Genomic DNA, 71,494 nt, shown 5'->3' with positions numbered 1-71,494 from the left:
GCCAAGCACCATCTGGCTAGCAACTAGACGGTTCATTCTTTTTCATCCCTTTTCTGCACATCTCTAGGATATAGTAACCCATCACAAGAACCTTCGAATCAATTTCCGATCTCAGGTCTGGAATATGATTAGGTCACAATATATTTTTTCCTTCAAGAAATAACCGATCATCTGTGCACTTTTTACAATTCGACCCAAAAGTCAGTCCAAGATTCTTGGAGAGAAATGGGGGTTTGAGTTTGTCTATACAGCTTTTCTACTCCACTTTCGAATGATTGAAAGGGTCTCTCTATATTATGATATTGTCCAAAGTTTATTGAACCATTACCTTGGATTAAAGCATCCAATAATAAATAAGTTCAGGCGAAACTATACGCACCGAAATTAATCTAGCTCCAATCCACAAGCGTTTGGGAGAAGGAAATGGAAGTAATAAGCGACCAACGCCGTAAATCGCCACTGCGAAGAAGTGACAAACTAAGCTCAATGGTCGTGGGTTGAGACCAGAGAGTAATGCCACTGGACCAGATGAGAAAACTCCTCCAAGGCTTAAATAGTCAAAACACGCTTGGCGCATTTCTTTTCTAGCCTCATCAGGTGAAGCACAAAAGACCTTGTATAACGCCCCTGCCAGTGTGTTTATAGTAGATGCCACCGGCTAGAGTAAAACCATACCAAAAATAGTAAGTTGATAAGAGTAGGAGTAGCAAACTGAAAATCTACATGAGTAATTCTTGGTAGGTATGACCAATCGATTTGAGAAACACACATCAAACTAGCCCAAAACCGAAAAATGTAATGATGTGTTCCTTTTACGTTTGGGTATTTCCACATGGCGCTTAAGTTGATTAGTTGTTTCAACCTATATATTTATCGAACATGGATAGAAAAAATAACATTTGCAACTGTGCAGAGTCGTTAGATATAACGACCTAACCCAAAAAGCCATAAGGCATTAGAGTCTTATTGGTCGTAGTTTATGCTCTAGATTTGTCTCATGTAACTTGTAGGTATTAAATAAAGCAAAGGTAATTTTTTATGACCTTTAGGGTTTGTTTTCATGGCATTCAGGGAAAGCTGTAATATTAATGTTGTTTCTATGGCAATTAATGTGCTGATGCCATCCTCATGAAATATCTATGCCATGTGATACAATGCTGACCAGTATCACACATGTCATACAGTTATGATGTAACTATCCTACGGAAAAACTCTCTTTATACGGTTTAAAAGTCAAGATTTAATTTCTTGTCCAATTAGTATGGGGTTTAAAAGTATTCATGCTTTTAGAGTTTCAGTTTCACATAAAAAATTCAATAACACTGCTTACCTTACGCAAAGTGTAAAATGATTCAAGATATCGGCACAGTGAAGATGCATCATTTAGATCACCAAGAGGCTTAAGAAGATTACGTAGGACAACAATATCAGATAAAGCTACAGTCATTCCACCGCCAGTTAAAGGATGACGCATATTGAACGCATCCCCCATTAATATGGCCCCTGGTGTGGGATGGGGAGCGGCTGGCATGCTTCTGTTTGGCATTGTTTTGATATTTCCCTTATCAACCGCACCTATAAAGTAATCTCGTATCTCAGACGGAATCTGAAACAAACATACCTCAAAATGAATAAAAAAAGATCTCAAGTCTAAGGTGCTGTTTGTTTTTTTAAATGCGTCTGAATCTGAATTGGCTGAATCTGAATGAACTGAACTGAATTAGCTGAATCTGAATTGGCTTTAGTTAGATGTTTGTTCGGATGTCTCTTCAAACCCCCTAAACCGATGGATAAGTAGGTCTTGTGGCTTTCTCTCCCTTTCTCTCACCGAACAGAAGTTTCGGATGTCTCTCTCTAAACGAAGGTGAGATCTCGTCGGATCTCTTTCTCCTCACTTCGTCTCTCTCTCTCGAAGGTTTAAAAGCTGAACCCTCGCCGGATCTGTGCTGTGTGGTGTTGGTCGTGGTGTGTGGTAGTGTCGGTGTTGTGGTGGTGATTTGTGTCTGGTTTGCGGTGGTCTTGTTGGTGGTTTGTGGTGGTTTTATCGGTGGTGGTGGTGGTTTTGCCGGTGGCGGTAGGGATTGTTTTGCTGGTGGTGTTTCACTGTTGGGACAAAAGTTAAAAAACAGGGGCAGAAACGTCATTTATCGAATTTCAGCCATTTGACCTATTTTTCAGACTTGTTTTAAAGTCTGAAAATAATGGGCTTTTATTCAGCCAATTCAGACCTCTAACTCACTCAGACAAAATTTCAGATTTTGTTAAATAAAAAAACAAACATCTGGAATCTGAATTGACGACGAATTCAGATTTCAGATCTGAATTGATAAAAAAACAAACAGCACCTAAGATACCAAATGGGTTTAGGGTTTTAGGAATTAAGGTTTCAAACGAACCTGAGGAGCCACTATTGTCTTCAAATAGTTCGCCATTTCACCGTTAGCAAGAGAAGGAAGTTTTTGCCCAGGTACATCAACCAAACAACGAACTTCAGTGCTACTGATAGGATAAAGCAAGATTGGAGAGGGATCTCCCAATATAACATGTCCATGGTTTGGATATGGAAGGGAACAATTTTCTAAGATTAATCCAACAAAGGAAGAGGGAACGTCAACCTGAAAAAGTTGATGGATAAGATTATAGTCTACATATATGATAATAGATTGACGAACCCAAGAATCAAAACCAACATATAAATTCAATTATATGTTATTAGCAAGATTGAGATATAAATTCAACCTTTGGGCTGCACAAAGAACGACGCAAGTTCGAAAAGCACCCATCACAGACTACTGTAAGAGGAGCATATGCTTGTAGTTCTTCACCAGTGTTGGTTTTGTATGCTACTCCTTTGATGGTTCCATTTTCTTCCAGTAATGAAGTAACAGTTCCTTGCTTCAAATTTACGCTGAATATAAAATTGAAACATGAATGAATGGCCAATCAATGAAATAGATTACCTAAAAGAAGACATTCAAATGAATGAACTCGTCGATATAATCGTAACCACAAACATTCAAGCATAAAGCCCCTAGAAGTATATCTTTCTTTAAAACCGAGCAACGGAGCGAGCCAATACGAATTTCTAAACTATAAGTTAGTCAAGCCTCAAATTCGAACTCTTAACATTGCAGAACCAATACAACTGACTCGGAATTAAGGACGAAATATCAATAGAAGAAAAGCTGAAACCGAACAGAAGTAAAAGAAACATCATTCAAGTAAAATAAATGCAAGTACAAACCAAATTTAGCACCAAAGCAAACTGACTAAACCAAGAGCATGCTTTCAGACTCATCATCACAGATATCAAAGTCATTTGAGAATTATTTAAACTCTATTAGGCACAATTTCAAAACTTAATTAATAGCATGGAGATTGGAGAGTGTTAATTTAAAACAAACATTCGAAACTATAATACTTGGGAAGTGTTGCCGCTTTCTCCCGCATCCGTTGTACAAAACGCCCATTATGGAAACTTCTACCAGCCACATCCGAATCAAATTCTTCCAATGGATACGAGAGTTTAGTTTTTTCACCATCCTTGAAAAGAGCATATCCTAATACTCTCTGAGCATCAATTTCTTGAACACAATCTGTATGAATAGCACATCAGAAATCTGAACAAACTCTGAACTGAATACGAGATGATAAGGACCAAACTTCATGTCTTACCTTCAAGACCAAGCTCAACTAATTTGAGATAACCTCCAGGTTGTAGTAATTCACCAACAATTCTGTGAGGTTCTGTTAAATCTCTTTCTATCACATGAACCCGCCGTCCATCCTATAATCAAATACGTCAAATCAGTAACCAGTTGAATATCCTTGAGTTAATAGGTAAGTAGTTTGGCTCAGCCAATTCACTGAGAAATTCATGGACGAGATTGGGGTCGTGGATAAACCGGGGCGGTCCCAAGGCAACCCCTGAGTCAAGGATTTCGAACTCACAGAGCAGCTGGTTAAGTCGACGGAACAGCAGTATTGTAAGATACTTGAAGAGTATTCTTTTATATATAATGTATGTATTTTCTATGATAACTCCTACTCTCATATAATGTATGTATAAATACGTTATGTATATATACCGAGTATAAAGGCCGACTTATAGTTATACTATCACGATCCGAGCTGATCCAACACTCAGTGATCGGAATCGTGGGGTAGTCGATTAGTAGTACCCAAATTGCTTATTAAGAAAAGAAGAATTTCAAAATATTTCGGTAAAAAAATGACCGAAATATTTCCATTTCAGGCATACCAAAATTTCCATTTTCATTGAAATGGAAATTTAACTAAGTTTTTCTTAACAACGCCTTGTCACTGAAATTTCGAAATATTTCGGTCGAAATGATTGAAACATTTCCATTTCCATGCCTACCGAAATTTTCACCGAAACCGAAATTTCATTACTTGTTCTTATCAGTCAGAGATTGACCGGAACAACAACTAAATTTTGTGTAGTAGAAAATGCATACAAAAACCAAAAATATAAACAAAACCTCCCATTATAATCCTTCAAAACAAATAACTTCAGAAAAACCATTTCATCATAAACCCTACTTCAATTAACAAGAACAATCTAAAATCCTAGAAAACACACACCCCTACATTTCACATTATCAAACACTTAAAACAAAAATGACTTGAAAATTAAAAGAAAAAACTAAAAATCACCTTGCCAAGTGTATAAGCAAGAGCAGCACCAGCAACACCAGCACCCACAATAATAACATCAGTATCAGTTTCAGACTTCAATCCTCCATTATCATTAATACAACTCTTAATGCATTCATTACCAATTTCCGTTGAAGATGATTCAATCTTTTCCTTTTTCAAGAAAGAATAATCGTGAAAAATGAAGAAACCCAGAAGAAATGTAAGAATTCCTCCTAAAATATACTCAATCATATTTTGAACAAAGAAATGAAACTATAAAACGGTGACAAAGAAAACAGTTTGAGAAGAAAACCCAAAGCAAGAAGTGAAGAAAAAGATTTTTGGGCTTTAATTGAGTAACGGCTGGTTGTGATCGGTTGGACTATTACGTGTCCATCTTTTATTCACAAGAAACGACTTGTGGCTCATAGTTGCTTCTCACTCTATCAGTTGTCCCATACTCCCATTTTGGTTCCTATGGTCGGCTATTATTTGGTGGAGTGGTCGGACACTTATTCGGTATAATTTGGATTGGTGGCGGTTTTAAGGAATAAAGAAAAGTCTCCGGAACATAAAGATTTTGGTCAACTACATTTGACCTGAGAGACATATTCAATTTGAATCCAAAAATTAACTTTTTTGATTTTTGCCCCCAACTTTCATCTCTCTCCTGCTCATCCTCTCTCTATCTTTGCATTTCTATCTCCCATTGATTCTCTCTCCTCTTACTGGTTTCTCTCTCTTGGTGTCTCTCACGAGTACTTCCAAATCCCCTCTTATTCAGAAATCTCTTCATCCCATTACTTTCAAATCCCTCCTCCATTTCAGAGAAACATGAGAAACAATTAAAAACAACACATCTCACTTCCTCTTCCATTGAAGCCTAAACAAAGTAAAATACACCAATTGTAAACAGACACCCATTACTAAATCAAAAAACAATCAAAAGCAAATAAAGATTAAAACTTCTCATCCCAATCATTGATTAAAGGTAATTAATTATACATACAATTTGAAAGAAGTAGGAGGAATAAAACTTATGTCAGACCCAACTATTAATCTCTAATACATCATCTCTTCCACAAGAAAAACTCAACTATTTTAAGCATATATTGTTGGAGAAAACTAAGATCATAACGTTAAGATCAGATTAACATCAAATTGATGATGGCCGTGATCATAAAATGAAAATTAGGGTTGAAATGATTGTTAAAGGGTAGTTGATGAAAAGATGGTGCGACTAATAAGGGGTTGGTTTTAGGTTTCAGACGACCAAGATCTCTAGCTGCAAAATCATAAACACGAGTTGCATCTTCAGCAGAATCAAAAGTACCAAGCTAAACCCTAGTTTTTTTTTTCTTAGGGTCTCTGATTTTAGCTACACCTCTATACTTGATCTCTCTTGATGATTTTGTTCCGGTTGGTGTCGGTGACACCGATGATGGTATTATTCATCTAGGTTATGTTGTTTTGAGTCTTTCTTCCTATACATATCCCCTCTTTCAAAGAAGAGGAGAGAGAACGACCAAGAGAGGAGATAAAAGAAGAGAGGACAAAGAAATAGAGAGAGAGAAAAGGGGCAATGGTGGTCGGTGGTCGGAATTGTGGTGATGGTCGGAAGTTGTGGTGGCAAAGGTACTAAGAAGATGAAGATTTAGGGACACAGTGTAATCAAGTAGATTTAGGGACACAGTCTTTATGGCCTAGAGACTTTTCTTTATTCCCCAAAGCCGCGGCATTTGGATTTTCAAAGAAATGAAAATCAACGATCTATTGAATTTTAAGATAAATGCATGAATAGAGGAGTTCACGCCCCATAAGACCTTGTAAGAGTCACAATTATATGTTCTTTAGGATGAAGATGTCTCTGAGAATGTAACTATTGAGCTTATTCAATTCTTGATGTAATATATTCATTATTTATTAACGTCAAGTAATGATGTCATGAATCTTTGGTCCATATCAAACAAAAAATTATTTTTGTACATTAACCTAATTCATTTTCCATTACTTTCTACAATTTCACCAACAAAAAAGTGATAGGTGATACAGTGAAGTATGAACGAATTTCTGGTGGAAGCATAATTTAATATCAATGAAATGCACTATATAGAGCGGAAAAAACTTTATTTGGAAGGAGGCGAAATTATATATAGTTTGACGATTTGGTTAATATGACACTTGTGGGAAACAAGAAGTCTAGATGAACTGTTTAGAAGGCCTTGAACCGTCCCACAAAACGACAATGATAAGTTACACGTGGTAGTCTGAGTTGTTAAGGGAGGAGTTTTTTGAGGAGAGAGAAGCTCCCGGCTGACGTCAGCCCTATCTCTCCTTTCCACTCCAGCCGATGATCTGATCCAGCCTCAAGAACCCTAATTTGCTCCTCTGCCGTAAGTCTAGTCTCCTTGAGAATCACTCAAGATCTCCCTTGGAACTCACCATACTTTTAGCTGGTCAAAGAATAATCTATTAGCAGTCGATTTGATTATCTTCCCCACCAATCATCGCCGGCGCTACTCCCTCCTTCTTCATTAATGCTTGCATGCAAGGGGAGTTGATTTGAAGACGGTATCACGCTCGTTGGTGGAGTATCAACTCGAGGTCATTCAAGGCAGGTGAAGCATTAATCGCGAGTTATCATCACCCCACGCCACAGCCCAAAACCCAAGGTTAGTAACTCCATTACCTCTTCGACTTCTAGTATTTACTGCTTCTTCTTCTCTCTTTTAGCCGGTTTCTTTTCTTTTTTATCGTTTCGGTTCTCGGTGGAGTCTCTGCGTCTTCTCTCTCTTCTCTTCTTCCCTTAGTCTTTCTTTCTCTCGAGATGTCACTCGTCTTGTCCGACGAGTAAGACGAGACAGGTGGTTGGTGCCGGCCAATCCATGAACATGCATGGTGATCATGCCTTCTTTTGGATTCTTCTCTTCAAGCTCCTATTTAAACCCTCCCCATCCTTCCCAACTCTCCTCAATCACGAACCCTCATACCCACTGTCATCTACCTTCTTCTATCAACAGTACCTCCCTCACACTCTCATCTCCATCCAAATGGCCACTCACTTCGCCATCTCCCCTAGGGGTCATTTATCCCTTAGATACCAAAAACCCTCCATTAACCACGACCTTCAAGAAACTCAGGAGGGGTGGGTAGCTCGATGGTGCTGTCCTGAAAGCATTTCCCTAGCCCAAATCAGGCGGTTGCTCTTCCCCCTCTCGGTTTTCTTCCGAGACTGCTTCTATTCGCCATTGGAGGGGCCAATCAATTCTTTCCTGATCAAACCGAAGAGTCAGTTCGTTCTCAATACTCTCAATGCTGGCCGACCGTGGATCATTCGAGGTCGTTTACTAGTGCTTAAACAAGTAGTCCTCCCTCTCGAGGAGGAGGTGGACGACCTCTTCTATGAACCCATGTGGTGCACTCTCTACAAACTCCCACTGGCAATCCAGAATAAGGAGGACTTGGATGTGATTTTTGAGCGTATGGGTAAAATCATCGAAATTAAACCCAGGAGTTTAGGATTCATCAACAATAAGGTCATCAAAGTTCATTTCCTATACGATGTGAGAACCCCTTTGTTGGCAGTCATCAACTTCCTGTTTGCTGACAGGGAGTGTTCAATCAATATTAGCTATCAAAAATTTCCAGGAGCGATTTGCCAAACCTGTAGAATCATTGAACACCCCATCGGTCCCTGCCCTGAACTAGCTCCGGTCCCTCACTCCGATGAAGATGATGACTCAAGCTACGAACCCATGGAGGACGACGAAGTGGAACCACAGAATTTCGAGGAAGAAGAACCAATCTTAAGGGCACCCCCACCATCCCCTGTTCGAGGCACTCACTTGATCAGTTTGAGAATCACTGCTAGGGGCAAAAGAGTTAGACCAGGCCCATCCCATTTATCCATCAGCTCATCCGATGAATCCACCCAATCCCCCAGGCTTCGGGCCCGGTTGGTAGAAGATGCAGAATCCCGTAGCCTCCTTGAGGAATCCAACCAGCTTTACCAATCCCTTGATCTAACCATGGCTAATGAGGAGGACGGCACCTCGATACCACCTGTCTAGTTTCCTTCCGGTTGTAGCTTTTCTGTTTTTTTCGTTAGTTGTTTTGTCGGTTGTTTTCTTGTTCGTTTTAGTCAGTTTTTTGTTGCCTGGTGCACCTGCAAGAGTCGGTTAGACCACGTAGGTGGTAGTGTGGTGGCTCTGTCCCCACCTTTTGCTTCTCTTGCCCCGTGCACCAGGTTTGGCGGGTCCCCTGTTTGGGGTTTGTTCGGCGAGGGCGCCTTTAGTCTGCTTGAGGGCCCTCTCTTTTGTTTGCTGGGCTTTGGCCCGTTGCTTAGTCGTTTCTTTCTGTTTTTTAGTTTGTGGTGCCTTTATTTTGTTGTTCCTTTTATTTGGGCTGGGGCGTATAGTATGGCTTCCGCAAGCCTGTCGTTTGGCCAAGCCCCGGTTATAACCACCGAGACCATCCCGAACCCGAGCCCACTGGGCATTCTGGCCTGGAACGTCCGGGGGTGTGGTAGCTTTCTCAACAGGAAGCACCTCTGGACGCTACTAAAAGAACACAATCCAGATGTTATTTTCCTCTCAGAAACCAAATGCATGAACATGAACATCGACAAATTGCTCAACCTTCACAAAACCTACAAAAAGGTTACAGTGGATCCGATTAACAAAGCAGGCGGTCTTGCTCTATTTTGGAAATCAGATATTGATCTTACAGTGCTACAGACTAATCAACACATGATCCACGTCTCTATAAACCTGAACAACCAACATGAACACTTGAGGCTCACTGGTTTCTATGGAAGCCCTTATCACAAAGACAAACTTCAACCCTGGGAAGCCATTCGAAACATCTCTGAGGAGCACCAATCGCCTTGGTTAGTAATAGGGGATCTGAACACCATCATGCACCCATCCGATAAAAGCGGCCCCCCCAAACCCATCTCCTTCACGGCCAAAAAGATTGTCTCACACATCCAAGAAATGGGCCTTCATGACTTAGGGTTCAATGGTCCTAAATACACATGGTCCAATCGACAATTCCACGGAACCCTGATTCAAGAGCGCCTTGACAGAGCGCTCGCAAATTTGGATTGGCTCTCCACCTACCCGTCCTCACGCATAACGCACCTCCCGGGGGTGGGTTCTGATCACCTTCCCATTTTCCTTTCCACCCACTCCCCCCCCACCCACCTAAATGCCAAACCCTTCAAATTTCTCAGAACCTGGATGTCCCATCCAGATTGCCAAAACTTCATCTCGGATAACTGGCTCCCAGCCCACCTGGTTATCCAACAAAAGCTCAATCATCTAGCCATTAAACTGTCTCAATGGAATAAGAATGTATTCGGACACATTGACCAGAAAATCAAACAACTGACTACACTCCTCCAATCCTCCACCTCTTCTGAGCATATCCTTCAACTCACAGTCCAGCTGGAGGAGGCCTATAATTTCCAAGAAAGCATTTGGAAAGAAAAATCGAGAGTAGCTCACATCCAGCTAGGAGACAGAAACACAAAATTTTTTCACGCCAAAGCAATCACTCGAAACCGGAAAAACCACATATCCTCCATCCTTCGAGAAGACAACTCCTGGTGCTCGGATATTCCGGAAATTTCCAATCTCTTTTCAACTACAATTCAAAACATATCCACCACCGCATCTCCCCCAGCTAACGGCTGTATCCAATCTCTTTTCTCCTCACAAATCTCCGCCTTGCAGAATACGTTCCTCATTCAGGTCCCTAAAGAGGAGGAAATCAGAGCATCCATTTTCTCATTAAAGCCCGAAGCCGCCCCAGGTCCGGATGGGTTCCCCCCTTTCTTCTACCAATCAAACTGGGATACCGTCAAAACTGACGTCATCCAGATGATCAACACCTTTTTCCTCACTGCCACTCTCCCTCAACAACCAACCATACTCATATTTGCCTCATCCCAAAAACCAAAGCCCCCCAATCCACAGCGGACTACAGACCCATCAGTCTACTAAATACAACATACAAAACAATTACCAAAATCCTGGCCAACCGACTAAAATCCACTCTTCCAGATATCATCTCACCATTTCAAGCTGCTTATGTCCCGGGTCGTCAAATAACGGACAACATCATCATTAGTCAGGAAATTATCCACTCGTTCAAGAATAAACGAGGTTCGAAAGGTTTCTTTGGACTAAAATTGGACATGTCTAAAGCCTTTGACCGGGTTGAATGGCACTATCTGGAGGACATAATGATTAATCTAGGATATGACACAATGTGGATTCGAATGATTCATGCGTGCATCTCTTCCTCCACGATGGCTGTTTTGATCAATGGCAGACCAGGGCCAGCTTTCAATGTGACAAGAGGTCTCAGGCAAGGCGACCCTCTCTCGCCCTTCCTGTTCGCTTTAGCCATGGAAGGTCTGAGTCGTCTGCTTGACTCCCCGGATTCACCACACAAATTTCTTGGTTTCTCCACCCCGAGATCCACATTTACCATCAACCACTTACTATTTGCTGATGACTGCATCATCTTTGGTCGAAACACTCTAGACAACATCACCAATCTTATTACCATCCTCTCAGTCTTTGGTTCGGAGTCAGGTCAAATCATAAACTACAACAAATCCACCATTTTCTTCTCCAAAAACACCCATCCAAAATTCAAACGTATTATCACCAAATCCCTCAAAGTCCACCAAGCATCCAATTTAGACAAGTACCTGGGCACAAAACTCTTCATAGGGGCAAAGAAACAGCAAACGTTTGAGCCGTTGTTGGCTCAAATACAGAATAAACTCTCAAAGTGGCAAACCAACCTCCTTTCTCAAGCAGGCCGCACAGTAGTCATCTCGACTATTACCGCGGCGGTTCCCCGATATCAGATGCAATGCTTTGCCATCCCCAAAGGCATCAGCAAGCGCATAGAGACCATCCAAAGGTCATTCTGGTGGGGAAAAGCAAAAACCATCCACAATATCAACTGGAACGCAATCTGTAACCCTCGCAAATGTGGAGGTCTAGGGCTCAGAATCCCAGCTCTAGACAATGAAGCGTTCTTATGCAAACTGGGATGGCGCCTCCTTAAAACCCCTCATGCGCCATGGGCTCAACTCCTCAAAGCCAAATACTTCCCAAGATCGGCACAACCACTACCACCAAAATAGCATCATTCCTGGGTCTGGAAATCATTAGCAGCACCCATAAGTAAACTATCGTCTCTTATCTTCTGGGACATCAATCAAGGTACCAACATAAATATCTGGAGGGATTTCTGGATACCGAATCATGAGCCGCCTCTGCAAAACCCTAATAATTGCCCGCTGAGCACGGTGGACCAATTAATTGATAACAATAATTGGAACAGGATTCTCCTTCAGAGATACTTTGATGACGAGACATGCAATGCCATCCTTAGCATCAACCTCCACCCAAATGCGGACGATGTACAGGTATGGACTCTGACAGAATCTGGTCAATTCACAATAAAATCAATGTACAGACACTTGAGAACGGGTACAAGCACTCCAGAGACAAAGAAATGGGCCTTTATCTGGAACATCAAGACGATCCCCAGAATCAAACTGTTCCTCTGGAAATGCTGCACAAACAGTCTCCCCGTTAAAGACAAAATAGGATCTTTCATTGGCAACGAGTTTGGCTGCACCTTCTGCAACGACAGGGAAACCGCAACTCATGTACTGATCCGATGCAACTTAGCCAGGGCTATCTGGTTCCACTACAACATTAAAATTGACGAAATATTCTCGGTCACGGAGTGGATCATGAGTTGGTCCACGCTAGATAATGACACGATGGAGAAATTTGCCAAAATCATGTGGTTCATCTGGAAAGCTAGATGCGAATCATGCTTCGGGAGGAAACCAACCAAACCAATGCAACTCATTCACCAGATTCAAAGCTATGCCACAAACTTACCAGTGCAGCAAACGCCGAAAAGCAACGCCGTCAAGCCCCAATGGCTGCCACCTCCATCCCCTTTTCTCAAAATTAACGTTGACGCCTCTTTCAAGACCTTCTTGGTTCCGGCAGGCATTAGCAACATCATCCATGACGCAAAGGGCGAGTTCATAATGGCCAGAGCAGACAGTATCAGGGGACAGACAGCTGAAGAGTGTGAAAGTATGGCAATCCTGACGGCAGTCACATGGGCGGAGGATCTTGGCCTGACTCACATTATTATAGAAAGCGACAACAAAAACCTGATTACAAGTATACAGGAAGGCAGTAACACCATCTCCTGGCAGTCCAAGTACAACATAGATCAAATTAGGGCCCGCAGGAACCTCTTCGAGCATATTCAATTCCAGTTTAGTCCAAGGGACACAAATGTCCTAGCAGACACGCTAGCGAAATGGAGTAGGAAGCACAAACTCAGTAGGCTGTGGCACTTCTCGGACACCTTGAGGGCAGATCTGACTTTGTAATGCTTTGGACCGTTTATTCTCAACAAAAAAAAAAAAAAGTCTGAGTTGTTAAGGGGTAGAGAGAGAAAATCAAATTTTCTCTCTCTAACTAAATCCCTGATTTCTAAAGGTGTTACTTTATCATAAATCAATCTCAACCTTTAATTTATTAAAGGTTGAGATTCAATGCCCCAAATAAATTACTTCTCCTCTTACTTTACCACTCCATCTAAAAGAATATTGAGCCCTAGTTTTCATACCGTGATTACACATCTCCACAACTGTTCAAACTAAGAAATCAGAGCCAAATCTTGTTGTTGTTTCTCTACTCGACTTCTTCTTCTCCAAAGTGAGGTAACTTTTCATCATTAGCTCTGATTTCCTATAACTTCCATGTGATCTTCTTATTAACAATTGTTTAGGGTATCTTTTTAGTCACGGTGTAGGGCTTACTCTAACCCATAACCTCCATGTGATCTTCTTGCTGTAACCACTTTGAGATAATGATGAAGTAAATGTTTATGGTTTCTTTTGAAGAAAGAACAATTCTCTAAATTCCTTTCAAATACAATTTTGTTTAAGTATAGTGGATTGTAATTTTATGGTTTCTTTTGAAGTTGAATTTTTATGGTTTCTTGTGAAGAATTTTTGTTGGCAACTTATTTCCTATACCATTTTCTTATTGTAGTAAAAGTTAGTCAAAATGGGAGGATTTAACGATGGTTTTTGTTTTAGTTGTCGAGATCCAAGCCATAAATTGGTTGAATGTGCTAGGAAAAAAATGTCTCCGCGATGTGGAGAAGGTGTAGTCCAATGGTCAAAGGTGAATAAGAGTAATGAAAATCATGGCAAGTATTTTTTCAATTGCTCGTCAAGGTGCAAATATTTTAAGTGAGATGAGAGCGAGACATCAGGAATAGTCGGGATTAATGAAAGTAGATCAATTAACGGGGGAGTGAAGGACGTCGAAATTGCTTAGCTCGAGCATGTGTTTGAAAATTTGCCCCAAATAGCCGAAAAGAAAGATATGGAAATCACAACTAAAAATAGTTGTGTCGATGAAGAAAAACAATCTGTGGAGCCTTCGAATGCATCTCCAACAAAAAATATTCGAATTTAGTAGGACATTTTACTTGTTGCACTTTTTAATTTTTTGTGAACTCGTTGTATGTATGTTTATTTCAAGACATTAGTTGTTGTCCTTACATGAATGTAACAAAATTATTTTGTGCATGCTCTCTGTTATAGTTCTCATTACAAGTACAATGAGTACTAGTTCTTGATGTTAAATTTCTTATTTACTTTATTGATTTTGTATTCATGGTTAAGTCTGATTGAGAGAACATGGTGCTAATGGAAGTAGAAATAAACTAACAACTGAAGCTAGCCCTATGATAGACGAAATAGTTCCTATTATATACCAGGAACAATACAATGCCTGAGGATATAATTTGACTTTTATCTCTTTTTTCTAGGCATCAAGTAGTTTATTTCCACTGGATGCTCTTTGTGTCAATTTTGTCTTCTTTTTAACTTATGTCATTCAATATGTAGATAGTAGATAGTAGAGAGATTAAACTTGTTACATTAACCCAAACTTTAACAAGACAAAAGAAAAACTAAAACTAACATATATTAATACCATGATTGTTTGTCAAGATATCCGACTTCTTTTGACATATTAACATGTTTCCTGGTATCTCAAAACAAAAGATTAAACTAAAACTTAATATATTAATGTGTTTCCTGGTATCTCAAAAGAAAAACTAAAACTAACATATTGTTTGACAAGATATCTAACTTCTTTTGACAATAACTCCTAACTCAAAAGAAAAATTGTCCTACTTCCCATCGACCATTCTAAAGGTTCTCAATTCGTCATTGTCCTGTAAGAAACACAAACTAGTTATATTTATACCATGATTAGAAATTCAAACAATGAAAATAAGGTTCAAACAATAACAAGATTAAAACTAAAGATGAGAAAAATACGCACATTTATATATAATTATTATGTGGGCGATTTTGATAACTTTCTTGAGGAACATTGAGTCTTGCATATTGTGGATCTAAATAATGACTTTCTTGAGTAGCATTGAATCCCACATATTGTGGATCTAGATACATACTTTCTTGATTAGCATTGAGTCCCACATCTTGCACGCCATCATCTCCCTAAAATAGACTAGACTTCAATATACTACTTGTATTTCTTAAAAAAATACTTAAATAAAAAAGATCATGAATGCATAATAACTAACCTTGTTTCTCTTCTTACTTGAAACGTTCTTTTTCTTCGATTTGGAGAAAAGTGTAGACTCTGACATTTTTAAACGAGGTCGTCCCTTACCCTTCACACGATGTGTATCAAGCAAGATTTCTTCATTATCATTACCGTTGGAACTACTACCTACATTAGCTCTTGACATTGGAGGTGGCTTAACACTTTGTTTAAGCAAAGGTATAGTTTTTTTTTTTGTCATTTTCAACCCACTCAATATATCGTTCATAACGGCGATCATCGTCACATGACAAGTCTGCAAGTTCAGTAAATGCATGACATAATCGATCATATGTATGAAGATTCGCACTTAATGCCCAATCATCATATCCAATTGACAACTTTGTGTGTGCTCTCGTAACATCATTTCTCCATCTACGAAGAATATATTTCTCTGGAATGAAGTCAATGCCAAGATCAAGCAACACCAATATAGAATGCCTACACAATAAGCCCTTAGTCTCAGACATAAAACTACTACAATGTAAACTACCACTCGTTTGATCGAAATAAACTTTATAAACCACCCTTTTCTTCATACCATCTCCAACGACAATATCATCCCGTATATCATGTACAGTAAACATGTCATCTTGATAACTATGTATTTCTTTGCAATATAACAATTCAATCAACTCCTTTTGAAAAACTTTATATTTTTTGGTAGTGTACACCAGGGGCGGGCCCACATAGGGGCCCGTGGGGGCGCAGTCCCCCATGGCCTAAAAGTGAGTCCCTCTTGTAGTAGTAATATAACAAGGGGGTGCCTATTAATTCACAACCAAATAAGTAGTAACCCATGCAAAAGACCAGCCCAACTTTATCGGTTACTATACTTTTTTTAATAAAAAAGTCAATGGCCCACCACCAACATTTACTTCCATTAAAAAGATCACCACTTTCCAACCTGTCACGTCGAAATTTAAATGCCCCGCAACTCTGCTGAATCCGACCATGTACTGGTGGACTTAAAATAACCCCACTGATTTCCGTAATCATTAAATATTATTTTTCTTAGGCCTAATCTCTTTTTATTCTAGGAGAGATCTTATAATTCTTTTTAGTTAGTCACTTCCATTTTACTTAAATCCTAAATTATTTCAATTAAAATTAAGATTTGACCTATTGTATACTAATTTCAATCAAATTAGAAACAAACAAAGATATAGAAGTTATAAACTTCGGTACTCCGGTTCTCTTACAAAATCGTATTCTCATCTTTTCTTTTGTCGTGACATCAAAAGAAGACATGTATACGATTTTTCTTTTCTATTCTTATATGATTTAAATTAAACTTTTTATATTCAATAAGTTTATTAAAGTCCGTAAACTAATTATGTTTTACATATCTGTTACTTATAAAAGATAAGGTGTACCCGCTTGTTTGCTTACTATTGACATTGATATTAACACTTCCAATTACAACTGCTACAGTAGAAAGAGTGTTCTCTGGTATGAGTATTGTGAAAAACAGATCACGAAATCGAATGGGAGACGAATGGATGAATGATAACTTTCTTGCGTACATTGAAAAGGATGTATTTGATACTATTAGTAATGAAGTTATTATGCAACAATTTCAGAAGATGAAAACTCATCGAGGACAACTATAAATACGTAAATAGGTAAAATATTATGAATCAATAAAAGTCATTTTCTTATAACATATGAAATTGTTATTTCTTTTGACTTAAATGTGCCCCCACATCGAAAATTCCTGGCTTCGCCACGGGTGTACACTTGTTAAGCTTTTTGCTCCATGGCAAATCTAGTTACACATGGTATCTTGTGTGCATATGACCTAAGTCTACCTCTGCTTCCTTTTGGGCTTTATCTCTTAATGCACGACCATATTGTTCAACAAATAGTTTTAGAGTTATTTTAGAATGAACATAACCATCAAGAAAAACATTCACACTTTCACTTCGTTGTGTACTAGACATGCCGGCCCAAAAAGTATTGTTAAGGTAAATTGGAACCCAACGATAACTATCTGCGTATAATTTAGTCAACCATTTATGTTGATGTAAACCATATTTCTCAAGCATGTTTAACCAACCTTCTTCAAACTCTCTGATGTCTTGTGAATCATATACCAAATGGTTCAATGTCGAACTAATCTGATCTTTTTGTTTATCGCTTCCAAACTTTACAGGAAATTTCTTCAAAATATGACATAAACACCATCTGTGCCTAGTGTTAGGAAAGACTACCTCAATGGAATTTTGCATTGCCTTACATTGATCTGTTATTATTCCTTGAGGAGGGAAATTATCCATGCAAGCGAGTCATGCTTGAAACAACCAAACAAATGTGTTTGTGTCTTCACTTGAGATGAGACCGCACCGAGTAAGTTTGTATGACCGAGATGATTTACTCCGATAAATGGAGCAAATGGCATTTCGTATTTGTTAGTCAAGTAAGTCGTATCAAATGTAACCACATCCCCAAATTCTTTATAAGATTTTCTACTCTTTCTATTGGCCCAAAATACATTTCTTAGTCTACCTTCTCCATCATGGTCCATACAATAGAAAAAAAATCTGTATTTTGCGATTGGATTTTCAAGAAATAACGTTGAACTGCAACTACATAGCCTTCACCAAGGTGCAATCGCCTAACTTTTGCTAGGTAATTTTGACAATCCTTTTTTGTCGCAGTCAAGTTTTCATAACCATGTGCATCTTCAACAATCGTACCAAAGTTCTTACAAACTCGAATTACTGCTCTATCATGCAATTCTGGGGGGTGGGTAGTGGATTGGGACTTTCACAGACTTTCATAGACAAAATGTTCCGTAGACATTTCAAGACATTTCGGATGACTTTTTATAGACAACATGTCTTCATAGACATTTTCAAGACATTGAGTTTATAGACAAAATGTCTTTATAGACATTTCAAGACATTTGATCCATAGACAAAATGTCCTGGGATAGACATTTATTATTTTAATATTATTATTATTGTTTAATCACATGAAATAATATATTTATACTAACATTTCAAATATATATTTTTTTCGACTTTCGTAGACATCTGTGAATATTTGTGGACATTTGGTAGAAATTTATTATTTTAATATTATTATTATTATTGTTTAATCACATGAAATAATATATTTACACTAACATTTCAAATATATATTTTTCGACTTTCGTAAACATCTGTGAATATTTGTGGACATTGGTGGACATTTGGTAGACATTTATTATTTTAATATTATTATTGTTGTTCGATCACATGATGGACTTCAAATGTCTCTTGTTTTTTGAAAGACATTTTGGCTTCCAAATTTGTCCCAAATCCTTCACAAAATCCATCAAACTATGAAGTCTACCAAAGTCTGGGACATTTTGGAAGACAATCGAATGCCTCGGACTTTCATAGACTCTCAAATGTCTGGATTTGAATGCCTAAGACTTTCGTGGACTCTCAAATGTCTGGATTCGAATGCCTCAGACTTTCGTGGACTCTCAAATGTCTGGATTTGAACGCCTCGGACTTTCGTGGACTCTCAAATGTCCGCGAAAGTCCCAATCCAATACCCCCCCTAAATTCCTTTTTACGGATGGCTTGGTTTCTATTGCAATTATAAAATCTCGACTTGCTAGGACTAAGAGGATGGTTGTGATCAAGATAAGACGATGTTATTTTCCATCTCTCGTCTCCTTCAAGTTTTCTGATCTCAACTAAACAACTTATGTTGGATGAGGGTTTCTTGTTTAAGCAATTCAAAGAATTAGTTCTAGGTTTTCCATCTCTGCCACACAAAAAAAAGTAATCCATCGAAGTAAACCACTACAATCTCTTTTAGTACTAGTTCGTTTCTTTGCAGGAAATCCCGATAAAAACGCATATCTCTTAAAAAGTTCAAACACATACTCCATATTATCGTGTATCTTTCTAATCTTTAGTAATTCCAATAGTTCTAATTTACTATGTTTCGAACTATCAAAATCCTTTCCACTCTCTACACATCCTACTTTGGTCCACAATCATCTTCTGGTCCGAAATCATGTTCGGATTAACTGCCACCTTCTTCACCAAAACTCTGGTTATCCTCATCAGAATCTCCATTATGGTCTATAGATATTGTTTCCATAGATGCCTTGAACAAACCAATGAAAAATAAGAACAATCTATGTATCAAGAACTCTAGGCACATTATACCTTAATATAAATGTACTGAAAAATTTGGGATCTAAAATTACGTTGAATCTTGAAAGTTGGAGATAAATAGGAAATGAGAGCTCAAACTCTTGAATCTTCAAGTTTTTGGACAACAATTAATAGCTGAAAGTGAGAGAATGATATAATATACAAAATGATATTATATCTCTAATGTACATTTTATCAGAATCCCTAAAAGACATAATATACAAATAAATTTTTTTACTATATGATGAAAAGTTACCTCACTTTGGAGAAGAAGAAGAGTAGTAGAGAAACAACAACAAGATTTGGCTCTGATTTCTTAGTTTAAATAGTTGTGGGCATGTGTAATCACGACATGAAAACTAGGACTCGATGTTCTTTTAGATGGACTGGTAAAGTAACAAGAGGAATAATTAATTTATTTGGGCATTGAATCTCAATTAGAGAGAGAAAATTTGATTTTCTCTCTCTAACCCCTTAGCAACTCAGACTACCACGTGTAATTAACTTATCATTGTCGTTTTGTAGGGCGATTCAAGAGACGGGCCTTCTGAACGGCTCATCTAGACTTTTTGTGTGGGAAATTATATAGTTTGACGAGTTCTGACTGAAAAGGAGGTTCTATGGGTAAGCTATTGAAAGCGGAACATTTCAAACATGAAGATTTTTTGTTGCATGAAAATAAATTCACAACAGGTACATGCAGAGTATTTTAGAAATGCGTCTGTTTATAGAACCTGATAGATGTTCCATTGTAGAAACAAAGCTATGATATGGATTTCGGGGAATCCATGGGTTCCCAAAGAGAGGAATTTTAAGAAGGAAACAACACACCAAATGTGTATCGAGTATAAGAGCTAATTGATACTGACACAAAGAGATGGAATCAACGGTTGATTAACCAAGTATTCGATCAAATCTCAGCAGTGGAATATTAGAAATCCCACTGGGAAACTCTGATATGGAAGATAACGGAGAGAGGTAATTTTGCTTCAAAGTCTCTATACAGACGGTCTTGACAGGTATGTTGCCCCCCTTTAGAACTCATAATAATAATATCGAAGATTTGCGTTGGATGAAATTTTAGAAGCAAATCTATTGTCAAGATTCCTAATGTTTATGTAGAAGCTCATGAACAGTGCGATGTAATGTCAAGATTTCTAATGTTTATACAGAGGCTGATGAACAATGTCATCCCCACAAATAAACCAAAATCGATCGTCCCATTTAGATACCGTAAAATTCTTTTTGCTGTTTGGAGATGTAGCTCTGTAGGTGATTCCATGAATCTACTAATAAGATTCACTACAAACACCAGATCAGGTCTTGTGGCAGTAAGATACATTAAACCGCCCACAATTTGCTTGAAGTAGGTGCTGTCAACTTTAACTCCATCAACATCTTCAGTAAGCTTTGTTCCAGGCACAATCGGATTTTATACAGCATTACAATTGCTCATCTGAAATCTTTTAAGCACTTCTTGAGCGTACTTCTTTTGCCCAATGAAAATTCCACTAGCAACTTGTTAACCTCAATCCTAGAATGTAATTCCTTTTATTCCAAATCTGTCATTTCACTCCATCATCATCGATGACTTAAATTCATCACACATAGCTTGATCATTTCCTGTATATATAAGATCATCCACATGTAGACATATTATCAGTATTTTACCTTCTTTTCCGTTTTTGATGAACAATGTATGTTCATATGAACATTTTTCGAAGCCTTCCTTCAAAAAATAGGATTCAATGCGACTGTACCAAGCTCTAGGGGCTTGTTTCAGTCCATATAAGGCTCTTTTTAGTCTATAAACCTTATTCTTCTCCCTTTTGTATGTAACCTGGAGGTTGATCGATGAATACTTGTTCATTCAATTCTCCGTAGAGAAAAGCTGATTTCACATCAAGTTGGTGGATTAACCAATCGTTTTCATCAGCCATGGATATCACCAATCGAATTGTATCGTGTCTTACAACTGGTGCAAAAACATCTGAATAGTCAACTCCATATTCTTGTTTGTAACCCTTTGCCACTAGCCTGGCTTTATACTTATCGATCTCACTGTTTTCTTCGATCTTTGTCTTATATATCCACTTTACACCAATGGTATTTACTCCTGATGGCAGCTCTGTGAGCTCCCATGTATTGTTTTTCTGAATTGCTTTAATTTCCAAGTCCACAGCCTTCCTCCATTTCAAGCATTTTAAGCTTCATCAAATGTAATTGGATCACTTTCAACAAGTAAGGCTAGATGAGCATTATTTTCAAAATTTGATAACTCATCACCACAAAAATAATCTTTAAACCACGCAGGATTTGTCTTCGTTCTTTGCTCTCGGATATTTTGTCTAATTGGGCTTTCTTCAGTTGACCCATTTACAGATAACTCATTATCAGATTTTGACAAATCTGAAATAGCATCTTGTACTGCTTCTTTTTTATTAATTTCAGCCTCAAGAAAATCTTTTCCCATTTTATTTGTCCAATCCCAACCTTTTGTTTCATCGAAATTACATCTCTACTGGTTATGATCTTCTTCGTAGTTGGATTGTATAGTTTGTAAGCCTTTGACTTATCGCTGATTCCAAGCATTACACATTTTATACTCTTGTCATCCAACTTGCTCCTCAGCTTATCATGACATGAGCATATGCTAGACACCTAAATACCTTAAAATGTGTCACCGGTGGTTTCTTCCCACTCCAAGCTTCTTCAGGCGTAATATTCTTCACAGAAGTTGTAGGACATCTATTTAGAATGTGGACACTCCATTTTGCAGCTTCAGGCCATAATTCTTTGGGTACCTTCGTCCTTGTAAGAATACACCGTACCATATTCATAATGGTGTGATTTTTCTCTCTGATACACCATTTTGTTGTGGTGTATAAGCTGCCGTATACCATTTACTTCAGAAAAACTAATTAATTATTGTGAATTAAACTCTCCTCCACGATCAGTGCGAAGTGCTTTAATAAACATCCCTGTTTCTTTCTCAACAATAGCTTTAAACTTCTTGAAAATGGTTATAGCTTCAAATTTTTCAGATAAAAAATAAATCCAAGTCTTTCGACTAAAGTCATCATTGAGAGTCATAAAATACCTTTTTCCATTGTTTGAAATTGGTGTGTTTGGTCCGCAAATGTCTGAGTGGATCAGTTGAAGTATTTGTGCGGCCCTCCAAGTGCTATTTTCAGGAAATCTGTTACGGTGTTGCTTTCCAACCATACACTCTTCACAAGCATTCGAGGGAACATTCAGCTGAGGCAGTCCAGTCACCATGTGCTTTTGCTGCAAAGTCTTTAGATCATTGACATTGAGATGTCCATACCTGTAGTGCCACAACCAACTATCATTTTGAGTGTTAGACTTGAGACATTTCTTATCACCATACCAGGGATTTGCTTGCAGTGGAAACATACGAATGGATGCCATCTTCACTTGTATTATTAGGCCCTTCTTGGGATGAAAGATCTTGCACATGTTATTTTTCATGAGAATAACAAATCCTTTTTGTAGAAGTTGTCCGAGGCTAATGAGATTACTCTTTAATTCAGGTATGTAAAACACTCCAGTGATACAATGTGCACTCCCCGTTACTTCGATTTTTATGTCTCCCTTTCCTTTGACACGTAGACCTGAGTTATTTCCTGGTTTTACGTTTTCTCTAAATGTTTCATCTAGACTGAAAAATAACTCTTTGTCTCCACTCATATGGTTACCACAACCAAAATCGAGATACCATGTATTGCTGCAGTGGTCTTCTTTTAAATCCTCATGAGCCATACGCAACATTTCTTCTTCACCTTGAATAAAATTTACATTGGTGTCCACTTCTCTTTGAGGACATTCATAAGAGAAATGCCCCAACTCGTGGCAGGTATAACACTCAACAGTTGAATTGTCATATGAACCTTGTCTGCCTCTTCCTCTATAACCTCCTCGACCTCTTTCTCTCATTGAAGATTTGTATTCCTGACTGACCTTCAAAGCTTGTTCTTCTTATACTACATGACCAACAATTCATTGTTCATGGACAAGCAAACTGCTCTGCAGTTCATCAATTGAGATGTCTTCAATCTCATTCGATTCTTCAATGGAGCACACCACACAATCATACTTAGGTGTAATTGATCTCAAAATCTTTTCAATGATCACACGTCTCCCATCTTTTCTCCATGAACCTCATCTTATTGGCTACTGTTAGTGTTCTTGCAAAATAATCATTGACAGATTCTCCTTCCTTCATGTGAAGCATCTCAAACTCTTTGCGAAGAGCCTGGAGTTGTGCACGCTTAACTCTAGCAGTACCTTGATATTTCTTCTTCATCGAATCCCAAATATCTTTTGATGTATCCTTCTTTAAGATAGTTTCCAGTATAGCTCTATCTATGGCGTGAAATAGATAGTTTTTGGTTTTCAAATCCTTCAGCTTCTATTCTTCCAAAGTTTTAATTTCTACATCAGATAAAACACTTCCTATAGGATATTCTACAATTCCACTTTCAACTAGATTCCAGTTGTAACATCCCAAGATTTCAACTTAGAAGAGGGACTATTTTGCATCTAAGCCAAGTCAAGAGAGGGGTTAAATCAGCAAAGAGTGCAAAATAGGGGGTATTTGGAAGTCCGGGCAAAACTAGGGACTAAACAAGAATTTCGTGAGAATGGATAAGAAGAAGAAAATCACATTTCTACATCCTTTTCTCTGTCCGACTTTTTGCTTTGGGGTTAGGGTTTTCAGGAGAAAAACTATTGCAAAGGAAGAATTTCAAGTTGATTTCGCGGGGAATTCGATTTCTTTGAAGGTAAGTGATGTTATATGATTTTTAACATAAGAAATTTCAGTTTCCCTCTCTAAAGTGTTATAGTTTTATAAGTTTGGGTTTAATGGAATTATTTGATTTCGAATTTCATAGAAATTGGACTGAGTTTCATGAAGGAGAAGCTAAAGGACTAAATTAAGGTAATTAGGTAATTATGAGGTATAAATTATGTTAGAGAAGATAATTGGGTTAAATTATCGATTGAACGACGAATCGAGGGACTGAAATTCAGTCTACCGTTGTCGGATAATCTGGGCCTTGTACAATACTCTGATGTGTTTTCCCAAAACACAAGAGTCGTAGCTTAGGATCTTAGCTTTCCAGAATGGTATGGTACAAGTCGTTCCGATATAAGACGAGAGAGTTACGACTGTTTTGGCGAGAAGCACGTAGTTTAGCAAACCCGAGAGCTGCCCACTGTTTTGCTGTTGTATCTAGTCATAGATATTTTAAATGCTGTTTGAGTCTTCTTCAATATTGTAGCTCATCTTGTGACGATTCCAGAATGGTATGGAAATAGTCATTTCGAGTTCGGATGAGGGAGATATGGCCGTTAGAGTGAACATCGAGCATTCGGGGAAGACTGATGCACTGCTGCGTCTATTTTGTTCGTTTCGAGGTTATACACTTGGAATTTGGCCGAGACCTTAAGTAACGAAATGTTAGAAATTGAATTATCTTTCCAGCGATATATAATACGATTGAAACGAATCTAAATTGTGGTTGTTATGGATCTAAGACAAAAAAGAGTCACACTTGGGTTCTTCCGATGTTAAGCGAGTGGGATTTGGGTTTTAAGTGTTTTATGATTTGCGTTCTTTTGACTCTTGTTTTATGGCAATGTCCTTGTTGGAATATCCAACATTTATGTTTACTTTATTTATTTTCGTCAGAGGGAGAGGGGGAGCCGAAACGAGTATAGAGCGAGTTGCTCGAGCCAAAGCGGAGGACGACGAAGTCCCAAGTCGTTAGGTAGGGGTCATCTCTTGTTTTCTTTTATATTATTGTCTAAATTCATTCTAAAAGTAGGAGATATGCATGCATCATTATGTGTAGACGGTAGGTGATCATATATGCATGATTTAAACCCTTGATTTCAATGAAAGTTGTATCGTTGGCTGTGATTATTGATCATTGATGGTGTTAATGATTTATACTCGGATTTCGATGAGATTTGTATCGTGAACTTGATGCGATGGTTTTATATAAGAAAACATGTACTACGAATGATTTCAAGAGAAATGGTTTTGAAACGGATTGTGACAATCGAGGTTTTGCAAACGTATTGATTTCGTATGCTGTATGTGATTGGTGAAGTGGACTGAGACGAGTCATGAGGGTCTTGGCAGTTGTAGTGCTCCACTCTCTGGCCAGGATTCTCGTTTAGGTTGGACTCTCGGGGCTCCGGGATTTGCTACCCTTGACCGCTCGATTGGACTGTAAGCCTGTTTGTTCTTACTCTCGGGGCTCAGAGGCTGTACACCTCTGACCGCCCGACTGGTTTGGTGATTGGGATCCCTCTGCACGTTATGATATGACTCTTGGTTGTGCCACTTCTGTGTGTGATAAGATAAGTAATGTTTTAAAAAGCCTATCTAAGTCGAGGGCGTAATAGGTGAGTTCCGAATCTGCTGAGATTGTGGGTGAAGGATGTTTTCACAAGAAAAGAGTATTATTTCGGTTGTTGACACAATAAATGTTTTTTCAAAACCAGAAGAAATAGTTGGATGTTAGGGTACCGATGAGAATATGTTTTTCGTCCCAACACGAATACTGGAGGGACGACCTGACTATTCGACTTCTGTGAAGCCAAAACGTATCTAGTTAAGCTAGGTGTATATATTTATCATGAGGTTAGCTTTTCAATGATTGTGGAGTCGCCTAGTGGGAGAGGGGCTTACCTACCTAGGGGTAAGCCACTTTCTCGAGAGAATTTGAGTACCTTGGTTAGTGCCGGTACTAGCCAAAGTACTATAGAATTCTCTGGGTAACTCCCTGTTAATTGAGAGGCATACCAAGGGTGGGCAGTTAAGTCTGCTATTGTATGCTAGTATTAGGATTGATATATATTTATATGTGTGCATGTTTTACTCGAGAAAAGGTTTATCGCAGTTTTGTTTTAGGGCTCCTCTACCAGTTTAATTCGTGTCGGTGTGTTACTGAACCCCTACCAGTTCTTAGTGTGCAGGTTTCTAGTTAGAATCATCTGCAGTGGCAGGGTTAGCAGATGGATTGTAGTGGTTGTGGCGGGGTGCCACTTTGGTGTTATCTCTTTTCACTTTGGTTTTCTTTAGCTTCAAGTTATATTTTATTTCACGAAGAACCGTATAACATATATATGTATCACATAAGTTGTATAAGGATGTATGGATTTGTGCAGGATGAGTTAAGTGAGTTCTGGTGGTTCGGTTTTGAACCAGAGTCTGTTTGTTTAATTTTGGTTTCATTTTAGCTTCCGTTGTGTTTGTGTATGCGAATGTATGGTTTGCATGACAGGTTCTACAGGTGCGACCAGTTCGATTTACAGAGTAGATGCTGCCGAATTTTCTGTTCGTCTGTAAATTGCCGGGGTGTGCTCGTGCCTATTTATGGGGCATGGGACGTCACACCAGTACTCCTTAAACCTCATGAAATTCTCCATCAACATACTCCAATGGTCATGATGCAGGGGCACCCGGCGTGGAGACTTTTTCCATGACCGAACCCGGTCATGGACCAACCGGCCAGAGAGAGTAGATTTAGGAAGTCCTTATTTTTAGTATGATTATTAGATAATTTAGGTTTAGGAAATTATGTTATTTTAATATTTCCAATAATTGGAAAGGTCCAGATTTGAGTCTAGTTATTTAGGCAGTTGCAGTATTTTATTATTTAGGAAAGTCTAATTCAAGTCTATCTAGGAAAGTCCAGAATCTTATAAAAGGATATCTAGTTTGTCTATTATTCACAGATTGAGAGAAAAACCCCATTGAAGTTTTAATAAAGTTGAGTATTTAGAGTTATTTGATCTTTATTTTCATTGTTCTTATTTAGTTATTCATCTCTTTTAATTCCGCTGCGTTTCTACATCAAGTGGTATCTAGAGCCAGAATTTTTTTTTTTTTTTTCCATCACCATGGTTAACACTACTATCACCGCTACACCAACTAAGGAGAAAACACCAACCTTTTCATCTGAATGGGACAACATTAAAGAAGGGTTATCTGCAGGTAAAAAGTTGGAAGAAGGTTTCATGGAGTACAAGAAGGAAACAACAGAAAAATTCGAACGAATCGATCAACGTTTCGATCAACTCACCGATTCCATCAACAATCTTTCAAAACAAATCAAAGGTATGTGTATCAATCAACCCTCTTCCCACACTTCAAACCCGTTATCTATCGATTCCAATACACCACCAATCCTCACAACCACTTCACACCCTAATCGGTTTTCACCTTTAAGCTTCCCTACCGATACCACCATACCCCTATTCGGTCACACCATTAGCAATCCTTGCCCAATTACACCTCCACCCTTCATCACAAACAACCCAACGACTCTTATAGTAAAACCAACAACATACCCCTCCTATAACATTCCACACTCAACCGCTCCCCACACCCCACAACCATCATCATTCTCCTTCACCAATTCCACCATAAACCAAAACCGACCACAAACCGAACCCTACCTACTAACCGAACATCACCACTATTCGACATCACCCGAACACCGTATCCCAACCAACAACCATCACACAAACAGTGGACACCAACAACAATCCCAACCTATCGGTCCCTCACGTCCTTCACCAACCTATCGGTCCCTCACGTCCTTCATTATGACCTGATGTAGAAACGCAGCGGAATTTGATGGTCATTATTGTTTTGGAAATTGACTACGAAGTACAATAGTCATTACAATGACGTTGACGCATCAAAAATGTGATAAGCACGATAGTGTCAAATTTAACAAAAAGAGGCCTAAAGTCCAACTAAACTATAGCCTAAAGTCCAACTAACTATGACCTAAAGCCCACAATGAACATCGAGGATGAAGTACTTTTAGTAAGATTATTTAAAATTTTAAAATTAAACAAAAAGTTTGATTAGAAGATAATGTAGAAGATGACAAGATGGGAGAGAGAAACAAAAGAGAAGACAAGAAAGAAAAAGAAGTGGAAGTGGCGATATTGAAAAGTTAAACACCTAGACATTTTGTAAAAGGTATGGGTGCAAGTAGGATATGGTCATAACTTAGGGAGGCATAAGGAAAATAACTCAAATAAATATAGAATAATTCCATTTGAGTCAATCCAGATTTCATGCAAAGAATAAATACCATCCTAGTTTTTTTTTTGTTGAACTAATACCATCCGAGTTAAATCCAAATATCTAAAGAAGCACACATCATTTTATTTACTTAGAAGGTAGCTCCCATCCTTACAATTTTGAATACTAAGTTAAATATAGTAAATGCATAGGATGATGATCATTGTCAGGGCCGGCCCTGGCCCAAAGCGAGCAATATCTCACTTAGGGCCACCAAATTTTTAGGGCCACATTTAAGATGGTGTCTATAGAATTCAACCAATTAAATGTCATTGTTCGTTTTGGGTCACCAAATTTTTAGGCCCACATTTAAGATGGTGTCTATAGAACTCAACTAATTAAATGTCTTACACCAGGCCCAACCCGTAACTAATTAACTTAAACTTTAAACTCTTGTAACAACTGGACCCCACCAGTTAGGTGGATTGTTGATCATTTTCCACATATGGGCCTCACCAGAATTTTGATTACACGTGTCTATTTTTAACAAGTTATCCTTGTGTATCGCTCGACTCAATCTTTCCCTCTAATCTCTAACTTCTCTATGGGTCACTATTTCTCACACCCCATTCCCATCCCCATCCGGCCCACCCCATGTTCATCTCTCAACATTTCTATCTATTGGTGTTTTTCTCTTTCTTTTTGTTGAAGATCATCCTTATGTGTTTATTAGTATGTTACCATGTACTCCATTGGTTATCATTTTTTGGAATCCTATATTTTATTGAAAATATGTGGCTTTATTTTTTAGAAAATATATTAAGGTTATCATATTTTGAGTTGTATAAATTAAATGGTCATACTTTTAATGTAGAATTAATTTGAATATCAATTTTCGATGGTTTCCATCATTTTTCGCCCTACTAAAGTTGTGTCAAACAAAAATTGCAAAAAATTAATTTTTTTCAATCTTTCAAAATACTACACCTCTTTATAAATATTTCAGATTTTTCTCATCACGAGAGGTCGAGAGTTTTGACCCTGTGACGAAAACTTTTGTTGTCTTCTATTTGGAAATGTAAAATATAAACTTTTGTGGGTCACTTCTACTAGTATTATATGCGGATAACTTGACATCTAATCTGAAACACTAGTATTCCCAGGATCATCATGCATAAGCTAATATTCAACTAAGAGTTAGAGATTGCCTTAATCTCTATTTTTCCCTCGAACCTTTGCAATCCGCTTTTGAGAAGACCAAGAGCTTCAATTGTAGCTCCTCTACTTGGGACACTGAGTGGTCTACTTAATCTCCCACCTTGTACGTTAGCGAGAACAACGATAGTAGTTTGATTACAAGAAGAACTCCTTCTTCTTTAATTGACTAGTTGATAGCTTTTGGGAATTAGCTTTCTTTTTCTTCTCTACTTGATGGTGTAGAGTTAGAAAGCTCTTAGAAAAATTCCACATCTTATTCAATACCCTAAGGGTCTTTATATAAAGTTCTAAGTTAGAGTCCAACCCTAATTAGATTCCCAAAAAGCCCTTCCTGAATAAGATTAAGGAAATAGTCATAAATAGAAACAAGTTTCTATTCTTTGATTTCCTTGATGTGTGGATGTTCAAACCATGCCAAAATTGGCAGATCTGATATTTACCATTAGGCGAACCGGCCATCCAAATATGGGCCCAATCTGAGCCCAAAAAGTCCTCTTTTTGCTCCCGGCCCAAAAAGTCCTCTTTTTGCTCCCGGCCCAAAAAAGTCCTCTTTTTCTTCGCGGCCCAAAACCCCTCTTTCGGGCCTTTTGTGCTATCTTTGCCCAAACTTCTTTTAGGCCTATGAGACTATGGGACTCTCCCATGATAATATATCTCATTCCCACTAGTCATGTCATCCGATTAAATAGCCACTCTTATGTGTAACCCGATGTAGGATCCGGTCGAAGTTAGCCGCGAATTACTTCGTAATTCGACGATCGTAATTGGTTTCTTGTTAAACATTACGATCCCTAAATTAACTGGACTTGATGATCTTCTTCATCAATTGTCTTATCCGACAAATTTCTCGCATTGCATTCTTGGTCAAAGGACATCTCCTTGACAAAGGAATATCCTACAAATAAGGTAGCTAAAACTCCTAATGAGGTATGGTCTGGTTATCCTGCAAAGTATGAGAACTTGAGGATTTTCAATTATCTGGCTTATGCATATGTTATATAAGGTAAGCTAGATCTGAGGGCTAAGAAATATGTATTTCTTGGTTATGAGCCCAAGGTGAAAGGTTATCGGTTGTGGAATCCAAATGGAAAATCAAAGAAGTTTCTTATCAGTAGAGATGTTACTTTAGATGAGTTAGCCATGGTAAACCAGAAGGTAACACCTGTAGATGCTCAGAAGAGTGTTGGTAAATAGGTAAAGCAGGTATATCATGGGTAACAGGTGGAGTTTGAGATAGGCACTCGGGAAGTGGTCAGACCTCACATAGATGAGCAAGCTGAGGAAGATAAACAAGAAGAAGTTCATTATAGTGTTACGAAGAACAGGGGAAGGAGAAACATTCGGGCACCGGGGAGTTGAAGGAACAAATCTATATGCGTCAACCAGAGGGGTTTGAGATTCTCGGGAAAGAAGACCAGGTCTGTTTGTTGAATAAATCCTTGTTCGGATTGAAACAATCTCCGAGGCAGTGGTATAAGCATTTCGATACCTTTATGGTAAAAAACGGGCATGATAGAAGGAAATATGATAGTTGTGTGTATGATAGGAAACTATCAGATGGTTCTTATGTGTATCTACTCCTATATGTAGATGACATGCTGATAGCTTGCAAGGATATGTCAGAAGTCCTCATGTTAAAGGATCAGTTAAAGGGTGAGTTTGAGATGAAAGACTTGGGTGCCTCAAGGAAGATATTGGGTATGGAGATGCGGAGAGACAGATCTGTTGGGAAATTGATCTTGTCTCAGAAAACGTACATCGAGGAGGTGTTGGAATGTTTTGGTATGACTGAGGCAAAACCCGTCGGCACCCCATTGGCAGCACACTTCAAGCTTTCAGGTGAACTGTCACCGACAACTGATGAAGAGATAGAGTATATTCTCGGGTGCCTTATGCAAATGCAGTAGGTAGCATTATGTATGCTATGGTGTGCACAAGGCCGGATATTTCACACGATGTTAGTGTAGTCAACAGATACATGGGCATACCTGGGAGAGGTCATTGGTAGGCTGTGAAATGGATACTCCGGTATCTGGGAGGAACTGCAGAAGTTGGTCTAGTTTATGACAGAAAGGCTGATACTTCTGGTTCGGTAGTTGGATTTGTGGTTCAGATTTTTCAGGGGATCTTCATATGAAGAAATCGCTGACAGGTTATACGTTCACTCTCTGCGTGAGTTCCATTAGTTGGAGAGTAGTGCTACAATCGGTAGTAGCCCTGTCTACACAGAAGCTGAGTACATGGCAACATGAGATGCAGTGAAGGAGGCAATATGGCTGACTGGTGTAGTTTGTGATTTTAACCTGAAGCAGCAGGTGACAGAGGTGTACTGCGACAACTAAAGTGCGATTCATTTGAGCAAAAATCAAATATATCACGAGAGAATTAAACACATTGACGCCAGGTATCACTTTATCAAGGACGTGATTGAAGAAGGGAAAATCACGATGAAGAAGGTGTCAACGGTAGATAATCCAGCGGATATGTTGATCAAGACAATTACACCTTTCAAGTTGAAGCATTGCTCAAACTTGATTGGGATTCCCAGATGTTGAGCCCTTTGGAGGGCAGGCCCTGCTAGGGCTGGAGAGACGACGGCTCAGAGCCGTTGATCTATGATGGTGGCAGATTTAAGTCAAGAGGAGCATATTCAAGTCAAGGTGCAGAATTAATTGTTGAAAGTTTCTTGAATATGGGTTTGATATCTAACCCGATTTACGACCGGCCAACCTGCTTACAAGGCAATGGAATTTTAGACCCGTTAGCAAAGTTGATTACTCTGAGACAGAGCTGGAATGCGGAGGTAGGCTTATGTCAGTAATTAGTGTTAGCGTATCCATGTGTATTTCAGATTTAAAAAGAGAGAGTCATGAGGCGGTCGGATTCGGGTTTTAGTGGCTATATAAACTAAAACCCTAGGAGATATCTATGTCGAATTCTCACGAATCTCTTGTGTAACTTGTTTGTTTATCATAGTGGAACGCCGTGGAGTAGGTTTCACCAACCGAACCACGTAAATCTCTTGTTTTCTGTATGATTGTTCTTTATTTCCTATTGCTTTTCTTGGATTACTTGCTTTCGGCACAACAAACCCCTTTTGTTATAACATTTTCCATGGTAACGGATTAGTCAGCTTAGTCATTGGGCTGGCAATTGGCAATATTAAGATGTTGTATACCCACCTGAATCGCAAAATGTAGCCTCGATTCGACTACTTGCAATTCGTGGATAAAGATAGTTTCCTTCTCCACTTGCCATGTGACTGTCCCTAAAACTTTTCCAAGCGAGTCTCTGATGATGGCTCCAAAGCCTGCTCCATTAGCATTTAACGCACTGGTTCGAATTGAGGACACAACTGTATAATTACCTTGTCAATGTAATTCTAAAGGGTGCCTGAAATTTAAAGCATGAAAGCTCTTTACAGAGCAAAATGGGTGGCTGAAAAACATAACAAACTTAAATAAACCCTCTTACTCTCTAACTAATTTATAACAACCAAAAGTGGTTCCTATACTGTGTTCCCAGAGTGGACGAAACTATATACAGCTCTTAACTAATCTTAACAACCCACAAGGGTTCTGATTCAGTGAAACACTTGTAGTTTAGCATTGGTCCAGCTCCAAACATAAATGTAGTAAATATGCTTTATTACCCTCCCTCAAGCTGAAGTTGTTGAGAGAAGCTTAAGCTTGGATCTGAGAATACCAAATCGAGGACTAGGAAGGGCCTTAGTTAGAGCATCTGTTGGTTGATCATTTGTAGATATATAGGAGAATTGAATACTTTTGTTGGCGATCAATTCTTGAATGAAATGAAAACCTAGAGAAAGGTGTTTGATTTTGGAGCGAAATACTGAATTTGTAGCTAATGCTAAGGCAGAAACATTATCACACCAGAGTGTAGGAGGCTGATGAAGAAAGCATTGAAGATCTTTAAGGAGGGAACATACCCATAGTGTTGCAGGTGTTGTCTGAGCCAAGGATATGTACTCTGCTTCTGTAGAGGATCGAGATATAGTAGGCTGCTTCTTAGGAAACCATGAAATTCGATTTCCACCCAATTAAAACACAAAACCAGAGGTGAATCTGCTGTCTGATATACTTCCAGCCCAATCAACATCAGCAAACCCTTGAAGATCCAAAGAAGATGACTTACTAAAATGAATACCATAGTTAATATTGCCTTTGAGGTATCTAAGGATCCTTTTGACTGCTGAGAGATGAGAAGAAGTAGGTTTACTCATGAATTGACACACAAGACTAACTGAATAGCTTATATCTAGTCTTGTACATGCGAATATTGAAGAGCTCCTACTAAGATTCTGTAGTAGGTAAGGTCTTCAAGCCGAGATCCTTCAGATGGTGTAAGTTTAGTTCTATGATGCATTGGAGTAGAGCAGAGCATAGCATCAATCATATGGGATTTCTTTAGAAGATCTAATGTGTACTTTGTCTGTGAGAGAAATAACCCAGAAGTATCCTTATGAACCTCCATGCCCAAAAAATAGGGAAGTGCACCCAGATCTTTCATAGCAAATTGAGAACTAAGATCAGTTATGGGAGTAGCACAAGCTGAGGAAGGATTCCTAGTTACTAAAATATCATCAACATATACTAATACATAGAGAAGAATCCCACCTTCTGAAAATACAAAAAGAGATTTATCTGAAAATGATTTTTGAAAACCAAAGGCTATTAGAGAATCAACTAATTCCTCATACCAAGCTCTGGGAACTTGTTTCAAGCCATAAATTGATTTATGAAGGCTGCACACATGATTAGGCTTGGATTTATCTTGAAAGCCAGCAGGCTGAATCATATAAACCTTTTCTTTAAGATGTCCATGTAGAAAAACATTGTTAACATTAAGTTGTTTGATCATCCAGTCATTTTGAACAGCAAGAGTGAGCAAAACTCTAATGGTGGTTCGTTTAGCTATGGGGCAAAATGTCTCAGAGTAGTCTATCCCCTCTCTCTGATGAAACTCTTGCTACTAAACGAGCCTTATATCTTTCAATGCTAACATCTGACTTTTGCTTTAATTTGAAGATCCACTTACAACCAACTAAATTTTGATTAGGAGTGGAGCTACTACGGACCAAGTTTTGAGATCCTCTGAAGCCTTAAACTCAGTTGCCATGGCATTTCTCCAATTGGGATCTTTATTAGCTTGAGTAAAACAAGTTGGTGTAGGAAGTAAGGTAATGGCACTTAATGCTTTTAAAATAGGATGCTTTGTAGCAGCTAAAAGGGGCTTCGGTTTGTAAATGTCTGACTTTGCTCTTGTTTGCATAGGATGAAGAGACTGATTTTGAACAGATGGAATTGGTGTTGGTTCAATGATAGGCTCACGAGTAAAAGAAGAGGCAGTGGTGTTGGTTCAGTGATAGAATTAGAATTTGAGAAGGAGGTGGGTGAATCAAAATAATGACCAACAGGAGTACCATTAGTACTGGCAGGAGGAGTGTCTGAATGACCAATTGATTTAATGGAGAAGATTAAGTCTGAATAGGGGATAGCTGAACTGGGTAAGAACTAGTAGCTGGTGATGACAAGGTAGGTGATGGTTCTGGTCTCAATTTTAAAGGGAAGCAATCTTCATTGAAAACCACATGTCTAGAGATGTAAATTCTTCCTGTTGTAATATCTAAACACACATAGCCTTTTTTATTATGAGCACAACCGATAAAAATACACTCTTTGCTTCTAGGTTCAAGCTTATTGTTTGCATAAGGTCTCAACCAAGGATAACAGGCACAACAAAACACTCTAAGAAATTCATAATCTGGTGGAGAATAAAATAATTTTTCAAGTGGTGACATAGAGTTCAAATACTTAAGTGTGAGTCTGTTGTTGAGATAATTTGTTGTGTTAAGTGCCTCTAGCCAATATGAACTAGAGAGAGAAGATTGAATAAGTAATGTTCTAGTGAGATCAATCATATGTTTAGACTCAACCACACCTTTTTCTTCAAGTGAGTGAGCACAAATCATTTGATGTAAAATTCCTGTCTTAGTCTGAAGTAGAGAGGAATTCTCCACCACCATCAGTACAAATTATTTTAACCTCATGTCCTAATTGGTTCTCAATGGCATTCAGAAAGGTGATAAAGGAAGGAGTGAATTGTGATTTGTGTGTTAAAAGACTAACCCAACAGAATTTAGTTCTATCACATTGGCATAATATTGAAATCCACTAATAGATGTAATAGGTGCAGGGCCCATAGGTCTATATGCAATAGATGTAGAGGTAAAGAAGCTACAACAGTAGAGGATTGAAATGGGCTTTAAAGAAGTAGATGAAAACAAATGCTTCTTTTGTAAAGATTGAAAAGGGGGATGTCCCCACCTTTTGTGCTAAAGAGCATAAGATGTTGGCCGTGCAATCAAATCCTTTATTTGGGATTTGGAAGAACTTTGTATATGAAGCTGAATTGGGTAGAGACCTCCTTTAGCTGGCCCTAGGAAAAGAGGGGTTCGATGTTAAGTCCTTCACATGGTATTGAAAAGGATCAAAGGTTAAAGAACAATTACTGTCCTTGGTGAATTTATTAACTAAAAGTAGATTGTGCCTGGGTTGAGGAACTACTAACACATTCTTGAGAGAGAAAGTATGATTTTTATGACGAAAAGCTGAATTACCAGATCGAGTAATAATCATACCTTGTCCATTTGCTGCAGAAATTGTTTCTTTGCCATTATAAGCAGAAGAAGAAGAAGCTATGTTGGAAGCATCTAGTGTGATATGATGTGATGCTCCTGTGTCAGCAAACCATGGATTCTCTCCAAAAATGTTAGTTGAAGCAAGCATAGCTGCTAGGTTTATTTGAAGGATTTCGACCTTGATAGGAGAAGTTCATGCGATGACAACATTCAACAGTAGTGCGTCCCACTTTATGACAAATCTGACAAGTAGGACGTTCTTCATTATTGTTTCTTGGAGCTTGATGATTAGGTAGAGACCTCCTTTAGCTGACAAGTCTGACAAGTAGGACATTCTACATTATTGTTTCTTGGAGCTCGATGATTATAAGACTTCATCTGATTGGAATGACATTTCTCATAGAAGTGATAGCTAACGATGGAATTTTAGGATGATCCATATTAGAAGTCAATTTCAGAAAGAAAATAGAAGAATCGATGAAGAAGAAGGTGAGATGTAGAGAGAGAAAGAGGAGAAGAAAGAAATTTAAAGAGAGAGAGAAAGATAGATTTTCAGAGGAGAGCGTGATAATAGCTCTGATACTATAGTGAAATCGAATCTCATCAAGAAAAATTCGAAGTTACAGAGGTATTTAAAGAGAAAAACATAACAAACTCTAACAAACCCTCTTACTCTCTAACTAACTTATAACAACCAAAAGTGGTTCCTACACCGTGTTACTAGAGTGGACGAAACTATATACAGCTCTTAACTAATCTTAACAACCCACAAGTGTTCTGATGAGTGAAACACTTGTAGGTTAGCATTGGTACAGCTCCAAACTTAGATGTAGTAATTATGCTTTATTGATATGCATGTCTTTTCCTTAGTTGAATGCTCTCCATACAAAGTGGGCATAGAATTTTATACAAACAATTATATCCATCAGGAAGTTGCTTTAAAGGCATTATAATATTTTATATTAACATTATAAATTTGATAGACGAACCAAGAAACATTAGCACTACTGATAAGCATTAAATTATCATAAAGAAGACATGGCTCAAATTCAAAAGCTTCAAGCTGAATGTGAAGCCAAATGCACTGCAGACAAGTTCTACGGAATGATGAAGAATAACGTGAACCAACTCATCGTTGATTTTCCTGAAAACTTTAAGAGTATTCAAGTTCTAGAAGGAGATGGGGTTAGTGTTGGCTCTGTCACTCAATGGAATGTTGTACTCGGTAAGTAATAATTATTAAGTTTACATATTCAACTCAAACCCCTTGGAGGAGGGAGAAGGAGAGAGAAAGAGAGAGAAAGAGAGAAAAAGAAGAGGTGGTAGATGGTTGGTGGTCGAAAATGGTTGTTGTGGTCGGAAGTTGTAGTGGGGGAGGGGAGGTGAAGATGAAGATTAGGGGGGAAATACAATCCAGTAGATATTTGGACTAAAAATAAATGATGCCTCATAAGCCAATCCTGCTTGACCAAGTCTTTGTTCTCGAAGACTTTTTAAGACACTCCAAAGCCCCCACCCTTTTTTTTGTTCATAATATTAAGAGACTATTCTCACACAGCTCTCTTTTGTGGTACTAGAGCATGTATGGCCGTGGGACACCTCACTTGATGATGCTTAGCTTTGTTACTACTATCCACTTCTAAACTAATTAACAACCAACAAAGAGGCGGAGATATTGTTTACTTCCTAACAAGTATCTTTGTTGTTAATCACTCTTCAGTAAGTTCGGAGCTTGCCTAAAATAAGATGGGTCTGTAGGAAAGCCGTCAGCTTCTTCTATTGCACCCTTTTGTTATCTTATAGTCTAGCTCGAGAGAAACCCCACCAGTTTTCGAAGAGAGCTCCTGGGGAATAGATCACCTCAGTATTTATCTTCTGCTGGGGTCAAATTCATTCTTCAACTAGGATGCTCTCTGTTTTTTGTAGTAGCTTTTAAATTGAATCTGGTATAAGGTTTGTAGGTGAGAATGCTAGCTTAGCATTCTCACCTATTCAATTTAATGAATGATAATTACATAAATTCCTATGGTAAAATAAGAAAAACTAGACCTGGGCCTATGTGTTTGCCATGATTCGCGGTTCAATGAATTAGGAGAATCGGAAGCACGAAATAAACCATATAAGATTTCTGGTCAAAGTCTGCCTAATTTTTCTTGTTCCCTAACATTTTCTGATTATTTCATAAATGGATTGGCTCTTTTTATCAAGTTTCCATTGAATATAAACCAATTCAATTAAATTGTAGGTGGTATACCTCTTGCTAATAGGGAGAAAAGGACAGAGGTGAATGACGAAAAAAGGTCCATTTGTTGGAGCTTTGTGGGTGGTGATGCCATGAATCTTTATAATAGTTTCGAATTGAAACTGGCAGCTGTTACTCCCATGAGCGGAGGACGAAGCTGCCTAGTGAAATGGAGTCTCGAATATGAGAAAGCATATGAAAATGCTCCTGATCCTACTGACTATTTGAAAGTACTTGAAAAAAATTGCTGCCTTCTCTTTTTCCTAATTAAGTCTATTACCATCAACAACATCATCCCCATGCATGAACTACCTTTAACTTGTATTCAAGACTACCATCTAAGTAAATAAATGATGTTTGTTACTTCAGATATATTTTTATTATTTTACTCATTCTGTGGCTTTTAATTTACATCTTCTGAAGGCAACTATTATTTATTGAATAATTAAGAACAATTTACAAAACTGGTTATTTAAAGAACGTATATTTTGTAGTAACAAAGATTTTTAGTAATAATCCAAAAACTATTACGTATTAAAAGTAAGGGTTAATTCTATTTTGGCCCCCTAAAGATGACCTACTGATTAAAATGGCCCCCTAAAGATGACCAGCTTCCAATTTGGCTCCATTTTTTGGTATTTCCGTCCTTTGTTCCGTTAGATGTTAGTGAGCTGGCATTTTCTTACCAAATTTACCCGTGTGTCTACCCATATCTTTAATGTCATGCCAAAAATCTTTATGGTCTCAAGACTAATTATGATTGTCATTGATGTTTGGATGTTCTCTCTCTCTCCTATGAAACCTTCTTTACCTCCTCGCTCAAATCCGTTTTGTTACTCACAAAGAGTAAATATAATACATAGATAACACACATCTAAAGATAGAAAAGTGGAGAGTAGTAAGATGCTTTAAAATCTAGAGAGAGAAAATGGAGATAATCATATATAAATCTAGAGAGAGAAAATGAAGATAATGAGATATGGGTATGAAGGTTTTTATTGGTAAAGTTGGTGCTTCCATTACCAATTGGGTTGATTTTGAATGCATAGGTTGGTGGGATTTGCTTCATTTAATTGATTATTATTGTTAGATTTCAAAATTTGATCTTCCTAGATTACTGTTAGATAATTGTTAAGGGAAATACAAGATCTTCTCATCCATAAATGTACAAATATATTCAAGGAATTTGCATCATCTTCTTTCGTATTAGTCATTCTCGCCATTACTATCTTAGTTAACTCCATATTGCTTCAGACAAAGCATATCTTGTCGACTTCAATTCATGGACAAGCAATGGCTACTGCAAATATTGGTAGAAAGTTCACTGTGATCCTTCAAATCTTCGAGTCACCAACATTAATTTTCGCAGTGAATCAGAAGAAACATTCTTAAAAGAATCAAACCGATCTGGTTATATGACACGTACAATTTCGCCAGAGATTTGTGAGCTTGATCGTCTTTCTGTTATTGTAATAACTGATTGGAAAGGAATCACCAACTCAATTCCTTCTTATATTAATTTAGTTTCGTTTCTTAGAGTCCGATCTAATGGAAAATCAAACCTCGGATCCCTAAAATTAAGAAGTCTCACTACGTTAAATAATGTTGATAATTAAATTTTTGGTCGGATTCCACCTTCAATTTTTCAAATGTCTTCATTAATGCATTTTGATCTAAGACACAATTAAATCTTCCATGAAAATCCTTCAATACTTGGAAATTTCTTAATGTTATGTAAATTTAAAGTCTGGATCAAATCTTAGGTTTGATTCCTTCTCCAACTTATAATATTTATGGATAAATAAATCTTGTTTGTCTCTGAATCAACTTTCTGGTTCAATTTTATGATGCTCTCAAAGTGTTTATTTGGATATCTAGAAAGAAAGTAAAGAGATGGTCAAGAGTTTTAGGGAGAGAAAGTTAGGAATAGACAAATTTGATTCTTGAACAGTAATGGAGAAAAAGTATTAGTGACAGAAAAAGTTAGGACTAAAGTGAATGTGTAGTTTCTCTCTCCAATAACTCTTTTTGTCTCATATCTGACAATAAATAAGGAAAAGCAAATGGAAGAAGGGTAAATTGGTAATGTAAGTAAAGAGCAGTTAATGACGAACGGGGAAATAGACGGAAAAATGAAAAAGAGGGCTAAATTAGAAGTTGGTCCTCTTAAGGAGGCCATTTTGATCAGTTAGTCATCTTTAGGGGGCCAAAAATTGCTGCCTTCTCTTTTCCCTAATTAAGTCTATTACCATCAACAACATCATCCCCATGCATAACCTACCTTTAACTTGTATTCAAGACTACCATCTAAGTAAATAAATGATGTTTGTTACTTCAGATATATTTGTATTATTTTACTTATTCTGTGGCTTTTAATTTACAAGGCAGCTATTATTTATTGAATAATGAAGAACAATTTACTGAACCGGTTATTTAAAAAACGTATATTTGGTAGTAACAAAGATTTTTTAGTAATAATCCAAAAACTATTACGTATTAAAAAGTAAAGACTTCAATTAGAGAAAAGTCTCTCCCCAATAATTAAATTTTTTAAACCTAAGACTAATAGCCAAACCATTGAAATCAAAGACAAAATGAAGGGTTTCGTTACTGAATCAAAATCATTGGTTTTCTTAAGGTACTTTTTATTATATTGGATAAGTCTTGGAATTTCTGGTGTTCGTATAGGGGTGGGATTTTGGCCCGGAAACCCAGAACCCGCCCATGAATGTCCGAGTCCGAAAGATCTGTGACCGTCTGATGCCCGATCTAGTCCGTACTCGCCCTACCGAAAGTTAAGGAGACGGGCGCGGGCATAGGTCCTTACCCGGTGATCCGACCGAGAACGCCCGCTTATATAGTCCGCCCGACCAAACCCCTCCATACCCGTTCGTTATCTGACCCGTTATACCTACACGCCTTATGATTCATTTTAAGCCTTTAGATTTGTAGGGTTAGCTACAACCGTCACATTTCAAGAGTAAAAATATGTAAATATATAACCTTAGAAATCACTTTTCATAATCTTGTCTCCGCCTCTCTACTTATTTAGACTTTCTCTCCTCCAAAATCTCAATATCTCATCAGTAACCCTAGAATCCACAATACACCCATCGTAATCTATGAAAAGAAGAATAGATCCGATTGTAATCGATGAGAAATCTCAATTATTATCATTTAAATTTGTATTCATTTACTTTTCGTAAGGTGAGAGATTTGAAAGTTGTATTTAGCTATTAAACAGTTTTAATTTCGAATAAAAATTCTTTATTTGTTCATTAGTGACCGGCCCCCGACCGACCGATACCCGGTTTGCCCGACTATCAAAACGGTCACGGATGGGAACTTTGTTGGAGAATATCCGAAATGTCCGCCCATTTTGTTCGGATGTCCGAGTGGACACTTAGGACTTGTGCCTGTTCCACCCGGACCGGTTGGGTTAGTATCTGTTTCCCACCCGTCTGGACCGATTTTCACCCCTATGTTAGTATTGTTGTTAGTTTGATTACAAAATGAGTTTTGATTTTCTTTCTTCTTAGAAATTTTGGATTATTCAATGCAAACAAAACTAAGGTTTTCATATATGTAGGATTTTGTTGGTTTTAGCTAGTTTTTTTTCATTGTTTGAAGTTTAAACTCGGGACAACGATGAAAAAAAGACTTTAGGAAGACGGTATTTCAGTACATCTGCAGTTTGTTGACTGTGTGGGGTTGAAATTATGGGCCAAGAAGTTAAGGGGACCGGGTCGTTGACCGGAAGTCGGACCTTCACCTGTTAATATTTTTACGGGCACCAACGACGTCTTTGAGCTTAACCTGTAACAAGAGAAAAAATACACGTGGCCGTGAGGTCTTTGGGGGACACCGAGGTGGTGCCTGCCAATGGGACTCCAAAGGTCAAGTCAGTAAGCTTGCAAGAGAAGTAATGAATACGTGGATATTATCCTTGGTATATTATCATGGAGGAGAAAGGTCGGAGTTTGGCACGACTCGTACATGGGCTGGAGCTCGATCTCTATGGGTATCTGACTTGCTTTGTCTCGTGGGTAAGACAACTCTGGTGAGGCTTGCCTCGTTCAGGAGTATGTATCGTAAATAATTTGGGAATCTTTAAGGGTCTGACCTTGTAAATAATCACATGGGTGATGTGGGAAAGGTTTGACCTTGTAAATAATCACATGGGTGATGTGGGGAGGGTCTGACCTCTAGGAGAGATAAAGTAAGCAAACCCTTATGGATAAACTAGTTGAACCCTTGATCACGTGGTTGTCAGGTCAGAGAAAATAGCTTGCTTCCTCAAGGTCGTGTACTTGATAAGGTCTTGTACCTTTCTAGGAACAATACTTGACAATGTCCTGTACCTGGTGAAAGGTAATAGGGTCTTGTACCATTTATGAACAGTAGTTGATAAGGTTGTATCTTGATGTAAGACCGTAACACTACTTGGATGAGAGATGAGGTCGGACTATGTGATAGAGATGAACTATATGAGAGAGAAAGTAAGTTGTATTTGGGGTGTTAAGCGATAACCAGATGATTAGATGTTCTTGTTGATCTTTCGATAATTGACAGTAATGTCAGGCGAATGTTGGGTGTTGTTGTTCGTGATTGGATGATCGTATCATTCTTCGTCCAGTCATTTTATAGCGTCTTCGGTCGACTGTTGCCCGGTAATGAGATGTCGTCTTTAATGGTGGTAATGCATGAGTTGTCACTATAAATACGGATATCATAACCTCTTAACGGGTATATCCAGGATATTGTCATCTTGAATGAATGTAACGTCTCCTCAACGAACACACGGTGGGAGGTCCGCTGAGGAGGTGAGGACTAACCTCTTTATCCAGGGCTAGATGTGGTTGCGTATTTTAACGTTCTTTCGGGGGTGTCCGAAGGTACATAGGTCGGGGTCGTTTGTCATTAATTCGTGGGTTTGGGCACCGTGTAAGCCCATTAATCGTGGATTTCTGGGGGCGCTCCTGGTGACGTATTTTGCCCCATACATTGACGTTATGTATTGCTAAGGTTTTGTTTTCAATTCAAGGGGTCAGAATTGATGATGAGGTTTTCGGCATATACTACCAAAAATCAAGTATTTTTTCATTGTCATATTTCTTTTTTGTTATTTTTTACCGTGTATGTCAAATTTCTTTTTATCCAAATTTTATAATAATACATTATGCAATTTTCATTCCTTTGTTGTTCATCTTTGTTTTACCCAATTAATTGTGTAGAATGACCAAACTTTAGAGTCATGTTGTATATTTTCCTTTATAGCATATTTCAAACAATTCTTTCTGTATTTAATAAGTGCAAACATTTATAGGTTATTTACACATGACTTGTAAGTGTGTTTCATATTATTTTCCACAATATCTAGTTATATAAAATGCGAAAAAGAAAAACGGTGGCTTTGACCGAATATTTTTGTGAAAAAAGACATCATTGGCTGAAAATTTCTTCCATTAATGAACCTTCATCAAGGCAATGTCTTCCATTTGTAGCGTTTGTGGTGGATGATTGTGGAGGTGGTGGGTAGTGGTGGTTGTGGAGGATGGTGCAGTAGGGTTTAAAGATGGAAGAAGACATAAAATATTTAGGGTTAATTGTGTCACAAGCATGAAATTTATTTTTATTTTGGTCTGTAAAAAATTTTCAGTTTAACCACTACTTGATCTGTAAAAAAAATCCATTAATGAACCTTCATCAAGCCAATTTCTTCCATTTGTAGCGTTTGTGGTGGATGATTGTGAAGGTGGTTGGTGGTGGTTGTTGGGGGGTGGGGGGGGGGGGGGGGGCGGTGGGGGTGCTAGGGTTTGAAGATGGAAAAAGACATAAAAATATTTAGGGTTAATTGTTGTTGGGTTATTGTGTCTCTTAGTATTCTAAGAGGAATCTCAGACATCTAATGTCTAACGCTCGTATCGCCAGGATCTCATGCATAAGCTTAATATGAACTAAGTTAACATAGAGATTGTTACCTTAATCGATGTTTCCACAGGCTAAACGGTTGAATATAAGAAAACCAAGAGCTCTAATTCTAGCTCCTCTTTCTTGAGACACCGAGTAATCCACTTGATCTCCCACCCTCAAGTTTAGCTATAACTTCAATTGTGCTTAGACGAAGAACACCTTCTTCTTTAGACTACATAGATAATTAGGAACTATTCTCTCTTTCTTTTTCAACTTGGTGTTGTAGAGTCAGAAATCTCCTTAAGAATTTTCCACAGCTTATTCTAATCTAAGGATGGCCTTATATAGAATCCCAAAGTTAGAGTCCAACCCTAATTAAGTTTTCTAAAAGCCTAAATTGAAGCAGAATCAGGATTTTGTCAGAAATAGAAATTTCTATTTCTCTCCCTTACTCTATTTGTCGGCCAACCTATGCCCTAAAGGGCTAGGTCTAGTCGGCCTTAAGTGCCCCAACCCAAAACCTTTTTGTTTCGACCTTCGAACTATACTTGCCTTAGTTATCTTTAGGCTTTTTGGACATATTTATGAGTATGACTCATGTTTATATGTCTCATACGTCTAGTTATATTTCTTATTAAGTAGATACTCTTTGGTGTAACCCGATATAGGATCCGGACGAAGTTAGCCGCGAATAGCCCCGTGATTCGACGGTCGTAGTTGGTTTCTAACTAAACATTACGATCCTTAAATCGTCCAGACTTGATGATCTTCTTCATCAACTGTCCTATCTGATAAATTGCTCGCATTGCATCTTTGATCGAAGGACATCTCCTTCAATTGTATCACAAACATGAACTTTATTTTTATTTTGGTCCGTAAAAGAAATTTCATTTTAACCACTACTTTGATCTGTAAACGCCAAAAGTATATTTAGAGAGAAGTAGAAAACAATAAAACCTTTTTGATCTGTAAAGAGCTTTCATGCTCTGTAAATGCCAACCACCCTTTAGAATTACATTGGCAAGGTTATAAAGTTATGTCCTCAATTCAGACCGGTGTGTTAAATGCTATTGGAGCGGGCTTTGGAGCCATTAGTAGAGACTCACTTGGAAAAGTTGTAGGGGCAGTCACAGGGCAGGTGTAGAAGGAAACTATTTTTGTCCGTGAATTGCAAGGAGTCGAATCGGGGCTATGTTTGGCGATTCAGCTGGGTACACAACATCTTGATATCGGCATAGATTCAAAGAACTTCGCCAGCCTAATGACTAAGTCGACTAATCCTTTACCATGGAAAGCATGAAGGTTGTTGGCTTGCGTTAAGAGGTCATGAGACAAATTAAGCAGTGTGAAGGTCCACCATATTTTTCCTGAGGGAAACCATGCAACAGACAATCGTTCTAAAATGAATATAGGGGCTCGAGAAACTATCTTAGTATTTACAGGCTATCGGGAGAATTGGTAGATATTATCAACATGGATTCGAGGGGAACCGTCCGGGTGAGAAAAGGATGGGACTAAAGAAGGAACTTATGTAGGTCTCGTTTTTAGATATTTTTAGTTATTTGGTTTTTCTCTTGTAGTGTCCCTTTAATCCACTTATCAATATAAAACAAAAGAATGATTAAATGAGCAAACTATGTCAAAAAAATAATAGGGTTCTTTTTTGCTTTAACTGAACTTACCTCCCTTATTAATTGGTAATTGAGTTTACCCCTTTAGACTTACTATTTTTGTCAAAAATTATTGAGGCTATGTTTGGACTGTTAGAATAAAACGTTATTACCAAGAAGAACAATCTCTTAATTAAAGTTCTTCAAATTTAATGGCTTACTTTATTATTGAAGTTAGTCATTAATATGATTGATAGAGATTGATTTCAAGGTGCAATTTCAGATAATCACATTTCATTTTTGCAAGTCAAACACGGCCTTAATGTTTTTCATAAGAATACTAAGTACAAGGGAAGGGGGTACGTTTCACTATCCACTGATGAAGGAAGTAAACTAAATTACTAATTAATGTTTTTTTTTTTTGTTGAGAGAAAAAAACTAAACAAAACCACAGAGCCTAACACAGAAACGAAAGTAAAGATTCTGGAAGATCCGAAAGAGCCCGCCATATCCAGGTACCCATATTCCTACGACTCCATTTAGCTAAGATGTCAGCTTTCGCATTACCGTTCCTATTAATGTGAGTGTATATAACTTTGGTGAAATTTCCTTCTAGTTGACGCACTTTGTCAATGAGCTTGCCTGCTTGCCAACCAATATCTGCCTGTTCCCCGTTGAGAGTTTGTACGATATTACTATTGTCGCATTCAATATGAAGATAATCGATATTCTTTGATGTCGACCATTGGAGAGCTTTGACAATTGCCCAACATTCACATTCTTCTGCATTTTGGCCTCTATAATTACATGCCGAGGCCGCGAGAAAGTTTGCTTGGTCATCGAACATGATACATCCAATCCCCGCCATTTCTTTTCCATCCATAAAAGAGGCATCGACGTTGATCTTAATGTAAGGAGCTTTTGGAGGAGACCATTGGGTATTCCTTTCAATTGGTTGAGATGGCAATTGATGCTTGAGGAGGTTCGGTGTGCTATTTACTTGATCAATTACCATCATGGGAAGAATTTTAGCATTAGAGAAGCATCTATCACACCTCGCTTTCCAAATCTGCCAAAGAATATTAGCGAAAAGACCACTAATCTGCTCATCAATATCTTTCCATGAAATAATCCAGTCAATAAGATTAGTAATGTTGCCTGAAATGATACTAAAATGAAACCATACAACTGTAGCCAAATCACAATGTAAAAGAGCATGAACCAATGTTTCAGGGGCTCGACAGTAAACACAGTCAAAATTATGGCCAATAAACTGCCCAATTTTAGCTCGAACTGGTAAGCTGTTCGTACAACATTTCCAAAGGAATAGTTTGATTTTTGGTTGGATAGGAAGATTCCAAATAAAGTTCCATTCCTTAGTCTCATAGTCATAATGTTCAGTTCGTAAATAATAATACATAGATTTAATAGTACATTTACCTGATTTGGTAAGCGTCCATCTTGCAATATCATCCATTTGTTCCTGTAAGTTTATGCTCAAAATAGAGTTACATATATCATCATTAAAGCATTGAGTTATTATATTCGTATTCCAATGATTATCGATAATAAGTTGAGAAACCTTTTTGAGGTTACTATTAGTGATGTTACATATAGGAGGAGGATGATTAGGGATCCAATAATCATACCATATGTTAATATTGGTACCTTTATTAACATCCCAGAACGTTAAATTGGTAACTTTGTCCACATGTTTGGAGATGGATTTCCAGAACCACGAGTGATGATTCTTTGCCTTCTTAGGTTTATGATCCTTGGTGAAGTATTTTGCTTTAAGAATATTAGCCCAAGGAGAGCCAGAATCTTTGATAAGGCGCCAAACTAACTTGCTCAGAAAAGCATGGTTGTCAAGAATCAGAAAACGAAATCCAAGACCTCCCAATTTTTTGGGAAGACAGATAGCAGACCAGTTAATGGTATGAATCGAATTAGATTTTCCCCACCAGAAAGTTCTTTGAAGAACTTCAATGCGGTTGCTTATACTCTTAGGGAGGGCAAAGCATTGCATTTGGTATCGGGGAACAGCCGCTGCTATTGTGTTGATGACAATAGAGCGGCCAGCTTGAGAGAGGAGAGAAGCCTGCCATTTAGAAAGTTTATTCTGAATCTGAGTAGTGAGGGAAGAGAACAGTTTTCTTTTATTCCCACCTATAAAAAGATGAGTTCCGAGGTATTTGTCCATATTTGAGGACTGATGAACTTTAAAGTTACGAATGATCATACGTTTGAATTTAGGATGAGTGTTTTTCGAAAAGAAGATAGTAAACTTAGTGAAGTTAATCATCTGCCCCGAAGCTGAACAGAAAGTATCCAGGATATGCTGAAGAGAATTTATATTAACAAGGGAGTTCTGTTCAAAAATGATGCAGTCATCTGCAAAAAGAAGATGCTTGATATTGATGTTGGTATTGGGGATAGGAAAACCATGAAAAGGCGCGGACGCCCTATTGGTCTCCAGAAGGCGACTGAGGCCTTCCATTGCAAGAGCAAACAGGAAAGGAGAAAGAGGGTCACCTTGCCTAATACCCCTACTAACATTAAAGGTAGGACCGGGATGACCATTGATCAGAACAACCATAGTCGAAGTAGATATGCAAGTATGAATGAGGCTAATCCACTTGGAGTGAAAGCCCATTCGTTGCATAATGTTCTCTAAAAAGCTCCACTCAATCCGATCAAACGCTTTCGACATATCAAGCTTTAGCGCAAAGTAGCTCTTCGATCCTTTGATAATTTTAAAGGAATGAACGATCTCTTGGCTGATGATGATGTTATCCGTAATCTGTCGACCAGGAACATAAGCCGCTTGAAAGGGTGAAATGATTTCAGGAAGCACGAGTTTGAGGCGATTAGCCATGATCTTGGTAATGATTTTGTAGGTGGTACTCATCAGGCTGATGGGACGATAGTCCGAAGTGGTCTGAGGGGTTTTGGTTTTGGGGATGAGACAGATATGCGTGTGGTTGATCTGCTCAGGAAGAATAGTATGAGAAAAGAAATCCGAGACAAGTTTGATGATATCCGCTTTCACCGTGTCCCAGTTAGTTTGATAGAACAGAGGAGGAAAACCATCCGGCCCAGGAGCCGAATCAGCTTTAAGAGACTTCACGGAAGCATAGATCTCCTGTTCCGAAGGAACACTAATAAGGGCAAGATTAGATGAGTCTTGAATTTGACTAGAGAAAAGATCAAGTAACTCATCAGATATAATCGAATCAGAAGTACTGGAGATACTTCGGAGATTTGTAGAAAAGATGTTAGCAATATCTAAGTCCTCCTGAACCCAAGTACCATTAGTGTCCTTAATTGCCGTAATGCGGTTCTTTCGATTCCGATTAATAGCTTTGGCATGAAAAAACTTGGTATTTTGATCACCAAGCCTGATATTGTCGTTTCTAGACTTCTCTTTCCAAAGACTCTCCAGCTGATTATAGGCTTCCTCAAGTTGTTGATTTAAATCGTGAAGATCCTTACCGTTGTCCGCTTGCTGAATGGCCTCAGTAAGGTTGCGAATTCTAGTATCAAGATGGCCAAACACAAGTTTATTCCACCTAGCAAGATTAATCGCTAAGTGGTTAAGCTTCGGTTGGATAGACTAGAGAGTGGGAGACCAGTGATCTTTGATGAAGTCACCACAATCCGGATGGGACATCCAAGTTCTAATGAATTTAAAAGGGCGCTTTCGAAGATTAGCATTAGCCGAGGTAGTCAGAAGGATAGGAATATGATCAGAACCAACACCTGGCAGATGAGTAACAAGGGAAGAAGGAAAGTCCATAAGCCAGGAGTGATTCGTGAGGGCTCTGCTAATCTTTCTTTAATGAGAGTGCCTTTAAATTGTCTGTTGGTCCAAGTAAAGGTGGTGCCCTTATAACCCGCATCCCTGAGACCAAGGTCATTAATCACCTGGTTGATTTTAGTGACTTGACTAGTGATCTCAATACGTCCACCTTCTTTTTCCGACGGGTGTAAGATGGTGTTGAGGTCACCCATTACAACCCATGGGACTGAGGTCTCAATCTTCTGATTATTAAGGGTGATCCAAGGGGTCATACGGTTTTTCCGATAAGGGCTTCCATAGAAGCCAGTCAGTACAAAACTATTACCATGATCATTGTGAGTACATCTAGTGTGAATCATATTGTCATTAACATAAAGAGTATTGACATCGTAATCCTTGGTCCAAAACAGAGCCAACCCTCCCGCTTTATTTTTTGGTTCAACCACCACCAGATTATAATTAGCGTGAAGTTTGAGAATTTGATTAAGGTGGTTAGTAGTGCTTTTGGTCTCAGAGAGAAAGATAAAGTCGGGTTTGTGGTTCCTAATAAGCCGATAAAGATGCTTTCTATTTAAGTATTGCCCACAACTACGAATGTTCCAAGCTAAAATGGAAAGGTCGGGTTTAGGTTGGTCCATAACACTATCTAAAGGCACCTCCACAAAAGTCAAAGAACAGAAGCAGAGACAGGGAGAAGAGGCTCGATCACGGAAGAACAGAAAGGAGGAGAGGAAACAGACTAGAAAAGCAGCAAACTAGAACAAAACAAAAGAACAAAAAAACTAGGAGGATAAAACTAATAATACTACATAAACTATAACATAACATAAGATAATCATACATTACATAGACAGGAATGGCCAATGTATCAACACCAAAAAGCTGAAACAGAAAGACAAAATAACCACAAAAAAGACCACCCCAAGCTGGTACTGGTTGCCAAAGAACCCAAAAAGGGAGCTCCTAATCACGAGTCAAGGACAACTCAGTGAAGAGACTCCAACTAGGCCTCTGAAACCACAGAACAGAGGCAAGCTCTATGGCGACTAGTACCAGACTAAGTAGCAAGCAACAGAGATACCCAAGAACAGAACTAAAAAAAAGTAAGAAACAGAGCAACAACAGACTAAGAAAAACTAGTAAAACTACCAACACGACAAACCACAGAAAGAAATGAACTAGGTGGTCAGAGCTGATGGATTTACACCATCCCCTTCCTCCCCTTGCACTAAGATATTCAAACTCTGAGATAAGATCATCGACTCCTCAAGAAGAGTCTGGGTTTCCTGGTTATCTGAGAACATGGACTGAAACTGATTCTCTTCTACTGAGTACTCCGAGGAGCTGATGGAGTGGTGGCTAACTTGATCACGATTACGCTTACCAGAAGGGTTGAACAGAAGGTGGGGTGGAGTGGGTTGATGAACAGGAGATGGAGGTGGGGCAATTAAAATAGGCTCAACTGGATCAGGGGACACTAGAATGGTATCATCCATCGTATCATCCATAGGGTCTGAGTCAGACTCCTCATCTTCACCCGAGAAGTAGTATTGAAGTGGATGGGGACAACGGTTCAAAGGATGCTCAACAATCCTACAGTGATGACAGATTGCTCCTGGAAATTTCTTGTAGCTTATCTTGATCTCCGAAACCGTATCATTAAAGATAGGGTTAATAACAGCCAGCAGAGGGGATCGAACATCATATAAGAATTGAATCCGAATGATAGGATTGTTAACACACCCCAGGTTACGAGGGTGAATCTGGATAATCTTGCCCATACATTCAAAAATTGCATCAAGATCAGTTTTGTTCTGTATCGATTGAGGAATCCGATACAGAGTACACCAGAAGGGATCGTAGAATAGGTCGTCTGAAGCTTCAGTAAGTGGGAACTCTACCTGTTTAAGGACCAGCAGCATACCCCTAAGAATCCAGGGCCTCCCATAATTGAGAGCATTAAGGACGAAGAGACTCTTAGGTTTAATCAGGAATGTTTTGATGGGACCATGGGTTAGGGCATAATCACAATCTCTAAAGAACCGAGACTGTGGATACAACAGATTCTTGATGAAATTGAGAGAGGACTCATAAGGATTGCACCATCGGGCAACAAAACCTTGATGGATCGGTTGCAACTCTGGTTTGGTAGAAGGTTTATCAAAACGAATGGAGAGGCGACCACGAGTAGTGAGAGTAGATTGAGAGGCCATTTTTTGTGTAAGGATGAAGAGAAAAGAGATAGTGGTTGATTGTACAGAGGGTGACTCGGAACTATGAGTTTGGTGTTTTAATAGGAGAGGGAAGAGGGAGCAGGACAAACCATAAAGGACGATAACCAGTAAACACCAATAAACCATGATTATAATAAATGCAAGGGGATTGGGGGGAGGTCACCACCAGAGAAGCCTACTCTCGAGCTCCGGTGACGACTGACCACATTTTAGAGACAAAAAAAAGGAGAAGAGACCTAAACAGCAAGGGGAAGACGAAAGAGAAAAAGATAGGGAGAGAGAGAAACATAGAGAGAGAAACAGAGAGTTAGAGTAAAAACTTTGTACCTAGAAGGATAATCGGTTGGACTTGACGGTTGAGTAGCCAAGACGTTTAAGCCTGTTGTCCAGTCTTAACTCCGAGAGGAAATGCACCCAATCCTCGTTACTTCAGTTCTCGGGAAAGAGGAGAGTCGTGATCTTTAGGGAGGATCCTCAATCACTCTGTTCGATTCTCTCAACTTCCTCGATGAGTGCAGATACAATTAACTAGGGAGATGAGAAATTAATTGGTGAGTTGCTCCGGATCTAATGATGATGCTGCTTCCCGAGATAGATGATTACACTGCCGAATTAATTACAAGACAAACGAGCTAATTGGGGGGGGCGGGTGATGAACAGTAATTGCGCCGCAGAGGAAGTTGAAGGGGGAAGATGAAAATGAGGAAGAGAAAAACCCTAGCTGACGTCACTCGGGACACTCTCTCTCCTAAAAAAATCTTCCATTCTCCAATTACTAATTAATGTTGAAGGGGGTAATCTTAAAAACCCCATGTAAATCAAGTTACTTTTTTAATATCAAAATTATTATGTGTATTTATCTTTTAGGTGTTAAATAACAAAGTTATTTTCTATTTATGTTTTTCATTTCCAAAGTACCCCTACCCATTTGTAGAAAGGTTGACCCCTTCTATGTTAAGAAATGATAAAATGTGCAAAACGTAGTTGGATTGAGTAAGCAACACGCCCTTGTCAGTGGGAGCTCAGTCCCTAAGAAATAATGAAGAGGGTCTATATTTGTCATATCAAACTCCAGGTCTAAACAAGATATAATACTAGTAATAAGAGTCACTACCTATGAGAATAATATCGGCCAATGGAGAAGCAAGCAAACATGACCAATTTAGTAGTAACATAATTAGTGAATTGTCGTCAGACAGTTTGTCTTGAATTGAAGACCAAACAAGTAACTACTGAAACGATCATAACATGCACGAAGAGCATGTATGATGCAAAATACCTGATACCGTTAACATTTTGTAGTAAGTGGAATTGTGATACAACAACGCTAAAGAAGATCAAAAGCCCTGAGGGACTAGGTTAGCCCTGAAGTCAGCCCTGCTCAAGCAGGCAAGGCAAAGAGGTCAGCCCTGCCTTAGTAGGCCAACCCTACTTTAGCATGCACTAGAGATAAGATGGCCTACCAGAGGATTCTTCTATTTCCTAGTTTTATATTTCCTAGATTTAGCAGTTTCTGAATTTTGGTTGTTTTTCCTAGTTTTTAGCAGTTTTCTAAATTCTTGTTATTTTAGAGTTTTAGTAATTTTAGACTTGTATTATTTTAGGGTTTCAAGCCTATAAATAAGCCTCTTATTTTCATTGTAGAGGGAGCTTAGTTTATTAAATAAAATTTTGTTTGATTTAATCAATCATAGAGGAACAATCTCTATACTTTAAATCTTTTGCCTACCGCGTGTTGCATCAGTTGGTAACAGAGTTTGCATCGATCTTTAACAATGTCACCGACAAGACAACCTGTTCTAGGGAGGGAGAATGCCATGGATGTTGGTAATGAAATAGCGGAAATTCAAGCTATGAATAAGTGATTAGATAGTGTTGACGAATGGCGGCAACAGATGACTCGAATGATTGACGCATCGGTTGGATGCGAACCGACTTCACCAAATCACCGCTCAGAAAAAGGATGCTGGATCAACTAAAGTTGATTACGACAATGTTTATGTTAGGGACATTCGGAGAAGAATGAACCAACCCAATCACGATTCTCGGAGATGGGAAGCGGGATTGTGGATTGATATCCCAAAATTCTGAGGGCATGGTCAACCTGAAGAATTCATCGATTGGCTAATTGCGGTCGACGATATTCTAGAGTTTAAAGAGGTACCTCATGATAGACAGATTCCTCTTGTGACTACTAGGCTTCGTGAAACTCTTTTTTGTTTTGAAACTCTTTTTCTCTCTCCAATATTCTCTTCAACGACTGTTGGCCCTACTTTCCATGCACATTTTTGTTTAGGGTCCGTTTGATACGTGTGAAAATAGCATTCGCTATTTGATTGTCTTTAGAAAGTGTGAAAGTTGTTTTCCTCTAAGAAAAAAAAAAAGGAAAATAGTTTTGTGAATTTTCCTACTGAAAGGTGGAAAATAAAATTCTCACCCTCTCCCGTAAAAAGACCTATCTCTTTCTCTCTCTTTTTTATTTAAAAATCTTGTTTCCTTCTTTGTTATCTCTCTTGAACACTATCTAAACTTTAATTCTTTTCTCTTCGAGAGATTCTGTGTCTCCCTCTTTCTATCTTGCTCAATCGATTTAAACTTCACTCTCTCTTTTGATTTCTCTCTTTTGATATTTCTCTCATTCTCGTAAACTATTCGTCTCCAACATCTCTATTTTCAATCTCATAAAACCTAATCACCATCAACAACCATCTAGTAATAGGCAGAGATTGAAGACAGAGATTATGGTTTCTAGAAATCTATTTCTCTTGAACAATCTTATTCCTCATTGAAGATAAATATTGGGACTTTCAGATATTTATTTCTTCTTTATCAATCTAATACCACGGGATTGAAGATACATAAAAACGGGAGAAAAGTTATAAACGAGAAACTATTTCTTATTGTTCAACTAGGGGGTGCAAATTATGGTTGCCACTTCTTGTTGTTATGAAATTAGGGCTTCTGCGCACGAGAGAAATCTGAAATAAGGATTCTCTGAAATTAGGGTTTCTAAAATTTAGACATTTTTGAAATTATGGTTTTTGAAGTTAAGAAATTTCAGAAATTAGAATATATCTGAAATTAGGGTTTATGATATTGTTAATTTATGAATTTTGGTGTATGAAATGGGAGTATTCTGAAATTGTGTTTCTAAAATTGGGATGTTTATGAATTGAGAAATTAATTTATAATATTGAGACATTAGAGTTTCTAAAATTATCATCCAACTAGTAGGAAGAAGATGACCACAAAATTTATTTCTGAAATTGGAAAATTTATTTCTGAAATTGGAAAATTTATTTCTGAAATTAGGACATTGATCAATTGAGAAATTTATAACCAAAATCGGGACATTAGGGTTTCTGATAATAGGAATAAGATGGTGAGGAAATTTCTAAAGGCACCTCTGAGTGAATTGCTTGATTAAAGAAAAGAGCAACATTTTCAAGGGCACCCATCATTTTCATATAACCCTACCAAACATTTTAAAACTTAATTCACATTTGAAAATTTTGATTTTCTTTCCCGTCAGGAAAAAATGGTTTTCACATCATTTTCACACGTACCAAATGAACCCTGAGGCCTTTTACTGCGCTTACTTTGACACCACTTAGATGTGATTTTCATTTAGTAAGTGAAAAAGAAAACGACATAAAATTTTCGGCCCGCACTTACTAAGTAAAAACAACTTAATATGTGGAAAAATCAAACACCATCTTAGTTTCGGGATTTTCTTCCCTAAACCAAAAGATCTAGTTCAAGAGAGTTGGTTTTTTCGACCCGACCAAGGTTACAAATTTATTGAAATGAAAGAGAAAAAAAAGAGTGGGGAGAGATGTTTATAGGAGGTGAAGATCAAAATACCGGTGAATAAATAGATGGAGTTTTCTTTCTTTAATATTTCTATGTTTATGGGCGAGTCCTTTTGGTGAATTGGGGGACAAAATAAAATTAACCTATTTGATTATTATTCTTTTTTTTTTTTCTGTTGAAACATTTGATTATTATTCTGTTATTCCAACTAGCATGAAAAAACTGTTTAATGAAATTATCTCTCAAGTGAATAAAACCCTATCCGTCATCATTGGGTTTCTCATAAGAAGTGCAGTCAAGATGGAAAGGTACCCCTCACTAATTTGAAAGGTGCATCTTTAGGCATCCCTTCATTTTACTATTGGGCCTCCTCCCTACACGTCCCACGGAACAAGCCCAACACGGATTAGACCCACTCCAAGAGCCCTTGGACTGCTCCAATACGTGGGTCTCAGACTGCTCAAACCAAAATCCACGAAGAGTGTCAAAAGAGGAACGGACTAACAACAAAAGGATGGGACGTCTTTAGAGGCGCTGTAATTTGATTTATCTTGAAAAGCAAAATGCAACTCCAATTTGGAGACATGAAATGCAATTCAGATCAACCCATCACTACGGTAGTGACACTACCACCACTAAAATTAAAAATAAGAGCATCTCCAATGCAAAACTCAAAAAAAAAAAAAAAAATTCTAATTAACTTATGTGTCAACTCTCAATTGATATTCTCTTTCTTATATGGCTAACTTGGGTGTCTCCAATACAAGTCCTCCAATGTGGATGGATCATACAAAAATGGAGAAGGGGCATCAGCTGTGGTTATGAGAAGCTATAACAACTCATACGTAGCTGCTGAAACGGAGTACCATATTGCAGGAAGTGCGCTTGAGGCAGAAGCAAAAGCGGTTTTAATGGGACTGAGGTTAGCTAAGAGCCATTCGCACAGAAGAGTTGTGATAGAAGGAGACTTGAAATTGATTATACAGCTTGTGAATCGAAGAATACTAGTATTCCTTGGCAAATTCGAAATATAATCAATGATATACATGATGAAGCACAACTGTTTGATGAGGTGAAATTTTATGCCATCCCTAGAGAACACAATGAGATTGCTCATTATCTAGTAAAAGAGGCTTTCATGCCTAAACTATGTAAACAGTGGGAGGAATTTAATCCCCCACAATGCATTGTTAGAGTGTTAGAATTGGAGCTACTCTCATATAGCTGAATATTTGAATGAATAAATAAGGTCAACGCTAAATTTTATCAAAAAAAAAATTCTCCAATGCAACACTCTAAAAAACTCTAATAGTTACACATGTCACACATACATTTAATAGAAAAAAAATAGATGAGAGAGAAACACTCTCTATTAGTCCTAAAATTAAATTTGATAACTTGGACGCTTAAGACTCTCAAAAGAATTTCTAATTGAAACATCTTAAAAATAATTGCTTCTGCCTCGTGTTCAGATTTCAATCTTAAAGTATCTTATAATATTTTAAGATTAAATCTTGCTTTCAAGATGCTCTAACTCAATAAAGTCAACCAATTTCATACAAGCAATCATTTATTACAGTCTCTCCAAACCAAATTAACACCCACTTTTTCTCTCTCTAACAACCCATGGCCAGGTGTAAGAGAGAAGAAGATGATAAGCATGATCAGCTGAAAGCAGAGCTGAAAGAAGAGTAACTCTGTCTATCGGCGCCTCCGTCACTCGTGTGGTTTATTCGTGTGTCTATGAGTTAGTTAGGATAATCAATCGTTAAATCAGATTAACAACTCTTTACTGTTTTCACTTTCTCGCTCTAGAGTTGTTTGTTATATAAGTGAATCGTTGTAATCAAGAATTCTTACGAAAGTTAATGAAATCAATTCTTACTTTCTTTCATGGTATCAGAGCCCTAAGAGTTTTCTGATCAAGACCGAAATCAGGAACCCTAAATAAATTGGGATAAATCGTTACTGTTAAAGAAGTCGAGTTCTTCCGTCATCAAGGAATCAGAGAAATCAATCTTCTCAAAAGAAACTGAGGGATCTTCTTCTGCATCAAAGAATCAGAGAAATCAATCTTCTCAAAAAAGAAACGAAGGGATCTTCTTCTGCATTAAAGAATCAGAGAAACGATTTCATCAAATGGATAATCCAGAAATTATCAACAACCCACACAACCAGACTGTCAATCATCAACAAGGTCAGATTTCCTATAATGCTAACATCACAAGTTTAATATCTATAAGATTAGATGGTTCAAAATTTTTAATTTGGAAAGACCAAACCGAGAATGCCTTAATTGGAAATGATTTAGTGTGTTATATTGATGGTTCTTATGAGGAACCCCCACAATTAGCTATAATTGAGGGTAGAGACACAGTTAATCCTGCTTACCTTCAATGGAGGAAGAACGATAGTTTCGTTAAATCTTGTATTAAGGCAACTATCACTCAATCAATAGCATCAGACATTCTTGGCTTAAGAACAGCAAGAGATATGTGGAAATATCTTAAGGAAATCTATCTTCAAGAATTTGAAGCCAAGAAATCATCGTTGAGACACAAACTTCAGACCACCAAGAAAAGAAATGTCTCAATTTCTGAGTATTTGAGTATGATCAAGAAATTGGCTGACTCTCTTGTAGCAGTAAATGACCGAGTCAGTGATGCTGAATTGACTCGAATTGCTCTTCAAGGTCTGGGAAAAGAATATTCACAGTTTGTTATCACTGTTCAAAATAGAGATGGAGCTCTAACCTTTGGGGAACTTAGAAGTAGGTTAACCCACCATGAGCATTGGTTGAAAGAGCAAGATTCAGTTGATGAAAATGAGGCTTATTTTATAAGAAGAACCCAACCTAGAGGTACTATGAAGTCTCCTTTCACCAATACTAGAGTTCCTGGTCAAAATCAAGCTTCAGATGGTTCTCAACAAAGGATTCAGTACAAACAAAATCAAAGACAACTAGTGTCTCAACCAAGAAACATATTCTTTGATTATACAACAATCCCTTGTGCTATTTGTTATAATTGGGGGGATACAGCAAGACAATGCAGGATGAGGTTTAAAGATTTTTCAGAATCTTCCACTTCTAACAAACCTCCTCAAAGAAACTTCGCAAATCTACATTTGCAAGAACTTGAGGAAGAAGAGGAAGAAGAAGAAGAAGATGGGTTCTTTGAGCAACATATTGAGGAAGAAGAACAGGCACATTTCCATCACAGTGTTGACATCAATCAACCCACTCAAGAAGAAGCATATTCATCTGGTTCCAATGCAAATGACAAGAAGTGGATTGCTGATACAGGGGCCAGCAGCCACATGACTTACACTAAAGGAAATCTGACTGTTAGTACTCTTTACACAGGCAAAAATGGTGTCATGATAGGAGATGGAAAGTCCTTACCCATTGATAATATTGGTCAGGCAAATGTGAGTGCTGGTTCAGCATCTTTTCAACTCAAAAAGGTATTCCATGTACCAACAATTAAAAAGAATCTCCTTTCTATTTCAAAATTTACAAAGAGAATTTTTGTAGTGTGGAATTTTTTCCTTGGGGGCTTCTTGTTAGGGATCTATGGTCCAAAGAGGTCCTTGTTGATGGCCCTATGGTCAACAACCTATACAGGATTGATCTCACCATTAGTCCTTATAATAGCACAAATGAGAGCATGGAGGAGGCTTATTTTGTGACTGCATCTGCCAAAATATGGCATAATAGGCTTGGCCATCCTTCTAAGGAGATTATTCTAAGCTTAGACAAGGAGAAGAAGATTAAATTGAGTTCTAGAGATTTTTCATCACTATGTTCCTCTTGTCAGTTGAGCAAGAGTCACAGATTGCCTTTTCTCTCCTCTGATTGTAAATCCTCAGGACCCCTTCAATTGATACATTGTGACATCTGGGGGCCAGCACCTGTGACAACAAAGTCTGGTATTAGGTACTATATCCTGTTCATGTATGATTTCAGCAAATTCTTTTGGATATACCCTATGAAACTCAGGTCAGACAGTTTGGGTTGTTTTCAAAACTTCCAAAGACATTATGAGATATTCTTCTCAGTCTCCATCAAATGTTTTCAAAGTGATGGAGCACCTGAGCTATCCAAAGGGGAGTGTAGTGCTCATTTGAATAAGTGTGGGATCATATTCAGAACCTCCTGCCCATACACTCCTGAGCAAAATGGGACAGCTGAGAGAAAAAATAGGCAGATAACATCAGTAGGCAACACCTTGTTGTTCCAGGCATCTATGCCTTCACATTTTTGGTTCCACTTTTATGATACAGCTTCTTATGTCATCAACAGAACTCCCACAAAGGTACTTTCCTATCTTAAACTCTATGAGGTCTTGTTTCATAAAAGTCCAGATTATTCTATGCTTAAAGTATTTGGTTCAGTATGCTATCCTTATTTAGGAGATATGAGGACAAATAAACTTAGTCCTAGATCAGCCAAATGTGTTTTTTTAGGATATAGCACAATACATAAAGGCTATAAATGCCTTGATCTATCTTCTCACAAGGAATATGTCTCCAGACATGTGATATTTGCTGAAACCTGCTTTCCCTTTGTTGAGAAAGACATTTCCAATGCTTCACCTCCACAAGAGAACCTTAATCCATATCACATATTTCAATTACCCTCCTTACACTCCAACCCTGTGTCTTCCATACCTTCCTATCACAACACCTATCCAGTTACTGATCAAGAGTTGGTTCTATCACCTTCTCCTACCTCCTCTTCACATTCATCTTCTGTTTCTCCTACTTCACCAGCTACAAATGACCAATCCACACAATCATCTCCCTCACCAGCCTTACCCATTAATACAAACATCCACCCTATGCAAACCAGACTCAACAGTGGTATCATTAAACCCAAAGGAGTTCCTGATCATGTGGTACATTACACAACACCTTATGCTTTCCATTATTCCTATATTGCTGCCATCTCACCCATTCCTGAACCAAATTCTTATAAGGAGGCTGCTCAAAATGAACATTGGGTACAGGCTATGCAAGCAGAACACAAAGCATTGCTTCAAAACCATACTTGGACATTGACTCCAAGATTACCATCTATGAATGTCCTAGGCTATAAATGGGTGTTCAAGGTTAAGTATAACTCTGATGGGTCCTTGGAAAGGTACAAGGCTAGGTCAGTTGCTCAAGGATACACACAGCAAGAAGGAGTTCATTATCAAGAGACTTTTAGTCCAGTGGTGAAGATTCAGATAGTCAGAGTGGTCCTTACATTAGCTGTGAAACATAAATGGTCTACCCAACAGCTGGATGTTTCTAATGCCTTCCTCCATGGAGAATTAACTGAAGCTGTCTATATGAAGCAACCTACTGGCTTTGAAGACCCTACTCACCTTGGTTATGTGTGTCTCTTACAAAAGTCTTTTTATGGGCTTAAACATGCACCTAGAGCTTGGTTTACAAGGATAGCTTCTTACTTGCTCAGATGGGGTTTCTTGAGAAGCTCTTCAGATACATCTATGTTTGTGTACTCTCAAGATGGCCAGCTGCTCATTTTCCTTCTATATGTGGATGATATCATCCTCACTGGTTCAAGTGTGTCTTTAATTGACAGATTGGTGAAAGATCTTGGAGCTGAATTTGCTATGAAACAGTTGGGGTCTCTTCACTATTTCCTAGGTATAGAGGTTGAGTCTTGTGCTTCATCTTCTTCTTTGAAGTTGACTCAAACAAAATATATAATTGAGCTGCTCCTTAAGTCTGAGCTTTTGGATAGCAAGCCTAGCTTAATCCCTGTGTCATATGGAAAAAGGGTATCAAAATTGGATGGAGAACCACTTCAAGATCCTTTGTTTTATAGAAGTCTTGTTGGTGGTCTTCAATATGCCACCATGACTAGGCCTGATATCACCTTTGCTGTAAATTACTTAGCACAGTTTATGCAAGGTCCCAGCTCCATTCATCTCATTTTGCTCAAGAAAGTTCTTAGGTATCTTAAAGGTACTTTGAATGCTGGTATTACTATTTCATCAGGGGACATTTCTTGTATATCAGGTTATTCAGACTCGGACTGGGGCAGCTGTCCAAATTCTCGTAGGTCCACAAGTGGCTTTTGTGTATTTCTTAGCTCTGCACTCATTTGTTGGTCCTCTAAGAAGAAACATGTGGTCTCTAGGTCCTCAACTGAGGCAGAATATAGAGCACTTTCATTAGCCACTTCAGAAATGTTGTGGATTTCTTACTTACTGAAAGAGCTCCATGTTGAAGTGAAGCTGCCTATGATACTCTTTTGTGATAATATGGGAGCTAAATATCTGACTTCTAATCCTGTTCTTCATGCTAGGACCAAGCATGTAGAAATAGACTTTCATTTTATCAGGGATTTAGTCTTAAATCATACACTTGAAGTGAAATTTGTTGCAACAACAGACAATTTGGAAGATATCTTCACCAAAGGAGTTTTGTTTTCCACTCTCAACTTCATTAGATCCAAACTCATGTTTGTTCCTGATTCGAAACATGTGTTTGAGGGGGGCTGTAAGAGAGAAGAAGATGATAAGCATGATCAGCTGACAGCAGAGCTGAAAGAAGAGTAACTCTGTCTATCGGCGCCTCCGTCACTCGTGTGGTTTTTTCGTGTGTCTATGAGTTAGTTAGGATAATCAGTAGTTAAATCAGATTAACAACTCTTAACTGTTTTCACTTTCTCGCTCTAGAGTTGTTTGTTATTTAAGTGAATCGTTGTAATCAAGAATTCTTACAAAAGTTAATGAAATCAATTCTTACTTTCTTTCACCAGGTTTCTATTTTTTTTTGTTAAAACATGGACAGGTTGATTCCACTTTCTGTATAACACCCATTGACAATTTGACACCAATATTTGTTCTTCGGCTAAAATTCGTAGAACAAATAGTTAGGAGCTGTGAACTTGACAACTCTGATGAATCCTTCACTCTTTTGTTATGACCATTTCTTTCTCCAGTGAGTTTTTATCCGAGGGAAATGTTATAGATAAAATGCCCAAAATTGTTAAACGCAATCCCAAAATTGTTAAACGCAATCTCCCTAACGGCGAAACCACATATAATTAGAGGCAATGTGGTTTTGAAGGCAATGCCCATCTTCATTCTTCTACGGCGACAAAAGTTCGCTCGCCGGAAATTCAATCCATTTTATTTTCTTTTTTCTCCATCTTGCTTCTTTATTTCTTCTTCTTCTTCTTCTTCTTCCTCTTGATGAAAACTATCGGATTGATGTGACCTGATTACTTAAAAACCAAAAGAAAACAATGGAAATAATGAACAAACACATAAGAACACGAGATAATTGGTTCAGTGAGTATGACAGATAACTTCGCGTCTTCACCATGAAAGAAGAATAACTTTTGCAGACACTCCCAAGAGCTTTCTCCTGAACCCTAACCCATTACTGCATTAATTTCTAACTTGAAAAGTTAGGCACTCCGCTACATTGAAAACCCTCTTTTACTATTATAAGCAACTACGAGGGTAACTGAAGAGAAGTAGATCTCCGAAACCCTGAATCACTTGCAATTTTTGACATGAAACAAAAGTTTTGGGCAAGGAAGGACTTGGCCCCACATTGCTTAGGAGCCTTCAGACATGGTTAAACTGAATAGAAGCTCACAATCTGGTTTACTAGGCTGCGGTCGAAGGGGCTCATCCACTTCGTCGGGGAGAGTGAAGAGGGAAAGAAGAAGATAGAGAAATTAGTTTTGAGTTAAAGCCCCCTCGCCGGTGATTTTTTGCCGGAGAAGAAGGAAGATGGGCATTGCCTCTAGCCATACTTGGTCAACTTGTTTTGACCAAGTCTTTGGTGAAAAACACTTTGCCTTTAACAACTTTGGCCATTGCAAAGTTCCCTTTATCGAGTACGTCGGAAATTTTTCCATAGATATGATTATAGCTCGGCTTTCGTATGACCTGCAGGACATATTTTTGGAGCTAATTAAGATATTATAACGATCTTGAAACAAACCAATGTCAGGAAAATAAGATTTCTCAAAATCAACATCTAATTTGAATCTGACTCATCCAAATCTGAATCGTCGGAGTCAAATGAACTCAAACGCAACCCAAATCAGTCATTCAAACGAGTCAGACAAAAGCGAAAACTTGGGATAAAAAACACTAACCATTCAAACCCATACTGTCAAGAACTTGGTTTGGAATAAAACCCATTTGAATCATGGTTTGGAGCTCGTCGTGCCATGTGTTTGGAGCCTGTAAATAATCCTTGAATCAATTACTAAAATTACAAGGCAAAAAAATCGCTTTGAAATATAAGGATCTTTTCGCGAACATACTTGAGAATCTGTACATAGCATAGCTTGCATTGCTCCATGTTGGTTAGTAACTGGGAGAGGAAAAGTAGGCGTAACTCCAGGAGCAAATCCGAGGATAGATGAACCTAGAGCTCTCGAGTGAAGTACCTAAATTCAAAATCAAAGTTGAGACTAACTTGCGAAAATCTGAAAGAACAAACAAAAAATTGATGAACTAAATTGCTCTTACTTACATCCTTCGATAGAATCTGATCTATATTAAAATTTAGTTCTGGATTGACAGTGGCAAGTTTCATCGAAAGGAACTGTAGAAGTAAAGTAAGTAGAACATTAAATAGACCGTACTTCAAAGCAACACTTTCAACGAAGAATTGGAAAAGTCTAGACAATATAATGAGGTATAGGCTAGAAATTGTAGCTACATCTAAAGCTTGTAGCATTTAAAGAGTTCAAATTTTCATTGCGGATATTTGTCAGGGGCGGAACCATGAGTACTTTAAGACGCATTTGTTTGTATAGGCTACTCCAAGGGATAAACTGATAGGTTAACTCGTGTATACCTGCAAATGTTAACCTATTAGGCTACTTCTAATAGGAAATCGATAGTAGGATGACCCTTGCTAAGAGGAGAGTTAGCTAACTAGTGGGTCTGCCACTGGTACACTAAAATGGATTTCTAGAATCGTCTGATCAGTATTTATTTCAGCATCGTAACCAGTCCCTTAAGTGGCATCATAAACATTTTAGATCAAGAAGTTATTGGTGCACGATTCAGCATGAAAATTGGCTTTTTAAGGTTTAATAGCATAAATATTTTCATCACCTCGTGACCCAAAAATGAAAGAGCCATTACATCATTTCAATCTTTGGGATGCATACCTCGACTTGTTGTTGCAGTGACTGAACATAATTGATTATCTCATCGAGCATGACTGCTTTCCCAGTAATCTACACAACAACAAAACCATTTGATTTAGAAACCAATAGCAGGACAAAAAAAACCCCAATAAAACATTCTTACGCTTACCTTATTGCAACCCGGAACAAGATCCTGTAATAGTTTCATCCGTTCGCTAATCTTTTCTCGTCTCACCTACAAGCCAATCAGATATTTAGTTAGATTAAAAACCCTACACAGAGAGAGAGAGAGAGGGATGCAAAATCTAGAAGAAACATAACTCACTCTTTCTGCTAAGCTATGACTATTAGTAGCCTGGCCTCGTTTAGCCCTAATATGAATATAATCTTCTTTAGGATCTTGCCCATCTGGGGAACTATCTTTAGCCTGTTTACCGTTTTGATTTGCACGCGAAATTACGGTTACAATCTTCCCCGATTTTGATATGTTTTCATTTTCTTCGTTACTGTTAAGAGTCCCATCTGAAATATACTTCTGTTGATCTTCTTCCGCTTCATTCTGCCACAGAAACAAACAAATCAAACTATTTCATTTGACAGTCATTGAACACCCAAGATCTTAAGAATAATGCAAAAATCTCAAAAATTTACCTCAATGCAATTGAATTGACTATGATGAGTCTTTCCTGAGTGATGATCAGGTAACCTCTTTCTTTTCTTTCCATCTGGTGAAGAATTTCTTGAATTAGCAGCAATACCCTCCTTATTGAAGGTAGATGGACCACCATTAATCATCTGGGTTTCTTCAGGTAAGGTAACGGAACTGACCATTTCCGAGTAATTCCTACTACCAAATGTCGGAAATTTCGGTGTTAGATCTACAAGTCTTGTATTATTAGGATATTGAACAATTTGAGAAGTACTACTAACTCCCTGATTTCCATAAACACCATAGGAAGAGAGAGAATTTTGATTAGGATGATTTTGAGATGCCATTGAAGTACCAGTAAATTCCCCATTATGAGCTAGTGAAAGAATTGGATCCCAACCGGTACCGAAAAATGATTCTACTCCACTAGAAGATTCACATAGAGACATTGAGTTCAATACATTGTTCTTTACAATCTTTACAGAGGGTGGATTTGTATAAATCCCAGAAGATGAACAATTCAGAAAACTCTCACCTCTTTGTTGAATTCCTAAATTAGAATTATCATCAGAACCCATGATCCAAAACCAACCCAAAACCCTAAAAAAATTCCAAATTGATCCAAATTAAGAACTTTAAAGCGAATTTCTTTCAGGCATCAACAAAGAACAAATGAAATTAGAAGCTTTCTACAAGCAAGGGGCATAGAATCTATCTTAACTTTCTTGTCTTCTTATCTTAACTTTCTTTATGATGTCTTAAGATTAATCCTAATTAATGTGATAAAGAAAAAAAATTACTCAAAAGACAAGAAAGTGAACCTTTCAGAGGATAAAGCAGAAAAAGTAGTAAAGAATGACATTAGTTAACAGCTCATCAAAATAAACATGAAAGAAAGCAGATTCCCTTTTACCTCTTTTGTTTCATTAATAAACTAAAATCATCCAGTCAATTACTTGATTAACCATGAATTTTAGTATAAACAAACTTCAATTTTTTCTATAAATAACCACCAACTTGATTATCATCATGAACTGAAAGTACAATAATGGTGTTTAAACAAACCCTATCATTATTAATATTCAAATCTTAAAACCTAAGAAAAAGGGTTGTAACAAAAACCCTTTTCAGATATCTATAATTTTCCCCAAAATGAAATGGGTATCTACAAGAAAAACTCTAATTGCTTGAATTTTAAAAGAATTTCAAAATGGGTAAAAGGTTTCCATGTTTCCACCACTTCAAACTACCATAAACCCACTAATAGGGGTGGGAATCGGGCCGGGCTCGGGCCCCCATGGGCACCTCTAACTCGGGTTCGGGCGTTTCGGGTAACCTATGTGAAAGCCCATCTAGCTTGGCGGGCGGACTCGGGCCGGGCAAAAGTAGAATTCTTTTATCCAAAGCCCGCCATGGGTACTAGCCCGCGACAGGCTGAATGGGTTCCGGGCATGCCGGGCTTCGGGCCATTCATTAAAAAATATGGAAAGTAAAGTTGATACCAAAATAGAGAGAAATCCAGTCAAAATCTAAAACAATCATCATACCATTAATCATAGATTCAGAGATATGAATCTCAAAGGGTCACCATCTTCATCTTATATGAATTTTTTGTTTTTTTTACAGATCTAAAAAACCGGATTAAAAATTTTAAAACGTTATAAATCTAGGAGTATCATCATCATCATCATCATCGCTTTGTTCAAAGAAATAAAAGTTTTAGATCTTGTATCACCATCATCATAAACATCGAATGCACAATCGATTTCTAGAGAAGATAAACGCCATTAGTTCTGTTAATGTTGTGAGTCATGAACGGATCTATAACCCTTTCTCTTGAGACAAATCTAAAGAACGATAGGGAGGATAGAGTTGAGTTGCAAAACCTAAGATGAACCCTAAAATGAAGAGTGAAGAAGGTTAGAAAATGTGAAGAATCTAGTTCTAATTTTTGCCTCTTGATCTATGTTTATCCTTTTGTCCCTCCCTCTCTCTGTAACCAAGGAGACAATGTGCATCTCTTCCTTTCCATCTCTAACCAGGCGGCAAGTGAAAAGAGAATAAAGAGGTTAGAATTATATTACGGTTTTGGGTGAAAGGAAAGTTTATTTTTATATGTTAGACTTAGCCTAACTTTATGAAACGGGCTTACTTGACGGGCTTAGTACACGGGTAAGAGTTTTTAAGATAGAGCCCAAGCCCGCCCACTATATATAGGCGGGCCGGGCGGGCACTACCCGTGTCGGGTTCCGGGCTGAACGTTTTCTCGCCGGGTCTGGGCGGTCCGGGCCGGGTTTCGGATTCTCGGGCAGAATTCCCACCCCTACCCACTAATAAAAAACCCTAATAAATCAATTCAAGAGCATCCAATACTAGTCCAAATCTCACTAAAAACCAAAATCTACCACTGGGTCATTGCAGAAACTGTCAACAAAAATGAATAAAAAAGAAGAAAAGAAAAATTTACTCCAATATTTTGTAGATTAAAAGACAATATAAATTGCTTACCTGCCCAAAATTTACAGGTGAAAGTTAATATGATTTAAAAAATCAATAGATTAACCACTACTGCTAACTAATTTTGGTGATAAATTAAATGAGAAACTTACATGATAAGCTCTGGTAAGCTTTCCAGTTTTTTTAATTGATATTTGATTATGATGAGAAATGTTCATCTCTTCAACTGGAAGCTTTGGTTGATAGTATATCTTTTACTCTGACGTTTTTGCCAACCATTATTTTACCAGACACATGCTGTTTTGCACTCAATTCTGTTCACTCCCAACTAAGTCCCTTTCTTTTCTTTTGAGGAACAGTTATTATTTTGAGGAACAGTTATTATGAAGTAGTGGTACATCATCTTCCATAAGAGCAAGTCCAGTCTAGGGGCTCGGCTCCCAATTTTGAGAGTCCCTGGATTTTGAGAGTCCTTTATTTTTTTCACTTCGGCGTTCTAAGAGGGATTCCCAAATCTAATTTTTCAATTGTTGAAATTAAAATTCATTACAATACATACAAAATAAATCAAAACTAATTTAAATCCCATATTCACCCAGTCTGCCATCAATTTGTCATGAACAACAAGTTGTGCGGGAGACATGTTTGAAATATCTTTGTTCATCAATTCTAACCCTATTTGCATCCGCGCATTTTCAACATTTTGTCGTCGAACTCCTATATATTCTCTTTGCAAGTCTATATTTTCGTTTTCCACACTTATGGACTCTTGCTGAAGTCAATCTAGACTCATGACTCGCATTTCCCTCTTTCCAAAACTCAACCACTGTAGAACTTTCACCACTTTCAACTTATCTTTTTTCTTGCTTGATTTTCTTCCAAGTGGTCTTTCTTGGGTTGTAGAGAGATATCTTTTGTCTTGGTCGAAAGAAGGTTTTCTTTTGTTTGATGAAAATTGGGATAAGTTTGATGACCATTTGGGATGGTCTTTCAAATAACAATGTTCGAACTTAAAAGCTTTGCCACCATTGTTTTGTTTAAACAACTCATGTGCACATTTTAACTCCAAAATAAAAAATTTAAATTTCATAATGTTGTCAAAAATAAAAAATGAAGACACTAGGCTAAAAAATGTAACATCAAGTTTAATTACCCGATCATTATCATTTTCTCCACTTCTTGGCATTCTTTGCAACAATGCCAAATGACCACAAAACTTCGAGCACTGCTTTTTAATCTCGCTCGAACGACATTTAAGACCCTTCGTAGCACGACTTTGGTTTGTAAGTTCGTTGAATTGTTCGGCAATTTTGTTTCAAAAAGTACCTCATTTTTTATAATTTTCAATAATCGCATCAATGACGATATTTAAATAACCGTTCAACCGTTGACTAACGTCAAGAAGTCAAGAAAAAACCAAGAAGCCCAACGGGACGATATTTTATTTCAAAAATGCGTGATCAGAAGATAAATTACGTGACGTCACAGAATCGCGCATGAAAAGGAAATTAATTGCTTGAGCAAAAGTCGAAACGTGTCTCGGGAGAACAAACAACACGTCCATCAGTCCAAGACAAACACAACTTGAATCAGTCCTGGCAAGAACGACCTTAGAGAACAGAGGTTTTACCATCAGCAGTGGGTATCTACCAGCTCGGTGTAAATCAGCTCAGGAATATGCAGCTTTGGGAAACCAAAAGAAAGACCGAGCTTCATGAAATAGCTATGGTCCTGGTAAAATCCTCGACTTCAGGGTCTTCAATGTTTAAAACACACGAGTTATTTCTACTCCTAGGTCTCATTACTTTCGACTAAGGAGTGGCGGGACTCATGATGATGCATAAAATGTCCAGACGTTGACTAACGTTTGAAGAGTCAAGATCAGACCTGAAGTCTACAGGGTCAAGCCGACTTAAGGCAGCAGGACCGCTGAGCTCCTGATGGTCCACCGAATGTTCCCCTAACTTGGAGGTCGACCAGAAGAAACCAACCTTGCAAGACACCCTTGGTATGGACAGATCAGCCCTGGGGTCTTCAAAGGAGTGAGAGGGGTCACACATGTTCGGCCAGTGTCTTACGCCCAGAACTAGGGAGGCAGCAGCGCCAAGCGACCTACCGACTTAATCCCGAAACTTCTAGCAAGATCTTAGTCGGCTACACATCTCGAAGTGTTTAAGCCAGTTTGGACTCCACATTGTTGGGTTTTACACCCTTCTACTAGTGTTTATAGCGGAAATAAGACATTTAATGTCTACACTAGTATTCCCAGGATCACATGCATAAGCCCATAATAATACTACGTAAAACTAGAAAGATAAATACCTTATTCGCTAGTTTTCCCTCGAACCTTTCTAATTGGTTATGAGAAGACCAAGAGCTTCAAGCGTATCTCCTCTACTTGGGACACGAGAAATCAACTTGATCTCCCACCTTGTTGTTTAGCTAACAAACCAATGGTGGTTGGAAGAAGAGCACCTTTCTTCTTGACTAGATAGATAGTTATGGGAATTAGCTCACTTTCTCTTCTCTACTTGATATGGTAGAGTAAGAAAGCTTAGAGAGAAATTTTACACCTTATTCTCTGCCCTAAGAGTGTTTATATAGAACCCTAATAAGAATCCACCTCCTTTTAGGTTTCCTAAAACACCCTTTAGAATAAGATTTGGTTGCCAATACGTGGACAAACAGAATTTTTAAGTGGACAAACACCTTTTGGGTGTAAATATAATCTATTAGATTTTGGGGAAAATTTTTTTTTTTTCTCTCTAAAAGTCTTACCTTCACGGCCATCACCAGTGAGATCGAAACTTTTCATCCTTTACACCAACAACGATTCCATTAGTATCATACTATCAACCATGTTTACTAGAAATGTCAATTTCTTATTTCTTTTATTTATGAGATACATTACCATGATTGGTGTGTGGGTTCTTTTAGGGTTTGGATGTTTGGATTTAGGTGAAGACCCTGGATATCTGTCCTTAAGAATTCATCATATTGTAAAGTCTTTGATTGTGTTCACTGATTAATAATGGATTTTATTTATCCTTTTCAACTACTTTTCAACTTATAATTAATCAGATAGATAAATCTTTGATCGTGTTCACTAATTAACTATGGATTTGATCTTCCTAGATATTGAACTAATCACA

At 38.0% G+C, this 71,494-nt stretch overlaps 5 protein-coding genes across 10 annotated transcripts in view; 2 read left to right on the top strand and 3 right to left on the bottom strand.

Moving 5' to 3' along the window:
* Positions 1-6,332, bottom strand: part of LOC147538102 (squalene monooxygenase SE1-like) — a 6,780-nt gene extending 448 nt beyond the window's left edge. The window contains exons 1-8 of one of the 2 annotated variants that reach the window (XM_086640284.1): positions 5,815-6,181; positions 4,678-5,542; positions 3,676-3,787; positions 3,422-3,596; positions 2,740-2,908; positions 2,397-2,615; positions 1,331-1,606; positions 380-658 (exon numbers count right to left, since the gene is read on the bottom strand). In XM_086640284.1, the coding sequence (XP_086496410.1) occupies positions 380-658; positions 1,331-1,606; positions 2,397-2,615; positions 2,740-2,908; positions 3,422-3,596; positions 3,676-3,787; positions 4,678-4,911 (1,464 nt within the window). In that variant the 5' untranslated portion in view covers positions 4,912-5,542; positions 5,815-6,181. Of the gene's footprint in view, positions 1-379; positions 659-1,330; positions 1,607-2,396; positions 2,616-2,739; positions 2,909-3,421; positions 3,597-3,675; positions 3,788-4,677 lie in introns of both variants that reach the window. The other variant, XM_086640283.1, reaches the window with a different exon arrangement.
* A 31,148-nt stretch (positions 6,333-37,480) lies between these two features.
* LOC147538101 (major latex protein 146-like) lies at positions 37,481-39,090 on the top strand. Its single transcript, XM_086641686.1, has 2 exons — positions 37,481-37,705; positions 38,726-39,090. The coding sequence occupies exons 1-2, from the start codon at positions 37,519-37,521 to the stop codon at positions 39,070-39,072; spliced, it is 534 nt and encodes a 177-aa protein (XP_086497812.1). The 5' UTR covers positions 37,481-37,518; the 3' UTR covers positions 39,073-39,090.
* Positions 39,091-46,702: 7,612 nt separating this feature from the next.
* On the bottom strand, positions 46,703-50,406 carry LOC147538100 (uncharacterized). Its single transcript, XM_086642954.1, has 3 exons — positions 50,142-50,406; positions 49,878-50,007; positions 46,703-49,817 (listed from the first exon to the last, which is right to left on the bottom strand). The coding sequence occupies exons 1-3, from the start codon at positions 50,404-50,406 to the stop codon at positions 46,703-46,705; spliced, it is 3,510 nt and encodes a 1,169-aa protein (XP_086499080.1).
* Positions 50,407-58,704: 8,298 nt separating this feature from the next.
* LOC147538099 (uncharacterized) lies at positions 58,705-59,692 on the top strand. Its single transcript, XM_086642953.1, has 2 exons — positions 58,705-59,559; positions 59,663-59,692. The coding sequence occupies exons 1-2, from the start codon at positions 58,705-58,707 to the stop codon at positions 59,690-59,692; spliced, it is 885 nt and encodes a 294-aa protein (XP_086499079.1).
* Positions 59,693-63,368: 3,676 nt separating this feature from the next.
* LOC147538098 (transcription factor bHLH74-like) lies at positions 63,369-68,867 on the bottom strand. 5 transcript variants are annotated; one of them, XM_086642580.1, is made up of 10 exons: positions 68,495-68,625; positions 66,421-66,485; positions 65,888-66,311; positions 65,562-65,795; positions 65,406-65,471; positions 65,258-65,326; positions 64,612-64,683; positions 64,400-64,525; positions 64,229-64,316; positions 63,369-64,016 (listed from the first exon to the last, which is right to left on the bottom strand). In XM_086642580.1, exons 3-10 carry the CDS (start codon positions 66,230-66,232, stop codon positions 63,994-63,996), a joined length of 1,023 nt encoding a protein of 340 aa, XP_086498706.1. In that variant the 5' UTR covers positions 66,233-66,311; positions 66,421-66,485; positions 68,495-68,625; the 3' UTR covers positions 63,369-63,993. The 5 variants fall into 5 exon arrangements, with proteins under 5 accessions (XP_086498706.1, XP_086498704.1, XP_086498702.1 ...); XM_086642578.1 differs by having other exon boundaries at positions 65,888-66,435; positions 68,495-68,867; XM_086642576.1 differs by having other exon boundaries at positions 65,888-66,485; positions 68,495-68,668.
* Positions 68,868-71,494: the final 2,627 nt, after the last annotated feature.

The sequence above is a fragment of the Eschscholzia californica genome, unplaced genomic scaffold, assembly GCF_041429995.1.
Source record: "Eschscholzia californica isolate CP2 unplaced genomic scaffold, dmEscCali1.0.p SCAF_5, whole genome shotgun sequence".
Classification (NCBI taxonomy): Eukaryota; Viridiplantae; Streptophyta; class Magnoliopsida; order Ranunculales; family Papaveraceae; genus Eschscholzia; species Eschscholzia californica.
Note: the sequence above shows the minus strand (reverse complement) of the source record. Positions and strands in the feature narration are given on the sequence as shown.

What these genes read in the sequence shown, in the direction of transcription:
- LOC147538101 (XM_086641686.1), top strand. Translation starts at nt 37,519, where the DNA reads ATGGCTCAAATTCAAAAGCTTCAAGCTGAATGTGAAGCCAAATGCACT. An exon ending in TCAATGGAATGTTGTACTCG is followed by an intron (nt 37,706 to 38,725) that starts GTAAGTAATAAT and finishes ATTAAATTGTAG; the next exon opens with GTGGTATACCTCTTGCTAAT.
- LOC147538100 (XM_086642954.1), bottom strand. Translation starts at nt 50,406, where the DNA reads ATGATTCACACTAGATGTACTCACAATGATCATGGTAATAGTTTTGTA. An exon ending in CCTTGGTCTCAGGGATGCGG is followed by an intron (nt 50,008 to 50,141) that starts GTTATAAGGGCA and finishes CTCATCTGCCAG; the next exon opens with GTGTTGGTTCTGATCATATT. An exon ending in GACTTCATCAAAGATCACTG is followed by an intron (nt 49,818 to 49,877) that starts GTCTCCCACTCT and finishes TAATCTTGCTAG; the next exon opens with GTGGAATAAACTTGTGTTTG.
- LOC147538099 (XM_086642953.1), top strand. Translation starts at nt 58,705, where the DNA reads ATGATCAAGAAATTGGCTGACTCTCTTGTAGCAGTAAATGACCGAGTC. An exon ending in CATCTTTTCAACTCAAAAAG is followed by an intron (nt 59,560 to 59,662) that starts GTATTCCATGTA and finishes GCTTCTTGTTAG; the next exon opens with GGATCTATGGTCCAAAGAGG.
- LOC147538098 (XM_086642575.1), bottom strand. An exon ending in TTGTTCCGGGTTGCAATAAG is followed by an intron (nt 65,327 to 65,405) that starts GTAAGCGTAAGA and finishes GTTGTTGTGTAG; the next exon opens with ATTACTGGGAAAGCAGTCAT. An exon ending in CACTGCAACAACAAGTCGAG is followed by an intron (nt 64,684 to 65,257) that starts GTATGCATCCCA and finishes TTACTTCTACAG; the next exon opens with TTCCTTTCGATGAAACTTGC.